The following is a 72,089-nucleotide window of genomic DNA, read 5'->3' as shown; positions in this document are numbered from 1 at the left end:
TGTCGCAATTGGCGCTCCCACTTGGACTTATCAAGACAATTTAATAGAGGACGTCGTGGCAGGAGTCTCGGTGGAAGGAGGCTCCATGGAGGGGATCTGGTCAGTGTCCACGAACGAGGTAAATTAGCGCGATAAGGCCGTAAACATAGAACGGCGAGTTCTTCACGTTCTGTGAAAGCAATTCAACGTTCCGTAAAGGCGCGTGCATGCTCAGATACTGTCTCGTATTTCGGTAACGTGGTAACGTGAAAAGTGTACGGATAAACTAAGGCCTTCTGCTGAGAGACCTCTATATGTGCTGTATTTACTTCGGACGAGAAACAGGAAGCCCAATGCCTACAACCTATAATGTGATGCTGCTTTCTTAGTGGCTGCGAGGGGACTACAGCCTTCGCAAACGTGTGGGCTAGTCGTTAAAGACATTCCTGCCTTCCGCGCACAAGCAGTACGCATATATTGCACCACAGCTACTTAGCTATCACCCGACCAGTGAGTGAGCGGTTAAGAACTGCAGCGTTCTCTGGTCGGTAGGTGGCAGGTTCGAATCGAGCTGAGGGATGCTCGACAGGGCTGGCGTTATAGTCATCCCCTGCACATACCAGCTGGTCGAAATACGCCTGTCGCTGGGTGGACTGCGACCATGTGGCCCTGGTTGGATCGACGCATCTTTGTCAATGACGGGATGATTATCGTTGCGATCGGGGTCGCGACTCGCCCGCGCTACCGGACCTTGCAGGCGAGGGGGAAAGGCAGCAGATGACGGTGGGGATGACCGTCTGAGGGTGAGTGGTGGCGGTCCACTTTGTTTAGCAATGTGGCTGTTTCACCAGAGTCTAAGATATGGCGAGTTGCTGCAAAATTGTGGCGCAACTGCCAACGACGAATAAAAACGACAGGAGTGCTGGTCTATCCTGTCTTCTCGCCTTTTCTTCCACGTTCTCAGTTGCACCACAAATATTTTGGCTGTTTCTATTCACTCATTCAGTGTTACAGCGAACCTGTCAAACTCACAGAAAACAGTATCTTCGTGAAAGACGGGACGAGAGACAACCCAGTTGGAGTCATGACTCGCCCGTGCTGCAGACCCTTGCAGGCCAGAATGAAAAGGCTACATTAGACGGGCAGATAACAATCTCAGGGCGGGATGGGCACAGCCCACATTCTCAATAATTTCACCATGAGTGGTAGTCAACATTCATTCATTCATTCATTCAATTTCATTTCTTTGAAAAACCTCCTGATACTACTGACGAATGCACACAAGAAAGAGGACACGAAACACTAGCGCCGACTCTCAACAAACTTTTAAAAACCTCCTGCGCGCATTACGTGCCTGGCATTCCATGCCTTCGGAACACCAGTAAAGGTTCTGCGGCGATGCCACATGAGGTACCATGGCTCGGCTTAAAAAGTCGGCTAATCGATGGTTTACGGTTCGCTTCTCCGCAAGCGAAGCTAAGGTTTCTGATGTGGCTTCTTTGCTCGACGTCTATATGGAGTGAAGTGATATAATTAGTTCACGTTTGCGTTCATTCACTTCCTTCCTTTACTAAGTGCATATTCTTCCCCGCTTAAGCACCGTCAACTTGAATCTGCCTTCCCGAACATACTGCCTAAAAAGTAAAAATAACCGAGCCGAAAAGATACGTGGCCCACGAAGACATTATTCATACATTTGCTCCCCTCCACGTTCTCTCTCTACGCTTGCTGCGCATCACGCGCAGGGCTGCCAGGTTTGGCTACTTTGCGCCATTTTGCCAACCTTTTGAGGCCGTCGGCGACAAAAAAACCGTCTTGGATACTTTCTGCCCGCTTTCTTCTTCCTTAGATTTTACCCAAGCTTTGAAGATCTTGGAACGTCTCAGCCGCTGGTGTTAGAGCGTGCGTTGTCAATTCTAGGCGATCAAGGTGTCGCCTAGAATTGACAACGCAACAAAAAAACTTTATGGATACGTGACTACGAGTTGCGGGAAAGCTGTTGCATAGGACCCCATTTTGCAGACCACCAATTTCACAACTTTAGATTGTACTGTAATTATAAGAGAACAGAACAATCGAAAGCGCTCCGCATCCATGAAGAGCTCTGCGCCCATATATATTACCAATCAGATATCTGAAGAATTGTTTGTGTCATTTCGTCGAAATAGGCAAGGTCTGCCAGTCAGCAATATTAACTGCTCGGACTTCGTAATAACGTGAGAAACCATTGCGAAAGTGACTAAATTTATGGTTAAGTCCCAGGAGCAGTGATTTTGAGCGCTCATGGAGTACTCACTTTTATTGTCGCCACAAAGCTAGTGCTTCTAGACCTTTTAAAAAAAGTCACGTGAGAAGCTTCGCGAGAATGTCATTCGTGCAGCAGCGCAACGCAAGAACCTTCGTTATCATGCACGAAATTCTTGCTAAAGTGAAGATTTTATGCTTTTATTTCAGCTATTATTATTTTGAAGTATGTTTACTGTACTGATTTACGTTTCCACCAAAATGTTTTTTCATTTAGTCATTTAAATAACAACGAATTTGTTGTTTTCACACGTGCGCCACTTCCTCTTGGCTACTTTTACAGCCCTTGGCTCATGTTGGCAACTTTTTGGCTTGTTTTTCCGATTTCTTGGCTGCTTTTTGTCCTTGCAATCTTGTAACCCTGGTCACGCGTATACGCGCATCGCCTTCTACAAAAAGCTAGATGTTTAGTCCAGGTTATACTGTGTGTTATAACCCGGGTCGCTGTTGTGTAGATTGTAAAAGGAACCAAACTTCAAGGTAAAAGTAGCCTAAGTAACCAAGACATCTAATTTTTGCGCCAGATTTACAGCGAAATTGAAAAAAAAATAACATATTATGAACAGAGTTATTAATATTCAACGACAAATGAAACGATTTCGAACAAGCGAAAACGGAGAATAACGAGCACAATATTGCCATGGTGTCGTGACTTCGACGAAGGCAGCAGTCGGCGTGTCCAATACGAAACTCGTTATGTGGCTGAACTTGTGGCCGGGAAACAAGGTCACACTGCAGCAATACACACTGTGCACTGATAGCTCCGAACAGAGCGTCGGCCGTCGAAAAAGTGATCATGGTCGGGACGCGCCGTCTTTTATAAATCGCGCATTGCACTTTTCAGTCTTATCACTGGTGGTCGCGCACCTCTAGAATAATTAAACTATTCGCGTCCTGCGCGCAATCTTAACAAAGTGACCTACTACGATCGCGAAGCTTCTTAAACGTTGCGGCGTGGTTAGCGTCGAGCGTTGCAACCGTTCGTAGGGGTAAGACCCTAATACATCAACATAAAACAAGGAGCGGGCGCGGCAATGCCCCCCTCTGAAAAACCATCGTCCCGATGCTCAAAACAGATTATGAAAGTAAAAACAAATGCAGGTAACTTGACAGAACAATAATGAAGGAAGCCAGATCAGAGTCCTCAGGTTCCTCGACGCGGATAAAACGGCTCGAGGCGCACCACGTGAACGACTTCAGGTCATGCGCTGCGCCGCTGATAGTTTATAATGCCGTCCCGAAGAACCTCGTAGTCGAGTGCACCGAGACGTCGCAGTACCTTGTATGGCCCGAAGTATCGGCGAAGAAGCGTTTCACTGAGTCCACGTCGGCGTACGGGTGTCGAGATCCACACACGGTCACCTGGCTGGTATTCCTTGTGGCGTCGTCGAAGGTTGTAGTGACGACTGCCAGTCGTCTGCTGGTTCTTGATCCGTAGGCGGGCGAGCTATCGAGCTTCTTCGGCGCGTTGCGAATAAGCAGCGACGTCGAGATTGTCATCGTCGGTGGCCGTTGGCAGCATTGCGTCGAGCGTCGTTGCCGAGCTCCTTCCGTATACGTATATATATTGCGCCATCTGTACGGCCGTGTACGGCCGTTTCTTGTAGGGCCGTGTTGTACGCGAAGGTCACATACCGAGGATGCAACCCTACGTCTTGTGCTCGACGTCGACGTACATGGCCATGATGTCGGCCATGGTGTTATTTAGACGCTCGGGGATGCCATTGGTCTGTGGGTGGCAAGCGGTGGTCTGGCGGTGACTTGTCTGGCAGTATCCAAAGATCGCCTGAGTTAGGTCCGCAGTAGAGGCCGTAATTCTGTCAGCCATGAGGACCTCCAGGGTGCCGTGACGCAGGACGATGTCCTCAACGAAAAACTTGGCTACCTCAGTAGCACTGCCTTTGGGAAGGGCGCTTGTCTCTGCGTAGTGGGTGAGGTAGTCGATAGCTACGACGATCCATTTGTTTCCGGAATTCTACATCGGCAACGACCCCAGTAAATCCGTCCCGATTCGCTGGAAAGGCCGTTGAGGTGGCTCGAATGGCAGCAAAATCTGGCCAGCCTAATTGGTGGTGTCTCGTGTCGCGGACAGTCTCCTTAGGTCTTTGCGTAGCGAGCGACGTCGGCAGCAAGGCGCAACCAGCAGTACTTTTCCTGTATTCTATCGAGCGTGCGGGAAATACCGAGGTGTGCAGCCGTGGGGTCGTCGTATAGAGCCTGGAGGACTTCTAGTCGCAATGCTGAGGGCACCGCAAAGAGGTAGTTGGCTCGAAGTGGCGATAAGTTCTTCTTTAGGAGAACGGCGTTTCGCAGGAAAAACGACGACTGTCCTCGCGTGAATACCTTCGGAACAACGGCAGTCCTACCCTCGAGGTATTCCACAAGGCCCCCGAGTGCCGCGTCGGCTCGCTCTCGTTTGGCGAAATCGTCGGCACTTATGGTTGCCAAGAAACAGTCATCCTCCTGGTCGTCCTGCGGCGGTCGGTCGACGGGAGCGTAAGACAGGCAGTCAGCGTCGGAGTGTTTGCTTCCGGACGTGTTAACGACGGTAATGTCGAATTCTTAAAGTCACAGGCTCTACCGTGCCAGGTAACCTGAAGGGTTCTTGAAGTTAGCTATCAAACACAAGGCGTGGTGGTCGCTCACAACTTTGAATGGTCCGCCGTAGAGGTAGGACCGAAATTTTGACGTAGCCCAGATGATGGCAAGGCGCTCCAATTCCGTTGTAGAACAGTTGACTTCTTCCTTACATACCGACCGGCTAGCATAACTCATAACCCTTTCCAGTCCACCAGTCTTCTGCACAAGGACGGAGCTGAGTCCTACGCTGCTTGCGTCGGTGTGGATTTCCGTATCGGCGAATTCGTCGAAATGCGCAAGTATCGGAGGCATCTGCAGGCGTCGTTTCAGTTCTTGAAATGCTTCAACTTGTGCCGTGTCCCACCTGTATTCGACGTCGGCCTTCGTGAGTTGCGTCAGTGGCTGGGCGATCCGTGAAAAGTCTTTGACGAAGTCTGTAATAGGCGCACAAGCCGAGAAATCGACGTACAGCTTTCTTGTCAAGGGGTGGTGGGAAGGCAGCGATGACAGCTGTTTTCCGCGGGTATGGGCGCGCTCCGGACTGGCTGATCACGTGGCCCAAACACAATAGCTCCTCGTATGCAAAACGGTACTTATCAGCCTTCAAGGTGAGGCCAGAGGTCTTGACTGCTGGAAGTGTCAATTCGCCGGAGGTGTTCGTCGAAGTTTGAGGCAAACAATCACTATATCCATAACGCATTGGAAGGTCGCAGATGCCGAGCAAAGGCCAGAGGGCATGATCTTGAACTCGAAGAGGCCGTCTGGTGTTATAAAGGCAGTTTGCTCTCTGTCTCTCTAGTCGACCTGGATTTGTCAATGGCCAGTCTTGAGGTCCATCGAAGAAAAGTACCGCTCATTGTCGAGTCGATCCAGTGTTTGAGAGGGTACACGTCCTCTTTCGTGAACTTCTTCAGGCGGCGATATTCGATTAACAAGCGTAGGGTTTCGTCCTTCTTCTTCACTAACACTACAGGTGACGCCCACGGACTCTTGGATGGCTGCATGATGTCGCCGCGTAGCATTTCGTCGACTCGTTTCTTTACAACATTGCGTTTGGCGTCGAAACACTGTACGGGTTGTGACATAGTGGTCTAGCACTTTCCTCTGTGATGATGCGACGTTTTGCGACAGGGGTCTGCCGAATTCTTGACGAGGACGAAAAGCAGTCCTTGTATTGCAAGAGCAGGGTTCATGCTTATGCTTAGCAAGGCTGGGATTGACGTCAAAAGTTGGAGGAGCTTGCTGGGTCGGAGTAGACTGGGAAGAATCGGTGAGGGCGAAAGCAGCGGTGGCTTCCACGATTTCTTCGATGTAGGCGACGCTTGTGCCTTTGTTCACGTGCTTGTACTCATTGCTGAAATTTGTGAGCATAACTGCTGCTTTCCCTCTCCGCAGCTAGGCTATTCCTTAATAAAATGCTCTGTTGGGCGTGTTGGTTCATTCTGTAATAGATTGAGCGCAAATTGAACGCAGATTGAACGTCGGTATGCTTGCGGGGGAGTGAGTTTCGATTGATTCAGTGGAACTTAAGATAACCTTTTTTTTAATAAATTTTTTCTTCTCACTTGATGTGTGCGCAGGCGCGCTTGTGGTGTACTATGCTTTATATACTCATGTTGTTTTCTGAATAAAACCAGTTGGTAGTGAGCGCTCGTGTAGTCGTCTTGTCTTCTTGTGTCCCGTCCGTTTGCGCTCAGTCTATTATAGGCTATTCCTCTTAAGACGCAAATCTCGCGGTTATTCAACTGGTGCTGGTCGCCTTCAACGACGCCTTCTAGGTCTGCTGATTTCTGTGTGCCCACGGAAATGATGACACAGGAGCGAGGGGGAATGATGACCTGGTCTTCCAGCACAATGAAGGCATGCTTTCCTGCCGACGTGTGCAGCGGTAGTGCCTTGTCTGTGGATAGTGTTATCGACTCGGATCTCAGGTCGATGATTGCACTGTGTAGTCTTAAGAAGTTCATACCAAGGATGACATCTCTTGAGCAACGCTGCAGGAGTACGAAGCTTGCTGGATAACTCTGGCCGTCAGTCGTGATCCTTGACGTGCAGATGAGTTGGTGTTATTAGGTGGTCTCCAGCTGTCCGAATTTCGGGTCCTGCCCAAGCGGTCTTTAGTTTTCTCAGCATGGTGGCGAACGGGCCACTGACGACGGAGGAGTCGGCTCCGGTGTTGACCAATGCGATGACGTTGTGGCATGGCGTTACGGTTAAGTGGCGGCGTCAGGTCACGGCTAGGTCGGCTTATCCCGCTGCTTCTACGTCGCGTGGACAGTGGTTCAGGCCGCTAGGTGTCGTCGTGAGGGCTCCGTCTGGTTTGCGTCGTATGCTTAGGGCGCCGTCTCGGTGTTGTCATCGGCGGCGGAGGATCTTCGGTAGTTCGTCGTACAGCAACCACATCTACATCGGTTGCTGTCCTTAGTTTCCCGGATACGGGCTATGTGACCGGCCCCTCGTTGGGGCAGAGTATGGTCGGTGTTGGGGAGAGATGTAGCGGCTTGGCAACAGCAATCGGGAAGGTCATCGGGGGTCCCTCGCGCTCGGCGAGGTAGTCGGCGATGGCACGTGACCGTTCACCTCGTACTGAACGTGGCGCGTTCACGGCAAATCCACGCAGGTCTGTCTCACGGTATCGGCAGCGGCGGTAGGTGTGTCCTGCTTTTGCGCAGTGGTAGCAGAGTGGACGGTGCACATAGGCACGCCACACGTCTGTCTTCCACGGAGCGTTGCGCTGGCCAACAGTTGAGCAGAATGGCTTCGGTGGCGGTTTCTGGCGGCGCAACTGTGGTGGTGCGGCGTCTTCCTGTTTGCGCCGAGGGGTAGTGCTACGACGCGCTGTAGTTGCGTACCTCATAGTCTCCGGATGAGGCTGCCGTGGTTCGGGAATGCCCAACGCTTGCTGGACTTCTTCACAGACAATGTTGGTGATCGAGTCCACTCGAGGCTGCGATTCCGGAATAATCTTACGCAGCTCTTCACGCACGACCGCTCAGATGGTCTCGCGCAGGTCGTCGGTGCTGAGGGCTTGAACTTTGGCGTAGTCAGTTGTTGGTGAGCGGCGCTTGTACTGCCTTGTCCGCATCTCAAGGGACTTTATCTATTTCTGTGGCGTCTCTAACGAATCCGTTGACACTTTGGGCGGATTCCGAACAAGTCCCGCAAGCAGCTCTTGCTTGACTTCTCGCATTCGGTACCGGAGCTTCTTCTCCTCAGACATAGCAGGCTCGGCGTGACGGAAGAGACGGTTCCTTTCTTCTGTGAACATCCCGACGTTCTCATTTGGGAGCTCTACACGGCTTTCCAACAGGGTTTTCTGTTTCAGCAGTCTAAAATAGGGCGAGTTATTGCATATCTTAAGATAATTGTGGCCCAACTGCGAAAGAGGAATAAAAACGACAGGAGTGGTGCTCTATCCTGTCTTCTCTCCTTTTCTTCCGCGTTCTCAGTTGCACCACAAATATTTTGGCTGTTTCCATTCATTCATTCAGTTTTACAGCGAAACTGTCAAACTCATAGAAAATAGTATCTTCGTGAAAGACGGGACGAGAGACAACCCACTTGGAGTCATGACTCGCCCGTGCTACAGACCCTTGCTGGCGAGAATGGAAAAGCTACATTAGACGGGCAGATAACCATCTCAGGGCGGGATGGCGACAGCGCACACTCTCAATAATTTTACCATGAGTGGTTATGAGCATTCATTAATTAATTAATTCATTCATTCATTCATTCATTCATTCATTCATTCATTCAATTTCAATTCTTTAAAAAAACTCCTGATAATACTGACGAATGCACACAAGAAGGAGCACACGAAACACTAGCGCCGACTCTCAACGAAACCTCTAAAAACCGTCTTGGATACTTTCTAGCTGCTTTCTTCTTCCTTTGATATTACCCAAGCTTTGAAGATCTTGGGACGCCTCAGCCGCTGCTGTTCGGGCGTCCTTTGTCAAAACTAGGCAATCAAGGTGTGTTTCCGACACCCAAAATTGATTTTGGCGCTTGCATTACTCAAAACAAAAAAACTTTATGGTTACGTGACTACGACTCGGGAGAAAGCTGTTGCATAGGGCCTCACTTTGCAGATCACTAATTTCTCAACCTTACTTTATACTGTAATTATAAGAGAACAGAACAATCGAAAACGCTCCGCATCCATGTAGACCTCTGCACCCATCGACATTACCAATCAGATATCCGAAGAGTTGTTTTTCTTATTTCTTATAAATAGGCAAGGTCTGCCAGTCAGCAATATTAACTGGTCGGACTTCGCAATCACGTGGGAAACGATTTCGAAAGTGACTAAATTTATGGTTAAGTCCCAGGAGCTGTGATTTTGAGCGCTCCTGCACTATTTACTTTTATTGCCGCCACAAAGCTAGTGCTTCTAGACCTTTTAAGAAAAGTCACGTGAGAAGCTTCGCGAGAGTGTCATTCCTGCAGCAGCGCAAGAAACTTCGTTATCATGCACGAAATTCTTGCTAAAGTGAAGATTTTATGCTTTTATTTCAGCTATTATTAGTTTGAAGTATAATTACTGTACTGATTTACGTTTCCACCAAAAGGGTTTTTCATTTAGTCATTTAAATAACAACGGATTTGTTGTTTTCACACGTGCGTCACTTCCTCTTGGCTACTTTTAGAGCCCTTGGATCATGTTCGCAACTTTTTGGCTTGTTTTTCCGATTTCTTGTCTGCTTTTTTTTCTTTCCAATCTTGTAACCCTGGTCACGCGTATACGCACATAGCCTTGCACGAAAAGCTAGATATTTAGTCCAGCTTATACTGTGTGTCATAACCGGGGTCGCTGTTGTGTAGATTGTAAAAGGAACCAAAATGCAAGGTAAAACTAGCCTAAGTAACCAAGAATTTTTGCGCGAGATTTACAGCGAAATTGAAAAAAATAACATATTATGAATAGAGTTATTAATATCCAAGCACAAATGAAACGATTTCGAATAAGCGAAAACTGAGAACAACGAGCACAATATTGTCACAGTGTCGTGACTTCGACGAACGCAGCAGTCGGCGTGTCCACTATGAAACTCTTTAGTTGGCTGAGCTTGTGGCCGGAAACAAAGTCAAACTACAGCAATACACACTGTGCACTTATAGCTGCGAACAGAGCGTCGGCCGTCGAAAAAGCGATCTTGGCTGGGACGCGCCGTCTTTTGTAAATCACGCATCGAACTTTCGAGTCTTATCACTGGTGGTCGCGCAAGCTCTGGAATAATCTAGACTATTCGCTTCCTGCGCGCAATCTTAACAAATTGATCTACTACAATCGCGAAGCTTCTTAAACGTTGCGGCGTGGTCAGCGTCGAGCGTTGCAACCGTCCGTGCGGGTAAAACAGGCCCTGGAAACTGAGCGCCAGTTTCGATTTCAAGGAACATGCGCGCTCGTAGTGGTTGCCGGGGATCCTAAGTTCTATCTGGTCGAACGAAGCGAGGTTAATGCGTATTATCGCATTTATTGTCTTTCACGAGTTTTTACAAATAAAGAAATCTGATTGAACTGTTCAAACTGTTATTTTCTTTATTTGTCTTTTTATTTCTTAGTTTGTGAATTTTAAATCAGGCGAAGTGCGGGAACTGGTTGACGTCACCCTTGGCACTCGCTCAGGGACATGACCAGTTGGATCGCGCTCGGTTGTCTCACTCGGTTGGGGTGTCTACTATGAATACGGGAAAGATAAGACATTCGATGTGGCGCGCAGCGAACGTAAACCGCAGTGAGCCACGTCGAGTAAGTCAACCATGCATCAGACGAAGATAGCTCAATCGGGGGCATCCCATGTTTTGCGCGGATCTGTGGCATGTTAACCCACAAGTTTCCAGTTCCGTGAAGGTTTTCCTGGTTTCTTAGTGTCAGCGAGTGAGCACAAGTGTTTGAGTTCATTATTGGAGCATGCACTCATTTTGCAGGTGTACATCAGTCAACCCTCTTCTCTGACATAAGCGCAGTGTCGTTAGAATAATTCGCCATGACAACACCCCACCTGTTGCCGGCAAAATACGTTTAATAAAAGGCTTGAATGCGTGTTGTTTCGGCGACACAATTTGTTCATCTTTTACTTTCGCCATGTAGTTCAAACGATGTCAGGCAATTATAGGCTATTTCCTACTCATAGAAACTGTCACCTATATACTTCTGATACTCTCACTGAAACTTCTAATACTGTCTAATACTGTCACTGCTATGCATGTAATGGGCTCAGTGATGCTTTGAAAAATCGTTTAACAGGGAGTGCTGCTGGAGCCAACGTTTTTACACGTGGTCTTTTCTTCGTCAATGCAATGCTAGCTGCTGCCCTGACGGAGACAAGTCAACTTGTCGAAACGTTGTCTGCAGCGCCATTCCCTTTTTTATCGTTTCAAGCCTCCCTCTTACCCTGAGCTTTTGTCTTGTTTGGTACTCAGGTTCTCGAAGAAAAATATGTGCGCCGTCATAAGAGATGTAAATGAGTCAAGTACGACGGGGCCTACTCGTCATGTTCAATAATTTTCGCATTGGTTCTGATATTATGGGTTCAGTGTTTGCTCCTGATGAATATATTTCAGTTGTGAATGAAAGCTGGTTTTGCAGATTTACACTTTTACACTACTTGTATGTCTCTGTTATTTATTACTACAGGTAAAATTAACACAAAAAGAATTAGTTTTACTAGGGTTGATTGGGTTTTGTCTTATTGAGAAATCGGTCGGCTTTGGTTTGTCCACTTCACAACACACAGACAAAATTTAACGAATGGCCCAAGCGGTCAGCGGACCTGCAAGAGAGCAGGAACACGTTAACCTTTCATGCGAAGAGGGAAAGGAGAGCTTCCGCCGGCAGCCCTCATCCTCTTGGTTTCGCGTCCTTTGCCTCTATTTTCTGACGTCACCAGTGAGGTCATGAAAGAAATGTTGAGCACTGTCGAAATTTGGGCTTCTTGGTCCATTGTGACGACTGAAAATAGCGCTAAGAAACGGGGACACAAGAAGAGGACACACGACACAGGCACTGTGTCGTGTGTCCTCTTCTTGTGTCCCCGTTTCTTAGCGCTATTTTCAGTCGTCACGAAAGAAATGTTTTGTTTGTGAATTATTTCTAGTTGGGATAACCGGCAGCCGCCAGTGGTGGAGGCGGCGCTGCCGCAGCGTATCAGTATGCGAGAGCGCGTCCAGTGGGAGGCATAGGAAAATGTCCGCCCCCTGGGTGAAACCCTAATACTCAAAATAAAACGAGAAGAGGGCGTGGCATTATTTTCCTCTCTTTGTTGGTTTCCAAGCCGCAGGTAACTCGCAAATAAATTAATAAATTATTCAAATCTCAGTGCTCCTCTACACAGTGCGTCTTCAATAGATATGGTTTGTCCGCCGCGGGCGCGTAGCGGTGACTGTGCTCGGCTGCTGAAACGAAGGTCGTGGATTCGATCCCGGACGTCGCGGTCGCCTTTCGATGGAGTCGAAATACTAGAGGCCCGTCACTCTGCGATGTCAGTGCTCGTTAAAGGACACCAGATGGTCCAAATTTCAGGAGCTCTCCCCTACTGCATTCCTCATAATCATAACGTGGTTTTGGAGCGTAAAACCCTTATAATATTGCAATATTGTAGTGGATGAGGTTGTGCGCATGGAACCGAGCGACGAAGTGACTAGCGCGTGAAGGAGAGGCTAGAGAACGAGAACGAAGAGGATGGTCCTGTGTTAGATTGTTTCAGCCTGAGTTCTTCAGGGGATACGCGGTTGTACGTTACATTTGGTGCCAGCGGTGACAACGGTAACCCATGTTTACACGGAGCAAGGCCGCCGCGACAACAGCAACAGTCGGTGGCTCGTTGTGTAACTCCGTGACGGCGCGGCTGAATTCCTCGAATATATCCCACAAGTCATCCGCTCAAACTTTGGAGCTCTAGCGTCAGCGCTCGAAGCCCAATTTGGTGACCGTCATCTTCTTAACTTATATCTCACACAGGTCAAAGACGTCCGCCAAGTTCAGCGCGACGTTCAAAAACTCGCTGCTCACGTCGACAGCCTGCCCCGAAAGGCCTTGTCGGGTTGCCCTACTACAACCATTGACCTCTTGCTGCTGACGCCTTCGCTGACGCCATTGAGAAGAAAAAAATTAACACCATCTTCCCAAAGGGAACCCTGATGGGATGCGAAGCAGCAGCGTTGCGCACGGGTGGCGTCACGGTTTGAACGGCGCTAACGCGGGTGCTGCGGTGAGCGCTGGAAGATTCGTTTGAAGCGACGGCTGGCGTAGGTCTTGTCGCTTCTTCAGAGTGTACACGGGCGCTGGACCGGAACTGGCGCGCGTTTCGCCTTGACTACCACGGCCTTGTGATCGGTGAAGTGCACGCTAAGAAGTTCCTGCAGACATTCGACGTCGAACTTGGCAAAGACCAGATCGATGCACGTTCCCCTTATCATGGTGGGTAGTTTCTGTTCCGCCGACACGCACTACAGCGAGTGCACGTCACGCATATAATCGACGAGCCATTCTCCTCCTCCTCCGCTGACGTCAACGTTGAAGTCTCGCGCGACTATAAGAGGTGCGCGTCGACACGCCTCGCTGCAATCAGTCAGCGTCTCCTCCGGACAGCGCTGAACCTGTTCCTTCTGCAGGTGCGGAGCGAGGTACAGCGCGAGGATGGCGACGCCGCCGACGCGCACGGCAGCGCACTCGGAGCAAGAGCGTCTTCGAGAGGTTCCGGATGGTTCTTCCAGGTCGACGATAAACGCGCGTAGCGCACGCCGACTCCGAGCGTAAACGGCGACTCCTATAAACGAGCCGAAAGAGTGTTACCACTCGATGTGGGCTCGAGCGTTGCGAGCGGTGGAGAGGGTGAAGCGACAGAGAGGTGACACTTACAACCTTTTTCAACGCGTACGTTAGGCGCGCGTCAGGTTTATTGCGCGTGAACCGACGAGTCGGCGGTGTAGCGAGCGACGGTCGCGGCAGGTGTTGCGGGCGAACGGACGAGGCGGCAGCTGCCGGCGCTGCGGCGAGCGCGCGGCGGGCGACGGAGAGAGTGACGTCAGCGCGCACCGCGAGGGGAGCGTGACGTCAACGCGCAGCTGCGGCGTGACCTACTTCGCACCGCTCCAACACCTGCGGCGAGGGGAGCGCGTTGCGGCGCGTTCGTATGGACGCACGCAGCACGCCAACCTTGCCGCGCCCGCGCCTGCTGCGCTTTGACCCCTTTCCTCTTTTTCTCTTTCTTCTCTCCTTTTTCTCCCACTTCCCCCTACCCCTACAAGGCGCTTAGCCGTGCTCCCTCAAGGGTTGCAGAAATTAGCGTCTTTTTCCTTTTCCCCTAGAACCACTACAACAACAACAACAGCGTTACACAGGCTAGTCAAAGAGCTGTTTCGGATCTAAAAAATGTCCATCCTCGCTCGTCCGAAAGACTTGCCATCAGCTATTGCCGTTGGTCTTGAAGCGGAGATAGAAGAACGCTCGCAAGCATCTCATCATCAGTACCGGAGGCCAGTCTTCACGGACGCGCCGTACATGGTCCGAAATCCTGTTCCTTCACGGCACTACTACCCTTCACCGATGCTCCGGTGTTACCACAGCAACGACGTTGGACATTTTGCTCGGAACTGCCCTCGAATGTCCGAGTCACTGGTAGACTCGGCTACACGTGTGAAGTTTCCCTCGGGAAACTACAATGAGGGCCGCCGAGGGCAGGACCCCGCATGATGGCTGAAGCCCCTTTTCTCTTACTTCCCCTTTCCCGAGATACCAACTCTGTCGGTAAATCTTGGAGATCCGCTGCAGCTCGTTGAAGCGGTTGTTGACACAGGGGCTGCATTAAGTTTCCTCACATTGAGTTTTTTGTAGGGGAGGTTTTCTATGAATCCTGTGCAAGCAGATCGACCTCACCTCATTTTGGCTGATGGAGTCGCTCCCGCTAGCCTCGGCGAATATGGCTGAATGTGTGTGCCCTTTGGAAGACAGCCAGACCGCGGTTCCTTGTTGTCCGTGACATGTGCGTGCCAGTGATAATGTCACGTGGTCGTGACGTCGACGAAGGCAGCAGTCAGCCCGTCAGAGATGAAACTCTTTATTTGGCCGAACTTGTGGCCGGGAAAGTGGAAGTCAAACTACAGCAATACACTGATAGCGGCGAAGAGAGCGTCGACCGTCGATCATCTCACAAGCGGTGAAGCGCGTTCGGCAATTATACATGACCTCGAATATTCCATCATTATAGCTGGTTGTCGCGCAAGTTCTAGAATAAGCTCGAGTGTTCGCGTCTTGCGCGCAATCTTAACGAAACGATCTACAATAATCCTGAAGCATCTTGAACAACGAGGCGCCATTTGCGCCAAGTGTTGCTGACAGTCTTTGTGGGCGAAGACCGAATACAACTTCAAAAAAGCATCACGCGCGTCATTGCAGCTGCTTTAAAGGATGCCAAATATTGCAAAGGGCCCACACATTAGTGCTCGCATTCTCTTACACACACGTAGTGGGTATACACTGTCACCACACAAGTGCTGTTGAAGCGGGTGGAAACCAGGTACCTTTACTGTTTTATCACGGGGTCGTGACGTCGACGAAGGCAGCAGTCGGTGTATCCAAGATGAAACTCTTTATTTGGCCGAACTTGAGGACGGGAAGGGAAAGTCAAACTACAGCAATACACACTGCACACTTATAGCGGCGAACCGAGCTTTGGCCGTCGATAATCTGATGATCGCTGGGACGCGCCGTCTTTTATATATCATGCATCGAGCTTTGCAGCCTTATCACTGGTGGTCGCGTAAGCTCTGGAGTAATCTTGACTATTCTCGTCATGTGCGCAATCTGAACAAAATGTCATGTTCTCAGACATTCTGGTGCGGTTTAAGGCAGTAGTAACACGTTTAAGGTAGCTTTAACAAAAAACATACAAAGAAGGTAGCGCGTGTGGCATTGCCCCCCTACGAAAAGGCATCGTCCCGATGCTTCAACAAAACATGGAAGGGGATAGAGAAATAAAGTGCAATAATACAGCAAAAAAGTAGTCCCCAGATTCGCTAACGCGCAACAAAATGGCTCAAGGCGCACGACATGGACGGCTTCAGGTCGTGCACGACGCCGTCCAGAGTTCTTATTGCCGTGCTGGATAGCGTCGTAGTCTAGGGTGCTGAGACGTCGGAGCGCTTTCTGTGGCCGGAAGTATCGTCGAAGAAGCTCCTCGCTAAGTCCTCATCGGCGTATGGGCGTGCAGGCCCACACACGTTCACCGGGTTGATATTCCATATGGCGTCGTCGAAGCTTATAGTGACGGCTGTCGACCCTCTGCTGGTTCTTGATGGGCAGGCGGGCGAGCTGTGGAGCTTGTTCGGAGCTTTGCAAATAAGCGGCTACGTCGAGATGGTCTTCGTCAGTGGCAGTTGGCAGCATTGCGTCCCGCGTAGTCGCTGGGTTCCTTCCGTATACGTATATGTATGGCGTCATCTGCGTCGTTTCTTGTACGGCCGCGTTGTGCGCGAAGGACACATACAAAGGATGCAATCTTACGTCTTGTGCTCGACGTCGACGTACATGGCCAGCATCAGGGGCGTAGCCAGGGGGGGGGGGGGGGTCGGGGGGTTCAAATCCCCCCCCCCCGAAATTTTTCAGTTTTGCTTGCGTATATATACACGCGCACATACAAACGCACGCACGAACATACATAAAGTGTGGTTGAACCCCCCCGCCCCCGAAAAAAATTTCTGGCTACGCCTCTGGCCAGCATGTCAGCCATGGTGTTATTTAGACGTTCGGTTATGCCATTGGTCTGTGGGTGGCAGGCGGTGGTTTGGCGGCGACTTGTCTGGCAGTATCCAAAGATCGCCTCAGTTAGGTCAGCAGTAGAGGCCGTATTTCTGCCAGCAATGAGGACCTCTGGGGCGCCGTGACGCAGGACGATGTTCTCAACGAAAAACTTGGCTGCCTCAGCAGCACTGCGTTTGAGAAGAGCCCTTGTCTCTGCGTAGCAGGTGAGGTAGTCGGTAGCTACGACGACCCATTTGTTTCCGGAATTCGACATCGGGAACGGCCCCAATCTCGAGTTGCTGGAAAGGCCGTCGAGGTGGCGCACTAGGCAGCAAAAGTGCGGCCAGCCTAATTGGCGGTGTCTCGCGTCGCTGACAGTCTCCGCAGGTCTTTACGTAGCGAGTGACGTCGGCTGCAAGGCGCGACCAGCAGTACGTTTCCTGTATCTGTTCTAGCGAGCGTGTTCTCCTGTTTTCATGAGCGTGTTCTCCTTTTCCTGTTCTAGCGAGCGTGCGGGAAACACCGAGGTGTCCAGCCGTGGGGTCGTCGTGTAGAGCCTGGAGGACTTCTGGTCGCAATGCTGAGGGCACCGCAAAAAAGGCAGTTTGCTGGAAGTGGCGAGCAGTTCTTCTTTAGGAGAACGACGTTTCGCAGGAAAACCGACGACTGTCCTCGCGTGAATACCTTAGGAAGAAAGGCAATCGTGCCCTCGAGGTATTCCACAAGGCCCCTGAGTGCTAGGTCCGCTCGCTGTCGTTTGGCGAAGTCATCGGAACCTATTTTTCCCAAGGAACAGTCATCCTCGTGGTCGTCCTGCGGCGGTCGGTTGACGGGGGCGCGAGACAGACAGTCAGCGTCGGAGTGTTTTCTTCCGGACTTGTAAACGACGGTAATGTCGAATTCTTAAATTCGTAGGCTCCACCGTGCCAGGCGACCTGAAGGGTCCTTCAAGTTAGCTAGCCAACACAAGGCGTGGTGGTCGCTCACAACATTGAAGGGCCGGGCGTAGAGGTAGGACCGAAACTTTGACGTAGCCCAGATGATGGCAAGGCGCTCCATTTCCGTTGTAGATTAGTTGACTTCTTCCTTACATACCGACCGGCTAGCATAACTCATAACCCTTTCCAGTCCATCAGTCTTCTGCACAAGGACGGAGCTGAGTCCTACGCTGCTTGCGTCGGTGTGAATTTCCGTATCAGCGAATTCGTCGAAATGCGCAAGTATCGGAGGCATCTGCAGGCGTCGTTTCAGTTCTTGAAATGCTTCAACTTGTGCCGTGTCCCACCTGTATTCGACGTCGGCCTTCGTGAGTTGCGTCAGTGGCTGGGCGATCCGTGAAAAGTCTTTGGCGAAGTCTGTAATAGGCGCACAAGCCGAGAAATCGACGTACAGCTTTCTTGACAGTGGGTGGTGGGAAGGCAGCGATGACAGCTGTTTTGCGCGGGTTTACGCGCACTCCGGACTTGCTGATCACGTGGCCCAATAAGAACAGCTCCTCGTATGCCAAACGGTACTTATCAGGCTTCAAGGTGAGGTCAGAGGTCTTGGTTGCTGGAAGTGTGAAGTCGCCGGAGGTGTTCGTCGTAGTTTGAGGCAAACAACGACGTCGTCCAAGTACACGAGGCAAGTCTGCCACTTCATTCCTGCCAGTACTGTATCTATAACGCATTGGAAAGTCGCAGGTGCCGAGCAAAGGCCACAGGGCATGATCTTGAACTCGAAGACGCCGTTTGGTGTTATAAAGGCAGTCTGCTCTCGGTCTCTCTCGTCGACCTTGATTTGTCTTGAGGTCCATCGAAGAAAAGTACCGCTCGTTGTCGAGTCGATCCCGGGTGTCCTCTATTCGTGGGAAAGGGTACACGGCCTCTTTCGTGAACTTCTTCAAGCGGCGATAATCGATTAAGAAGCGTAGGGTTGCGTAGGGTTGCGACGCGGTGAAGAAGAACGCAACCCTACGCCCTTCTTCACCATGTCGCCGCGTAGCGTTTCGTCGACTCGTTGCTTTACGGCATCGCGTTCTTGCGTCGAAACTCTGTACGCGCTGTGACATAGCGGTCTGGCACTTTCCCCTGTGATGATGCGACGTTTTGCGACAGGGGTCTGCCGAAGTCTTGACGAGGACGAAAGGCAGTCCTTGTATTGAAAGAGCAGGGTTTTTAGCTGTTCATGCTTATGCTTAGGAAGGCTGGCATTGACGTCAAAAGCTAGAGGAGCTTGCTTCGTCGGAGTAGGCTCGGAAGAATTGGTGAGGCCAAAAGCAGTGGTGGCTTCCACGATTTCTTCGATGTAGGCGGCGGTCGTGCCTTTGTTCACGTGCTTGTATTCGTTGCTGAAATTTGTGAGCATAACTGTTGCTTTCCCTCTCCGCAGCTAGGCTATTCCCCTTGCGACGCCAATCTCGCGGTTATATAACTGGGGCTTGTCGCCTTCAACGACGCCTTCTAGGTCTGCTGATTCCTGAGTGCCGACGGAAATGATGACACTGGAGGGAGGGGCAATGGTGACCTGGTCTTCCAGCACAATGAAGGCGTGCTTTCCTGGCGACGTGTGCGGCGGTAGTGCTTTGTCTGTAGATAGTGTTATCGACTCGGATCATCAGGTCGATGATTGCACCGTGTGGGCTTAAGAAGTACATACCAAGGATGACATCTCTCGAGCAACGCTGCAGGAGTACGAAGCTCGCCGGATAAGTCTGGCCGTAAGTCGTGATTCTTGCCGTGGAGATGAGTTGGTGTTATTAGGTGGTCTCCAGCTGTCCGAATTTCGGGTCCTGCCCAAGCGGCCTTTAGATTTTTCAGCGTGGCGGCGAACGGGCCACTGACGACAGAGGAGCTGGCTCCGGTGTTGACCAATGCGATGACGTTGTGGCATGGCGTTACGTTTAAGTCGCGGCATCAGGTCACGGCTAGGTCGGCTTATCCCGCTGCTTCTACGTCGCGTGGACAGTGGTTCAGGCCGCTAGGCGTCGTCGTGAGGGCTCCGTCTGGTTTGCGTCGTATGCTTAGGGCGGCGTCTCGGTGTTGTCGTCGGCGGCGGAGGATCTTCGGTAGTTCGTCGTACAGCAACCACATCTCCATCGCGGTTGCTGTCCTTAGTTTCCCGGATACGGGATATGTGACCGGCCCCTCGTTGGGGCAGAGTATGGTCGGTGTTGGGGAGAGATGTGGCGGCTTGGCAACAGCAATCGGGAAGGTCCTCAGGGGTCCCTCGCGCTCGGCGAGGTAGTCGGCGGTGTCACCTGACCGTTCACCTCGTACTGAACGTGGCGCGTTGACGGCAAATCTACGCAGGTCTGTCTCACGGTATCGGCAGCGGCGGTAGGTGTGTCCTGCTTTTGCGCAGTGGTAGCAGAGTGCACGGTGCTCATAGGCACGCCACACGTCGGTCTTCCACGGAGCGTTGCGCTGGCCAACAGTTGAGCGGAATGGCGTCGGTGGCGGTGTCTGGCGGCGCAACTGCGGTGGTGCGGCGTCTTCCCGTGGGCGCCGAGGGGTAGCGCTACGACGCGCTGTAGTAGCGTAGCTCACAGTCTCCGGATGAGGCTGCCGTGGTTCGGGAATTTCCAATGCTTGCTTGACTTCTTCACGGACAATGTTGGTGATCGAGTCCACTCGAGGCTGCGATTCCGGAATAATCTTACGCAGCTCTTCACGCACGACCGCTCAGATGGTCGCGCGCAGGTCGTCGGTGCTGAGGGCTTGAACTTTGGCGTAGTCAGTTGTTGGTGAGTGGCGCTTGTACTGCCTTGTCCGCATCTCAAGCGCCTTTTCTATTGCTGTGGCCTCTGTAAGGAATCCGTTGACACGCTTGGGCGGGTTGCGAACAAGTCCCGCAAACAGCTCTTGCTTGACTCCTCGCATTCGGTACCAGAGCTTCTTCTGCTCAGACATAGCGGGCTCGGCGTGATGGAAGAGGCGGTTCCTTTCTTCTGTGTACATCCCGACGTTCTCATTTGGGAGCTCTACACGGCTTTCCAACAGGGTTTCTGTCCTTTCCTTGCGCACGATACTTCTGAAAGTTCTGAGGAATACAGGGCGAAATAGATTCCAGGTCGTCAGGGCGGCCTCTCTGTTCTCGAACTAGGTACCGGCTCCATCTTCAAGGGCGAGTCATACGTGACGAAGTTTATGATCACATTCCCAGTTGCTGAATTGGGCTACTCGGTCGTTCATGTTTACGTGGGAAGCAGCGCAGTTAGACAAGGCACGACAAGAAGCGAAGAAACACAGGACGACCGCTGCACACGCAACTTGTGTTGTCTAAGTGCGCTGCTTCCCACGTAAACATGAACTATCACCAACTCGCCCAACTTTCAACTTTATTGAACTCGAACGTATTTTTCCAACCAGCTTTGCGTGTCTTCACATAGTGATCCAAGGAAAGTCGGCAGCTCCCTCGGCTGATTCATGATGACTCGTTAAGGTGAGACAGCAGCGGCCATGGTGCCTGTTGTCTTCATCGTCGCGGTCTTGGTCTTTTCGGGAAGAAGTCCGTATTCTGGTGGGAGATCTTGCTGCCTGCGGCTGGCTAGCTGGTTGGTGTCGATGTCGCCTTCACGGTGTGGGCATGGCTCACGGCCGGAGGGGGGGGGGGGGAGGGGGCGTTCGGTACATGGATCGGGAGGCACCTCCACCAGATTTTACGGGGTCGTGACGTCGACGAAGGCAGCAGTCGGCGTGTCCAAGATGAAACTCTTTATGTGGCTGAACTTGCGGAGGGGAAACGGAAAGTCAAGCTACAGCAATACACACTGCACAATTATAGCAAACGAACAGAGCGTCGGCCGTCGATAATCTGATGATTGTTTGGACGCGCCGTCTTTTATACGTCATGCATAGGCCTAAAAACCGAGCTTTAGGACTGTTTTCAATAACGTTAATCAATCAATCGAACTTTCCAGCCTCATCACTGGTGGTCGTGCACTCACTGGAATAATCTTGACTATTCGCGTCATGTACGCAATCTGAACAAAATGATCTACTACACTCTTAAAAAAATGTAGTGACCCTCTCTCCTTTAAGGGAGAAACGGCGATGTCCCCAATGTTCGTCTTCAAATGGAGAACCGTTCCTCCCTTTTCAATGAAGAAACCGTCAACATCAAGATGGCTGATGCCAAGCCAGTGAAGCGAGCAAGAGATTTAGGCCTAGCGAGTGCATCGATTCTCGCCTGATAAGGAGTATGCGGCACTGGCAATCACAAAAAACGGTCCCGCTGAGCTTAATATCGAACGATATGACAATAAAATCAAGGAGACAAACCTGTAGTGATGAAAACCTCGTGAAACGGAACGACGGAACTCGTACGTTTCGCTCGGCCAGCGAGACGGCGTTCACTTTAAAAGAGACGGATACTGCAAAGGGGCTCTCACCCGGAGACTGTACGTTAGGCTTGCTGTCTTTATTTCTCGAAGCGTCACACGGTGTAGCGACGTTATCCACGCGTTTGTGCCTCCAAAATGTACACTCTGTAGCATCAAAACAATCCCCGCGCAGCAGAGCATAGTTTCGATAGATAGATGTTCAACTTCATATAAGTAGGCCTGTGGAGCTGTGAGAGCGCCGCGGCCGTGAAGTAGGTGGTAGCTGGCGCCATCTAGAGGGATTAAACAATACTAAAAAAAAGTTGTTTCTGACTGAGGTTGACACTGCACACGGCATTTCGGGGAGGTAGGCTCATTCATGGATTACTCAAGGACACCGGAAAGTTGATACAGCTTTTAATAATACGCACACGTTTACTAGGCAGACACATAGTACGCACATTGAATTCAATACATACACAACTCATTCGCATGTATAAAACCTATAACATGAACAATTCACTACACACGCATACGCACACACGTTTACACATACCCCTCTCTGAAGCGCTGGCCCTTATATAGTGACTGAATTACAGTGGACCATGGTGGCACAAAGATGCGTCATTTTTCTTCAACTCTTTGCGATTTCATGGCTGCGTCACAATATACGCCGAAATTATTAAATAGTAGCTATGGCTTAGCCAAGCGCACCAGTTGATCCAAAGCCGCATAATAATGAAGAGTATAATTACAGAGTTAATTAAGTTAGTGCGAAAACGACCATATTGAGAAGCGTTCATACCATTCCGACGACATTTTGAAGTAGCGCCATCTTCCGACAGCGGCCACAGATGAAATTTCTCTCTCTGATTTCTTTATTTTCAATAGTTACTGTCGGAGGGCGCAATATCGGCAACATGTTGAGATTCTGTCGCCTTCGTCGCGTCGACTTCGTTGAGTGGTTTGGCGTTGACATCTGTTCACATTCTATATATGCGTTGACCACAAGTATGACGATGGGCCATGGATTCGTTCAACTGCTAGCCCTTCAATGACAATGCTTCTGATGCGGGACGGCCGTCTCATTTGTGTATACGTACGTTACAACGCGGGTCGTGCGAAGAAACAAGACAAGATGCCTCGCACCGGACGGTGGTCTTTCGAGAGCGATGTCAGTGGCTCTTGGCGTCGCGGCAGCTTGATTACTTGAGTAGAGAAACTGGCGCTACACCGCGCGAATTATGGAAAAGAACGCTACTCACACTACGTGGTCTGTAATATTTCAGTACGCTGCACCTACATGCTGCTCTGCTACTGTTACGTCACGGTATTCGCCTGGCGTGTGAAATTGCGGTCATTGTGCGACAGCTGTGTAGTTGTCGTTGTGGCGGTGGTTAATCTTGCGTTGTATTTGGAATACCCCAAGCAACCACAGATATCCCTCAGGAATCCAGATATATATCCGTTTCGAATGTAATGGATATCCAATGGAGATCCGTAAATCTCCGCTGGAGCTCAATCGGAAGTCCGACAGATGTTGAAAAAAACATTTTTGCAGATTCACAGGATATCCAGAATGGGATCCTGTCGTGGACATATTATGGACCTTATACGTGTGTTGTGCCTGAACGTACAGTGCTCACAGATTGAAACAACAAGCACAAAACAACACTCAAATAAGGAAGAGACACGTACACAGGAAGGGCGTCTACGTGTCTGTTCCTTTCTCGAGCATTCATTTACATTTGTTCAGATGCCCAAGTTAAGTTATCACCAACTAGCCCAAGTGTCTGCGTCAGAATAACGACTGGTGTGCTCAATTGCTCGAGTTAGGTGCGTTATGTTGCTACAAATGCAGCTGCCAAAAGTAATATTGCCTCTGATATGAGGGTTAAAGTTGAATTTACACCAATATGACACGAACTGAACATGCTAGAAATGAAATTGCATTCATAACTTAGCTTTAAATTGCACAGTTTCAACCTGTGAGCGCTGGACAATGCCCAAGTGTGATGGAAACTAAGGGAAACATAAGGGTTCGGGCCCAGCGCGACTCACCAAGGAATGCAATTGATACCCAAGTGCAATCAGGCAAGTAAATTATATATATATATTGCCCAAGTATGATGTATATATTGCCCAAGTGTTAAATATATATATATATATATATATATATATATATATATATATATATATATAAAGATAAATAAAATACAAAGAAAACAATGCAAATACAATACAAAACAATGCACAGGCATTGCGCGTAAACGCAAGGCAGTGACATTTTCATAAGTCTTCAGTAATGTTGTGCACGGTTTTTAAATGAAGTAGAAGGCCAGCAGAAGATGCATATACTAGTTCTTATTTCAGTTATTTGGGCTGCCATATGTGCAGTTACACAACTAAACTGTTTACTGGCAATTAGGTCATATTGCTACATGCATATTGCCAGCCCCTCGAACCATGCGCGTATGAGCCGGACGAAGAGAAGGAAGATCTCTCCGCTCGGGCTCTGAGCTGAACCGGTCAGCGCTGCAACCGCTACTGTAAATATATCGTGTGAATAGTCTACGGACTACAGTCTACCGAGTCGTCATTCGTGTAACAGTATAATAGAAAATCAAGCGAACAAGTCAATAATATATTTCGATTAGTAAGGGGTATACATGAAAATATTTTATTGTACGTGGTACCACAATGATATTTCTGGGTTCTAAACCTAGTAGTGGATTCTCGATTATGCGTCCCCCGGATTTGCGACGACCCGAATTTCACGACGAATCGGTTTGGTCCCGGCAAAATCCCCATAGAAATAACGTAATAAAAAACCTTCGTTATACAACGCAATTTTACACCGACCCCGCATCTTACGACGACTTTGATTCCGTCCGAGAAAAAAAATCACCTTCTTTACTCGTATCTGAACGCTGACTAAGTATTTGCGAGTGCACAATAAGAACCCTACGTTGACAATTACAAAAGTAGAGAGTGAGACAGTAAATTTATTCGCCTGGCATTTCATGCGCTTCTGCAATCCAGTTTTCCTGGCTTTTAAGATAGCTTCTGGATACGCCTCGGGTGCGTGCGTATCCAGGGTCGTTACCTAGACAAGCTCTCTCCACGCTGAGTAGCTTTAGCTGACCGGTCATTGAGATCCAGATATTTTCACGTTTTCGGTCCGTGGAAGCTTTTCCTGGTCGACATACAGCTGGCGTCCTGCCCTTGTTTGCGGCACTGGCAGTCACAGGTCTTTAGCACGCAAAAGGACGCGACGCAGCTATTTTCACCGTGCAAAATAACTTTCGCTTGACATGAACGTTCATAATAACAGCGGGACATCACTAGTTGCACTTCACAGGGGCACAAATACGATGCACACAGCTCAGTCTAGCACGAAAGAATTCTACTATACTAGCCACCATAATTCTACGCAAACTCGTGCTTTGTCGCCATTATGTGATGGCGATGACACTGTGTCGGACTCCCCTGACGGGAGGCTGTTGCCAACGCGGTTTCGGTTTCGTTTTCACACACATGCAACTTTTTGAACTATATTTAGAGGGAGAAAGAGGCGCACTGGATTCAATTTTTTGAAGTTGAGGATGATGATTCGCTCATACCTCTTTCAACTAAGTAATGCTGCCGGTCTCTGCCATTTTCAAAAATAATTTAATCTACCTTCCTTGGAAAAGCACAGGGTCGTGTCGTGGGCTTATTCAGGTTGTCTGTTCCCCTTTTCTGGCCAAGGCTGATTGTGACTGCCTATATTCTTAGCTTTTCGATTATACGACGCCCGGATTATACGACGGTTTTGCGTGGACCCTTCAAAGTCGTATAATCGGGGTTCCACTGTAAATAATTTTCTGGTTATGACCTGTGACGATGCGCATTGCCATGTGTAAGAAAGCTGCCGTTTCAGCTTATGTAGTGAATACACGTTCATTTGTGGACTCCTTCACAAAGTCATACATGAATATCCTTTGAAGATCCATAATCGATTATAACTTGTCTGTATGTCACAACTCCAAAAATGGATATCCACTATGGTATCTCTAATGTTCATCCAATGATTGTCCCACACTGGCACTGGACGTTGGGCTCTTTCATGGATACTGAGCGGATATCCGTGGTTGCCTGGGACTCTTTTCACAAGGGTGAGTGAGAGTGTTAGTGATTACCTACTGTGCACAGCTGTCATTAGAAGCGCATATTGTGTTGAGTTTCGCACGCCAAAGCAAAATCCTGAGAACGAGAGATACATACTGCACGCGTGCATAAGTCCGTCCTAATCCTCAGTGATGGCACGCGTATTCCAAAACCCATGTGATTGAGAATTTTGGCTTAATTGACAGAAGTCATTGACTTATTTTTCAGATATGTGCAATTATGATGCAGGTTAACGTTATGCGGCCACGGCGGCCACATTTCAATCGGGGCGAAAGGCAAAGAACACCCATGTGCTTATGTTCGGGTGCACGTTAAAGAACCCCAGTTGATCGAAATTGATCCGTAGTCCCACACTACGGCGTGCCTCATATTCATACGGTGGTTTCGACACGTCAAACCCCAGCAATTATAAGTTATCGTACTTTCATGCATGCAATGTCCAGTGGTATCACGTTTGCTAAAATGTTGTAAAAATTAACTTTCATGCTTCTTTATATTGCTTGTTGTATTGATTGAAAAGTGCTGTATAAAACTAAAAACGCGTGCTCTTGCCAAGTATGTTAACGCCGAAAAGAATTGAATTATTGGTGTTGTTACGAACGGCGTCGTTGACCGACGCGGACCCAGGGGGTAGCGTGGAGCTGAGCGGCGGGAGTCGTACCGCAGCCCCAGGGACGTCCAGAACAGCAGGAAGCCGAGGCAGAGAGACCGGCGCTGAGGAAAACTAACAGACGTTTATTTACACCATAGAGGACAGGATCGTCAGAACGACATCTAGTCCGATCGATCCGTGCCGAGCAGACGCTCTGCTGCCCATTTTAGTGAAACTCCTTAATTGGAAATGTCCAATCACAAACGTGCATGCCTTTGAAGCTGCATAACTAGCAAACGTCCAATCACAAACATGCATGCCTTTGGAGTGTCCGTCTCTTCGACACATAGGTCACCGCCCCCAGGATAGCAATACCAGAGACCACTGCACTCTCACTCTCCACGTCCGACCAGTTCGGAAGAAAGGGGGGGGGGGCAATGCCACTTCGGGGAACTGAAAATCCCTGTACGAACAAAGGCACCAGCTTTCACCAAAACAAGCTCGTTGCAAACACGCGTTCCACGGAGGAGACCCGCGCGTAGCTGCCAGCTTCCAGCCGAAGCGCCCAGTTCAGGGAAAAGACGACAGGTGTAGTGTCAAATCCGTTCTCCGAAATAAGGGGGGGGGGGGCCAAGAAGCGGGAAGACTCGCTCGGGGACAGCTGGCCCAGGACCCGCGCACCTGCTTTGTAACAGTGTACAGTCTAAGGTGTTCATTAAAACAAGACTGTTCTGTGAAGCAGGACTTACTGTATTTATGACAAGCAGATCGTGCTAAACGTATACAAAAAACACGAGACACACGGAAGTATGCGGCGCAACGCGCACACGCCCAGCCTATAAAAAAAAGAAAAAAAAAAGCCACACACGTCACTCAACACATATAACAAAAACAATGAACGTCACTCGTGTGTTGCTCGCATCAATCCTAGCTACAAGTAATTGCACGCGACTGACCGAGATCGGTAGCACTGGATAGTCTGGTCTGAGGCTACCGAGTGAGCGCGAAAGGGCGGCCGCTCTCCGCAGCACGGAATCACGATGTAACTCGGCGTGCGCATGCGCGCGCGCAAGTCACGTGGTTGAGGAGAAAAGTTTCTCCCTTGGCGCTTGCCGCAAGAGGGCGCGACGAGTAAATCGTCCGCAAAGGAGAAAGTCGCTGCTCCGAAGGAGGAACGGAGCCCGTTGCTCCATTCTCGCTCCCTTTTTTGTTAGAGTGTACAATCTGAAATGATCCCAGCCATTCTGGCGCGGCTTGCGTAAGCCAGTAGTAACACGTGTAAAGGGGCGTTAACACAAAAGATAGAACGAAAGGAGCGCGTGTGGCAATATGTATGTTGAGTGTGTGTGTGTGTGTGTGTGTGTGTGTGTGTGTGTGTGTGTGTGTGTGTGTGTGTGTGTGTGTGTGTGTGTGTGTGTGTGTGTGTGTGTGTGTGTGTTTATGCTTGTGGCTGACTGGCTGGGCGACTGAACATAATGACAAGCGAAACGGAGCACGACGAGGATCGAGCCGGATATCGCTATCACTTTCAACTCTAAAAGGCGAAGCCCAAGCGCCCCCCCAATTTTTCATCCACGCACGTAGGAATAACAAAGCACTGTAAGCTTTTTAAGGCGAAAGCACCAGACGCCTCATCAATGGCGAAAACTGACCGTCGGCTTCGACCATGGTGCCGCGGCGTCAGCGTCAACACGACGGGTACAAAAACTCATCGACACGTGGTGACGTCATCATGACGTCCCTTATCCCCCGAATTTGCCCGTCACGAAGATGTAATCATGTCGTCACTATGACGTCACATAACGTGACATCGCAGGACGATGTCATCACATGACATCACCGGTTGATCAAAAGTGGGCCGATCACTGAGGCAGTGCAAAACCACGCTAGGTGCAGAAAGCTTTCGGAGGGGGGCAGAGGAGAAAACGAAAAAGATGGCTTTCGCCTTCGAGTCGCTTGATAGCAGTTACGGAGGCTGTGGCGGCGGACAAATACGGGACCGTTGTTGTGATATCATGACAGCTTTAGTTGTAAAAGAAGAACATGGCTTTCGCCTTCGACTCGCTTTAGGCGAATGCATAAGGGACACTGAGTTGTTTCGGTTCATGAACGGGAAAGGACAAAAACGGCTTTTCCCACATATCGACACAATCACCTGCCGGTCAAGATCCCATCGCATTCAGCACTTAATGTAGAAATATTGTGAAAATGATACGATATTCCGTAATATCGTATCTGTATTTCGCTTCCATATTTTTCTATGCAAAACGCTCGTAAAAGTTCTCGCTTTATACATGTAAGTGTGACTTTTTTTATTACCAGAACTCCTGCTTGTATCTTTCTGGCTCATGTACTGTTGGGCTGTACTGTGTTTCAAACGAGTGGACTGTTGGCGAGTTGGTGTTTGGACATAAAAACCATCGCGAGTAACGCAAAGAAAGAGGACAACAGGAAGGAACAGACGAGCACAGGCGCAAACTGACAACTCGTATTACTGAAGGCAGATCAACCGCTTTATATATCAACAAGCTGCGTAGGTGCACCGTCACAACAACCAATGGAGATATAAAAAAAATCTAAAGAGGTGCGAAACAAATTGAATTTCTGCATTGTACAACGCAATAGATGTGTCGCTTATGCACTCCTCACCTGCTTTTCTTATTAAAAAATGCTTCGAATGTTTCCGGAGCTGTTTTTTGCCTACTTCTGCCTAGAATGTTTGCGAGGTGATGTGGAGAAGGGAGGGAAGAAGAGAGGAGAGGAGAGTGGATAGGGGCAAGTGGAGAGGGGAAATGAGAGGGTCTAGGGAGAGGGGAGGTGGAAAGGGCAGGGGAAAGGGAAGGGGAGAGGTGATGTGGAGAGGGGGAGTGGAGAGAAAAAAGTCACAGTTTCGCCGCAAGGGCGAAGCAATAAATGCGATAGCAAGAAAAGCAGCCCGTGATGGACGCGCTGCGACTACCGTGCGTCCGTCACTACCCGGCAGCTACTAGACAGTTTTAATTTCACGTACGTAGGGACTTCTCATACGCAAACGTGAAAAGTACACGTACGTTACGTGCACGACATCTGAAACGCTTTTAGCTACACGTACGCGACGCGCGGTGAGAGCTACCACGTAGCTCGATCTGCTGAGAATCATGAACACTGCGGTAGCTTGTTCGAGCGCCCGCGCGAGCAGACAGCGGAAGGGCAAGGTTCTAGCTGCGCAAATGTAAGAAGAAGCGAGAGAGCTGGCCGACACCTTTAAGTGCGCCCGCGCGCTCCTAGCGCCATCTCGCTGGTAATGAAGAAACGCTTACAAGCGCCTCCGTCTCGCAGGACTGCAAATGGTAAAGGGTGTGTATATAACGCTCGCCGTTAGCTGCCAGAGAGATGTGCGCTTTATGGAGTAGTGCTTAGCGCACCGCGCTGCGAATTCAGAGGTCGCTCGTTCGATTCCGCGCTTCGGAAGCATTTTTCTGATTTATTTTTCTTTGGAATATTGATGTATATATACATACTTATACATATACGCAGCATGACGGCGGCGACGGCGACGGCAAAAATCAGCCGAGATTGTCCATATAATTGCTATCGCAATAAAAGTGGAGAAGGTTTGCGCATGCGCAGTTAGGGTGGTCACGCCGCACACCACCACCACCGTATTGAACTCCACTATAAGATGCTTCACATCTAAAAATGACCCTTCACTGGCGGTGGCCGTTTCCTCGCTGGTAAACCATTCAGAGGTCCTGAGTCCTGAACCATCATAGAGACGCCGGCTTCTGAGATACCGATGCTTCTGGCGGGCGGCATTGGCTGCCTCGCAGAGGCCGCTGACGGCCACGCTGCGACACTGCATGGTGAGCTGCCGAAATTGTCTCTGGCGGGCGGCATTGACTGTGCCTAGACGGTCGGTCTTGTGTACGTGGTGACTTGTCTTGGCTAGCTGCTGAACATTCTGGAGGGCGGCATTGGCTGTGTCGCGGCGGTCGACCTCGGCCGGTGGCGTATTGGACACGTTGTATTTCATTTTTTCCATCCCTTGTAGGTCTCCGGTCATGTGCTGTGGGCCCTTCCCTTTCAGGACGTCTGCTGTGAGCATGTGAGGGTGCTTCTTGTTGTTTTTGAGCTCACCTTTTCTGGTTTCATTTGCCTCCACACCAAGAAAACATGGACGTGTCCTGGGAGCTTCCCGATTTTCAGTCTCCCGAACAACAAGGCGATCGAGTGTGCCTTGGGTAGGTGACTGCTCTAGAAGCTGAGGAAGCGGCTCCAGTGAGTAGTCAAGCACGGCAATGGAAGCGATGGGTTCTTCCGGTGCCTTCACTGCAGGCGTGCCAGGAACGGCAGGAGCCGACATCTCCGCGTGTCCGAGCAACGTCGAATCTGAGGCCCGCTCCTCCAACCGCTCTGAATGAGGAGTGCTCTCGGCCTCCCTCAGTGATGTTATGGCGTCGGATACAGGCGCAGAGACTGAGACAAGCAGCGGTGTTCAGCACCTGGTTCCGACGTCTTTTGTAGAGCAGCCAGAGAAGCTCTCTGTCGTGGGTCTCGAGGGCACCGATGGGTCATCAAGGCGGTGTCCCACGTGAGCTCGATCACCGGCGGAAGGAAGATTCGTGGACACGCGAGCTGCATCATTGAGGTGGCGTGCCTCGCAACTCCCGTGTGTGGCATTGGCTTGGTCGGCAGGGAGGGAGTCGCACGCATGAAAAAGTAGTCGAAAAACAGTAGTAACTCTTGCACACCACTGATGCCAGGATTGTTGTTTCACGCCTCTGTAGTTGTGCCATGCTTTGGCAGCATCACGAAGGCGGTCAATGGCCACGCACCATTTCTGTTGGTCCGTGCACTCCTCACCTGCTTTTCTTGTTAAAAAATACTTGCAATGTTGCACGAGCTGTTTTTTGCCTACGTCTGCCTAGAATGTTTGCGCTTCGGAAACACGGTTCACAACTGAAGCTTCACAGGCTCGCTGGACCACGAGGAGTTGTTGTACCAGGTCTGGACCTGCGATGCGATTTAGGAAGTCCGTCTCGTTGACGTGATGCTTCCTTGTGAAAATGCGCAAGCGGGGGAGTTACCAAATCAAATGAGGAAAGGTTGCGAGCTGATCGCATGGCGAGCAGTTACGCTAAATGCCCATATACATTGCCGTAGTGGCCGGCGACGGGAAGGGTCGAGTCTGGAGAAGTCGAAGGGCTACCGCCTCTCTCCTAGTTAATTCTCTGTGCTCATCCGGGAAGGACCCCCTGCCTAGTCTGTACTGCGAAGTTATCTCGCGAAAGGTGAACAGCGATTCCCATCGGCGCCACCGCCACTTCCCTCCGGCATCTTTGGAGGCTTTTTTGCAAGCACACCGATACTAATAATATTAATTCTTGGGGTTTAGCATCCCAAAATCACAATATGATTACGAAAGACGCCGTAATCGAGTATTCCGGAAATTTCGACCACTTCGGGGTCTTTAACGAGCACCTTAATCTGCGTGCACGGACCTCAAGCATTTGGCCTCATCGAACATGCAGCTACCGCGGCCGGATTCGACCCCGCCACCTGCAGGTCGGGAGCAGAGCACCATAACCACTATACCACTGTGGCGGGTCCCAACACACGTTTGCTTTCGCCTAGTGTTATGGAGAAAAAAAATATCTATATATATATATATATATATATATATATATATATATATATATATATATATGTATATATATATATATGTAACTCGTTCAGAATTATACCGCTGTCGCGAATTTGCACCAGCACAGAAGCATAATGCACTAGGATACTGCAATAAGAAGTTCTTACTTGCATGGTTCATCTCGCAGCCGCCATATGCCACCACCTATCCGGCGTCTCACGATTACGTCGACGGTGACCCGGCTCAAATGACGTAGTCGCAATTGGCCTTCCCACTTGGACTTGTCAAGACAATTTAATAGAGGACGCCGTGGCAGGAGTCTCGGTGGAAGGGGGCTCCATGGAGGGGATCTGGTGAGTGTCCAGGAACGAGGTAAATTAGCGCTATAAGGCCGTAAACATAGAACGGCGAGTTGTTCACGTTCTGTGAAAGCAAGTCAACGATCCGTAAAGGCGCGTGCATGCGCAGATTCTGTCTCGTATTCCGGTAACCTGGTAACGGGAAAGCTGTACGGATAAACTACGGCCTTGTGCTGAGAGACCTCTATCTGTGCTGTATTTACTTTGGACGAGACACAGGAAGCCCAATACCCAGAACCTGTAATGCGATGCTGCTTTATTACTGGCTGCAAGGAGACTACACCCTTCGCAAACGTGTGGGCTAGTCGTTAAAGACATTCCTGCCTTCCGCGCACAAGCAGTACGCATATATTGCAGCAAAGCTCCTAAGCTATCACCCGACCAGTGAGTGAGCGGTGAAGAACTGCAGCGTTCTCTGGTCGGTAGGTGGCAGGTTCGAATCGAGCTGAGGGATGTTCGACAGGGCTGGCGTCATAGTCATCCCCTGCACATACCAGCTGGTCGAAATACGCCTGTCGCTGGGTGGACTGCGACCATGTGGCCCTGGTTGGATATAGATCGACGCATCTTTGTCAATGACGGGATGATTATCGTTGCGATCGGGGTCGCGACTTGCCCGCGCTGCCGGACCTTGCAGGCGAGGGGGAAAGGCAGCAGATGACGGTGGGGATGACTGTCTGAGGGTGAGTGGTGGCGGTCCACTTTGTTTAGCAATGTGGCTGTTTCAGCAGAGTCTAAGATATGGCGAGTTGCTGCATATCTTAAGATAATTGTGGTGCAACTGCGAACGACTAATAAAAACGACAGGAGTGGTGCTCTATCCTGTCTTCTCCCCTTTTCTTCCGCGTTCTCAGATGCACCACAAATATTTTGGTTGTTTCCATTCATTCATTCATTCATTCAGTGTTACAGCGAAACTGCGAAACTCATAGAAGGTAGTATCTTCGTGAAAGACGGGACGAGAGACAACCCAGTTGGGGTCATGACTCGCACGTGCTGCAGACCCTTGCAGACCAGAATGAAAAGGCTACATTAGACGGGCAGATAACCTTCTCAGGGCGGGATGGCCCTAGCCCACATTCTCAATAATTTTACCATGAGTGGTTGTCAACATTCATTCATTCATTCAATTCCATTTCTCTGAAAAACCTGATACTACTGACGAATGCACACAAGAAAGATGACACGAAACACTAGCACGGACTCTCAACTAAACTTTTAAAAACCTCCTCCGCGCGATACAGGCCTGGCATTCCATGCCTTCTGAACATCAGGAAAGGTTCTGTGGGGATACCACATCAGGTGCTATGGCTCGGCTTAAAAAGTCGGCTAATCGACGGTTTTCGGTTCGCTTCTCCACAAGCGAAGCTAAGGTTTCTGATGTGGCTTCCTTGCTCGACATGCCTACGGAGTGAAGTGATATAATGAGTTCAGGTTTGCATTCATTCTAGTGATGCAGAACTATCGATGGTACTATCGATACTATTGATAGCTGAGTCACTATCGAGCTATCTATGGTTAAATATACTATGGATAGCGCTATCGATAGTAAAAAATTCGATGGTACTATCGATAGCATAAAATCAACAGCGCCGACTCATTGAAGTACGTACGTACATAGTGGAGCCGGAGGAGCAGGCTGAAGGGCAAGAAAGTTGACATTATTGTGTTCTTCACCAGAGTGCTTTGCTGTCACATGATCGTAAAGTCAAACTCTTCAGCTGTATCGGAAAGGAAGCCCTTACATGTGGTGGGACTGAGCGGCTTCAAAGTGATATTGCATCTTATATTATGAAAATAAAAAAAATATCATGAAGTGAATTGTAAGGTGTAAATGGTTGCTTCTGGATACGATTTTATTGATAGATATATTCGGCCATTTTCACTACGGAAATAATCAATTTTTGTGCCGGGAGAGCTAATGTCGCTGCCGCCGCTCACTTCGCGATGCAAGTTAGGCAGGGACGAATTGCTACCACCGCGCGAGGGCAGGGGCCGACCGCCGCCGCGGCTGTGGTCACTGCTGCGGATCGGCTGCGTCGGCGTCGCAGCCGCTGGTTGGCGGCACTCACCAGTGACAAGCTGGATCAACTTTGGGCCATCCGGCAAGCCGAGGATGTCGCCCGGGTCCAAGGACTTCAAGCCGTCACCTGACGCCATCGTCATCGACGGAGAGTGGGACGGGACAGTGGTTAATCCCCTCTTCCCCCCGCCTTGCCCGGACTTTTAATCAAGTTTATTCACTCACTCACTCTGCCGAAAATCGCTCATAAATTAAGCGAAGCTGATAGTAGGCTATCGCAAATATTTTGACAACATGGCCGGCCAGCGACCGCATCATTCTTCACACCACTATCGATAGTATTGTCACGTGGTTGTGATGGTGAAGTATGCTGCAGCAAAACTGGGAAATACGGAGCTCTTTATGGGCGAACTTGTGCCCAAAAATCAACTCAAAATATACGCGATGCATGCGGCGCACTGATAGAGGCGGGAGCAGTCGTCAGCAGTTGAGCAATCTGATCATCGGTGGAACGCGTCGTCCTTTATACATCACTCATCAAACCTTCGAGCGTTATCTTTGGTGCTCGCGTAAGCTCTCGAATAAACTTGGCTATTCGCGTCCGGCGCGTAATCTTGACATAATGATCTCACAATTGCGAAGTTTCTCAAACATTACTGCGCGGTCTGCGTGAAACGTTGCTAACAGTCTTTGTGGGTGAAACGCAAATGCGTCAAAACAAAACAATAAACACGCGTGGCAGTAATATCGCTATAGTAATATTAACGATGGTACTACCGATTGCAATATCGATAGTCCGTCGATAGTAGCAGTATCAGTAGTTTGTTTACACTATCGATAGTTTCAAAAAGACTATCGATATTATCGATAGTCAGTTTGCCGATAGTTCTGCATCACTAATTCATTCACTTCCTTCCTTTACTAAGTGAATATTCTTCCCCGCTTAAGCACCGTGCACTTGAATCTGCCTTCCCGAACAGCCTGCCTAAAAAGTAAAAATAACCCAGCCGAAAAGTTACGTGGACCACGAAGACCTTAGCCATACATTTGCTCCCCTGGGGATTCTGCACGTTCTCTCTCTACGCTTGCTGCGTATCATGGCAGGGCTGCAAGCCTTGGCTACTTTGCGCCAGTTTGCCTACATTTTTAAGCCATCGGTGACAGAAAAACCGTCTTAGATACTTTCATGCCGCTTTCTTCTTCCTCAGATTTTACCCAAGCTTTGAAGATCTTGGGGCGTCTCAGCCGCTGGTGTTCGAGCGTGCGTTGTCAAAACTCGGCGATCAACGTGTGTTTCCAACACCCAAAATTGATTTTGGCGCTTGCATTACTCAAAAGACAAAACTTTCTGGATACGTGACTACGGCTTCGGGGAAAGCTGTTGCATAGGGCACCATTTTGCGGACCAGCAATTTCTTAAATTTATTTTATACTGTAATTAGAAGAGAACAGAAGAATCGAAAGTGCTCCGCATCCATGAAGACCTCTGCACCCATCGACATTTCCAATAAGATATCTGAAGAAATGTTTTCGTTATTTCTTAGAAATAGGCAAGGTCTGCGAGTCAGCAATATTAACTGCTCGGACTTCGTAATCACGTGAGAAACGATTTCGAAAGTGACTAAATTCATGGTTAAGTCCCAGGAGCTGTGATTTTGAGCACTCATGCAGTACCCACATTTATTGTCTCCACAAAGCTAGTGCTTATAGACCTTTTAAAAAAAAGTCACGTGAGAAGCTTCGCGAGAATGTCATTCCTGTAGCAGCGCAAGGAAATTCGTTATCATGCACGAAATTCTTGCTAAAGTGAAGATTTTATGCTTTCATTTCAGCTATTAATATTTTGAAGTATGTTTACTGTACTTATTTACGTTTCCACCAAAAGGGTTTTTCATTTAGTCATTTAAATAACAACGGTGTTGTTCTTTTCACACGCACGTGACTCATTCTTGGCTACTTCTACAGCCCTTGGCTCGTATTGGCTACTTTTTGGCTAATTTTTGCGATTTCTTGGCTTCTCTTTGTCTTTCCAGTCCTGTAACCCTGGTCACGCGTATACGCACATCGCCTTGTACGAAAAGCTAGATATTTATTCCAGGCTATACTGTGTGTTATAACCGGGGTCGCTGTTGTGTAGATTGAAAAAGAAACCAAACTTCAAGGTAAAAATAGCTGAAGTAACCAAAACATCTCACTTTTGCGTCAGATTTACAGCGAAATTGAAAAGAAATGTCATATTATGAATAGAGTTATTAATATTCAACCACAAATGAAAAGATTTCGAATAAGCGAAAACAGAGAACAACGAGCACAATATTGTCACGGTGTCGTGACTTCGACGAAGGCAGCAGTCGGCGTGTCCAATATGAAAATCGTTATTTGGCTGAACTTGTGGCCGGGAAACAAAGTGAAACTACAGCAATACACACTGTGCACTGATAGCTGCGAACAGAGCGTTGGCCGTCGAAAAAGCGATCATGGCTGGGACGCGCCGTCTTTTATAAATCACGCATCGAACTTTCCAGTCTTATCACTGGTGGTCGCACAAGCTCTGGAATAATCTAGACTATTCGCGTCCTGCGCGTATTCTTAGCAAAGTGGTGATCTATCTACTACAATCGAAAAGCTTCTTAAACGTTGCGGCGTGGTCAGCGTCGAGCGTTGCAACCGTCCATGAGGGTAAAACCCTAACACATCAAAATAAAAGAAGGAGCGGGCGTGGGAATGCCCCGCTCTGAAAAAGCATCGTCCCGGTGCCAAAAACAGAACATGAAAGTAAAAAAAACATGGCTGATCCCCCTGTCATAAGAATCGGTATAACACGAAAGTGAAACGTGCCTTCCCTGATGTAGTTGAGCGTTTGTTGTGCATTCTTTCGCCCCACGGGCGAAGGAATGAATGCTACAGCAACAAATTGTAATGTCACGCGAAGAACGGCAAGCAGCTCGGAACTTGCAACGCGCTGCTCAAGTAGAAAGGACGCACGGAACAAACATACACAGGATGAGAGCGAACTGTCACATTTGTAACTTATTTCTGCGTGAGCACCGCACTCCTATCGCAAAAGCGGCCGCTGCAGTGGGCCAAGTGACCTTCATGCTCTCAACGCAAGACCTACGAACCACCGCGCTCAAGAGATAAGCGCACGCACGAGCGACCACGCCCTGTAGAGCCGGCCGCTCGTCGCAACGGCGGCGAGTTTTTAAGCGCGCTCTTCGAGCCCTTCGCGCAATCTCGCTAGTGACAACTAAAACACGCTTTAACACGGATCTCTGAGTATTGCCACCGGCAGATGGTGTATATAAATAGCTCGCCGTTAGCATTACGAAGAGCGTGCCGTTTGTGGCCGAATCGTTTCGCGCTGCGCGCTGCGGAGCGAGGGGTTGTAAGTTCGATTCCCGGTGACGGAACGTTTTCTTCTGGTTTTCTTTTCGCCCAGTCTTAGTCTTTATATTTTACAACGTCATATCCGTGATGGAAATACGTCAGTGGAGCCGTGGTAGATTCCGGCGTAATACACTTTCGTGTTAAAAGAAATGCATGTAACTTGAAAGAACAATAATGAAGGAAGCCGAATGAGAGTCCTCAGGTCCCTCAACATGCATAAAACGCATTGAGGCGCAAGACGTGAACGACTTCAGGTCGTGCGCTGCGCCGCTGAGAGTTTATGATGCCGTCCCGAACAACCTCGTAGTCCAGTGCACCGAGACGTCGCAGCACGTTGTATGGCCAGAAGTATTGCCGAAAAAAATCACAGCATATCCACGGAGTGAATGATGATGAGTGGGCTAAGCTGCGGAGGTTCATTGGTAAACCGTGAATCTTCCGTGAATTCTGCCCAGTACATCATCACCGACGTGAGATTGGGCGCGTTTATACTAAAGGTTCGATGAGAGTTATGACGACTTGCAGCTCACTTTAATTTTACATGTACGCTGTGAATTTTCATTGTTTAGAAAACCATTGTTTTAGAAAACATCTGGCGTCTTTCGTTAAGGAGCTGGCGTCTTTTCGTTTTGCTTTAGAAACATCTGACGTCTTTTCGTATTGCTTTTAGAAAACATCTGGCGTCTTTCGTTGGTTTATTTCATCAATCAACGGCGTTTTGAACAAAATTTTATTGTTTAATCACGCACAGGAGAAATCTCACCAGGCAGTACCTTGGAGGTAAACAATGGCTGCTAATGGGAATGACAGACAGAAGAAGTCGGCTTTTAGCTAACACTTACACTTCTACTTCTACTAACGTTTCCTACTGGAACATGCCAATGGCTGCTAATGGGGAATGAGAGACAGAAGAATTCGGCTTTTAGTTAACGCGCACGCTGCGAATTTTTTATTGTTCAACAACGCACAGGAGAAATCTCCCACCGGCACCACCTTGGAGGTCAAGATCTGGTACTAGCGTTACGACTGGTTACGCACTACGAGGGACGAACGGGTGCCGCTTTGAGGAGCTTCGCCCCTAAAAGCGTTTCACTGAATCCACGTCGGCGTATCGCTGTCGAGATCCACAGGCGGTCACCGGGCTTGTATTCCAGGTGGCGTCGCCGAAGACTATAGTTACGGCTGTCGATCCTCCGCTGGTTCTGGATATGCAGGCGGGCGAACTGTAGAGCTTCTTCGGCACGTTGCAAATAAGTGGCGACGTCGACATTGTCTTCGTCGGTGGTAGCTGGTAGCATTGCGTCGACCGTCGTTTCCTTCCGTAGACCATCTTCAACGGCGGCCACTGCGTCGTTTCTTCTACTGCCGTGTTGTATGCGAAGGTCAAGTACGGAAGGATGGCATCCACGTCTGGTGCTCGACGTCGACGTATATTGCCAGCATGTCGGCGCTGGTCTTGTTCAGACCCTCGGTGAGGCCATTGGTCTCAGGGTGGTAGGCAGCGGTCTGGCTGTGGCTTGTCTAGCTGTATCTCGACATCGCCGTAGTGAAGGCCGTACCTCTGTCGGTGATAAGAACCTCTGGGGCGCCATGACGCAGGATGATGTCTTCGATGAAGAAATTAGCTACCTCGGCGGCGCTGCCTTTAGGTAAGGCCCTTGTGTCGGCGTAGCGGGTGAGGTAGTCGGTAGCGACGACGATCAATTTATTTCCGCATGACGACGTAGCGAACGGCCCCAGTATGTCCATACCAATTTGCTGGAATGGTCGGCGAGGTGGCTCGATCGGCTGAAGAAAGCTTGCTGGTCTTGTCGGCCGGTGTCTTGCGTCGCTGGCAGTCTGGGCATGTCCTTCCGCAGCGAGAGACGTCAGCGACAAGGCGCGGCCAGTAGTACTTTTCCTGTATTCTTGCGAGCGTGCGGGAAACACCGAGGTCTCCAGCCGTCGGGTCATCGTGTAGGGCCTGGAACAGTTCTAGTCTCAATGCTGAAGGCACCAGGAGAAGGTAGTTGGTTCGGAGGGGCGATAAGTTCTTCTTCAGGAGAACGCCGTTTCGCAAGAAAAACGACGGCAGACATCTGAAGACGTGATTTTAGTTCTTGAAATGCTTTGATTTGCGCCGTTTCCAACTTGTACAGCACGTCGGTCTTGCTGAGGTGCGTTAGCGGCTCGGCTATCCGCGAAAATTCCATGAGGAAGCGTCTTTAGTAGGCGCACAAGCCGAGAACTTGGCGTAAGGCCTTCTTGTCCGTAGGTGGCGGGAAGGCAGTGATGGCAGCTGTTTTCCGTGGGTCTGGGCGAGCACCATCCCTGCTGATCACATGTCCCAAAAACAAGACCTCTTCGTGCAAGAAGAGGCACATTTCAGGCTTCAAGGTGAATCCGGCGGTCTTGATTGCTCGAAGTACAGCTTCAAGGCGCTGGAGGCGTTTGTCGAAGCTTGAGGTAAACGCAACGACGTCGTCCATGTATACGAGGCATGTCTGCGACCTAAAGCCGGCCAGTACTGTATCCATAACGCGTTGAAAAGCCGCAGGTTCCGTCAAAGACCAACGGGCATCACCTTGAACTCTCTCGTCGACTTCTGTTTGCCAGTAGCCGGTCTTGAGGTCCATCGACGAAAAGTGCTTCGCGTTGTGGAGTCGATCTAGGTTGTCGTCTATTCGTGGGAGAGGGTACACGTCCTTCTTCGTAACCTTGTGCAGGTAACGATAGTCAACGTAGAACCGTAGGGTTCCATCCTTCTTGCTCACTAACACCACAGATGACGCCCACGGACTCCTGGATGGCTTGATATCATCGCGTAGCATTTCGTCGACCTGTTTTTAACGGCCTCGCTTTCTCGCGTCACAACTCGGTACGGGCTCGGACGGATTGGTCGGACACTTTCTTCTGTTATGATGCGCTGTTTCGCGACAGGGTTCTCAGAATTCTTGACGACGACGAGAAGCAGACTTTATATTTGCAGGAGCAGGGCTTAAGCTGGTCGTGCTCTTGTTTCGGGAGCTTCGGGTTTACGTCGAAATCTGGCTGGGGACCTGGATCCGTCGAAGCGGGTTCGGTAGCATCGAAGATGGCGAAAGCATTGCTGGCGTCCACGAATTCGTCGATGCAGGCGACCGTTATACCAATGTTGAGGCGCCTATAATCGTGGCTGAAGTTTGTCAGCAATACCTTTGCTTTGCCATGACGCAGCTCGACTATGCCTCTTGCGACGCAATTCTGACGGTTCAGAAGCAAGTGCTGATCGCCCTAGGTTATGCCTTCAAGGTTTGCTGGTTCTTCGGTGCCAATGGTAATGATGACGCTGGAAAGAGGCGAACTGTTGACGTGCTCTTCTACCACATTTAATGCGGGATTCCCTGCTCTCCCGTGCGACGGCGGCGCTTTTTCTGAGGTTAGTGTTATTGACTCAGACCTCAGATCCAGGACGGCGCCGTGGTGACTTAGAAAGTCCATCCCAAGTATCACATCCCTGGAGCAATGTTGTAAGATTACAAAGCTCGCTGGATAAGTCCAGTTATTGACGGTAGCTTTCGTGGTGCTGACTCCAGCCATCGTTATTAAATGGCCTTGAGCTGTCCGAATTACGGGGCCTTGCCAAGCAGTCGTAACTTTCTTCAGTTTTGAGGCGAACGGTCTACTGACGACAGAATAGTCGGCTCTAGTGTCGACGAGAGCAGTGGCGTTGTGGCCGTCGAATAGCACGCCGAGGACGCTAGTCCGTCGCCTTGCGTTAAGGTTAGGTCGCGGCGTCGGATGACGTCTACGTCGGTTTGCTCCGCTGCTTCCACGTTGCGTCGTCAGGTCTTCTTCGGGGCGCGAAGTTTCGACATCAGGGCTCCATTCGGCTTGCGGCGTGTTCTTTAGGTTTCGTTGCGGCGTCGCGGTGTTTTCGTCGGCGGCGGAGCATCCTCGATGTTTCGTCGTGCAGCAACCGCACCTCTATGGGTTGCTGCCCTTAGTTTTGCGGATGTGGGCTAGGCTTCAGGCCCCGGGTTGAGCAAGTGTACTGGCATCGCTGCGGTGAGACATAGCGGCCTGGCCACGGCGAACGTGAAGGTGTTCGGGGTGTCCACTGCGCCCCTGCGACGTAATCGGCGATTTCGCGTGGCCGTTCACCCAGCTGTGGACGCGGCGCGTCAGTGGCGAACCCACGCAGCAGTCCCATATGTCGATACTGGATGCGGCGGTAGGTGCGGCCAGCTTCTCCGCAATGGTAGCAGAGTGGGCGGTGGATGGGGAGCGAGCCAAACGTTGGTCTTCCTCGGCGTGTATCGCTGGCCGGCGGGCGGGCGGTATGACGTCGGTGTTGGCCGTGGTGGTGCCTGGCGGCGGAACTGCTCGGGCTGCAGCAGCGGCTGCGCTGACTCGGGGATGGCCAGCGACTGCAGGACTTAATCTCGGATGTCTGTGATCGAGGCAACTTGAGGCTGGCACGACGGGAGCATTCGCCGAAGTTCTTCGCGCACTACGGCTCTTATAGTCTCGTGCAGATCGTCGGAGCCGACGGCTTGAAACACTGCGCTGTCTTGGATCAAGCGGCGCTTGTACTGGCGGGTTCGCATTTCCAGCGTATTCTGTATTGTTGTTGCCTACGAGAGAAATTCCTGCACGGATCCCTCATAAGCCCAATGAAGAGCTGTCACTTTACTCCACGAATGAGCAAACGATCCTTCCTCTCTTTAGGCATGTTGGGGTCGGCGTGCCGGAACAGCCGCGTCATTTCTTCCGCGAAGATGGCCACGCTTTCGTTCGGGACTTGCGCCCGTGACTCCAGCAAGGTTGAGGCCCTTTCCTTTCGGACGACGCTCGTGAACGTCTCCAAAACTTACACCATCTTGCGCTAAAGGGGACCATGAGGCGATGCGAAGCCGGAGCACTTGCACGATCGCGTTCTATTGGTGTTCGTTGGTCATGCTACCGACCTCGCGTCGTGGTACGCGAAGAGGAGGGCTACGCGTGTCGTATCATCCCTCTAGCCTGGGCTTTAATTCTCACAGGGCGAGTGGGGAACGCGGTCGACATGCGCGCGAGGGAGGGAGCGTAGGACACGAGAGAGAGGAGGAGGGGACGCACATGCGCTGGCGCACATCACGGCGTTCCGAAGGACAGGTGAAGGGGAGAGTGGAGAGAGAAGTGGAGGGTAGGTTTGTGGAGAGGGTTGCGCATTAAGTGTGGTCACGCCGCACACCACCACCGGATTGAACTACGCCATAAGATGCTTCGCATCTAAAGAGCACTGAGGTCCCAGTATCTAAAAAAAAAATGGTCCCAGTATCCAAGTGTGGACTCCCGGTTTTCGAGCCACACCCTTGCTGCTTCTTCCAAGTGAAACTACACGTGGCGCAACTCGACGTCAGCGTTTCAGTTGTTAAATGTTACGACACTTTCGAACGTCTCCAGCCAGGTTTCGGGGTCCACACATGGCGAACCACGGAATGTCGGCGGCTCCCGCGGCGGCTGCATCACTATCGCGGCAGGGGACGCTGCGGCCGTCGTCATGCCTGTTGTCATTGTCGCCGTGGTTTTTGTCTTGTCCGGGAGAGGTCCGTATTGGGGGTCATTCATTTCAGTCTGCGGCTGGCTCGACTGTCGCTGATGGTGTCGGTGTCTTCGTGACGTGGGCTTGGCTCACGGCTGGAGGGGGGGGGGGGGGGGGCGGGGTGTTCAATACATAGACGGAGGAGCGCCTCTACCAGATAGCACGGTGTCGTGACGTCGACGAAGGCAGCAGTCGGCGTGTCCAAGATGATACTATTTGGCCAAACTTGTGGCCGGGAAAATGAAATTCAAACTACAGCAATACACACTGTACACTGACAGCGGAGAACAGTGCGTCGGCCATCCAACAACTGATCATGGCTGGGACGCACCGTGTTTTATAAATCACGCCTCGAACTTTCCAGTCTTATCACTGGTGGTGGCGCAAGCACTGGAATAATCTAGACTATTCGCTTCCTGCGCGCAATCTTAACAAAGTAATCCACATCGATCGCGAAGGTTCTCAAACGCTGCAGTGCGGTCTGCGTCGAGCGTTGCTAACCGTCCTTGCGGGTAAAACAGGCCCTGGAAATTGAGCGCCAGTTTCGGTTTCAAGGAACATGCGCGCTCGTAGTGGTTTCCGGGCATCCTAAGTTCTATCTGGTCAAACGAAGGGAGGTTGATGCGGATTATCGCATATATTGTCTTTCGCGAGTTTTTACAAATAAAGAAATCTTATTGAACAGTGCAAACTCTTCTTTTCTTTATTTGTCTTTTTATTTCTTAGTTTGTGAATTTTAAATTAGGCGAATTGCGGGAACTGGTTGTCTTGTGTTCGTTGTGCTTGCGTCTGCTCACCCTTGGCACTCGCTCAGGGACATGACCAGTTGGATCGCGCTCGGTTGTCTCACTCGGTTGGGGTGTCAAGTATGAATACGGGAAAGATAAGACATTCGATCTGGCGCGCAGCGAACGTAAACCGCAGTGAGCCACGTCGAGTAGGTCAGCCATGCATTAGACGAAGATGGCTAAATCGGGGCATCCCATGTCTTGCGCGGATCTATCGCATGTTAACCCAGAAATTTCCAGTTCCGCGAAGGTTTTTCAGGTTTCCTAGTGTCAGCGGGTGAGCGCAAGTGTTTGAGTTCATTATTTGAGCATGTACTCATTTTGCATAAGTAGATGAGTCAACCCCGTTCTCTGCAAGCTGGGCTGGACGGACATAGGCGCAGTGTCGTTAGAATAATTCGGCATGACGACAGCCTACCTGTTGCCGGCAAAATACGTTTAATGAAAGGCTTGAATGCGTGTTCTTTCGGCGACACAGTTTGTTCAACTTTTACTTTCGCCATGTAGTTCAAACGATGTCAGGCAATTATAGGCTATTTTTTGTTCATAAAAACTGTCACCTGTATACTGACACTTATATACTTCTAATACTGTCACTTATATACTGTCACTTCTAATACTGTCACTGAAACTTCTAGTACTGTCTAATACTGTCACTGATATACATGTAATGGGCTCAGTGATGCATTGAGAAATCGTTTAACAGGGAATGCCGCTGGAGCCAACGTTTTGACACGTGGTCTTTTCTTCGTCAAAGCAATGCTAGCTGCTGCCCTGACGAAGACAAGTCAACTTGTCAAGTCAACGAAGACAAGTCAACTCCAGCGGCATTCCCTTTCAACCATCTCTCACACATCGTTTCAAGACTTCCTCTTCCCCTGAAGTTCTGTCTTGTTTGGTACTCAGGTTCTGTAAGAAAAATATGTGCGCCGTCATAACAGACGTGATTTAGTAGAGTACGATGGGGCCTGCTAGTGATTGATTTTCGCAATGGTTCTGTTATTATGGGTTCAATGTTTGCTCCTTTTGAATATATTTCAGTTGTGAATTAAGGCTGCTTTTGCAGATTGACACTTTTACACTACTTGTATGTCTCTGTTTTTTAGTACGACAGGTGAAATTAACAAAAAAAGAATTATTTTACTAGGGTTCTTTGAGTTTTCGCTTATTGAGAAATCGGTCAGCTTTGGTTTGTCCGCTTCACAACACACAAACAAAATTAAAAAAATGGTTAACTAAATTTAACGAATGGCCCAAGCGGTCAGCGGACCTGCAAGAGAGCAGGAACACATTCGGCTTGCATGCGAAGGGGGAGGAGCTTCCGCCGGCAGCCCTCATCCTCTTGCTTTCGCGCCCTTTGCCTCTATTTTCTGACGTCACCAATGACGTCACGAAAGAAATGTTTTCTTTGTGAATTATTTCTAGTTGGGATACCCGGCAGTTGGGATACCCGGAAGCGGCGCTGGCGCAGCGTATCAGCACGCGAGAGCGCGTCCAGTGGGAGGTATAGGAAATTTCCGCCCCCTGGGTAAAACCCTATAAAACAAGAAGCGGGCGTCGCAATATTTTCCCCTCTTTCTTGATTTCCAAGCCTCGGGTAAGTCGCAAATAAATTAATAAATAATTAAAATCTCAGTGCTCCTCTATACAGTGTGTCTTCAATAGATATGGTTTGTCCGCCGCGGTGGTGTAGCGGTGACGGTGCTCGGCTGCTGAACCGAAGGTCGTGGGTTCGATCCCGGTCGTCGCGGTCGCCTTTCGATGGAGTCCAAATACTAGAGGCCCGTCACTGTGCGATGTCAGTGCTCGTTCAAGGACAACAGATGGTCCAAACTTCTGGAGCTCTCCCTTAGGGCATTCCTCATAATCATAACGTGGTTTTGGAACGTAAAACCCCTTATAATATTGCAATATTTAAGTGAATGAGGTTGTGCGCATCGAGCAGAGCGACGAAGTGACTAGCGCGTGAAGGAGAGGCTAAAGAACGAGAACGAAGAGGATGGTCCTGTGTGACATTGTTTCAGCCTGAGTTCTTCAGGGGATACGCTATTGTACGTTACATTTGGTGGCAGCGGTGACAATGGTAACCTATGTTTACACGGAGTAAGGCTGCCGCGACAACGGCAACAGTCGGTGGCCCACAAGATACACCCTATGGAGAGCGACACGCCGTAGATAGTACGGGATCCTGCTGTCCGGACTACGGAGGAAAGCTTGGCAGAGGCCGCGGAGGCCCCAGCCATGACAAATATCCCTACAGAAGCGCAAATCGGCTTCCTCCGCCGGAGCTCACTGTCCAGGACGCACCAAGTGAACCTCGACATTCGAGCATGCCTGCGAGTGTACCGATAACAGATTGCCTACGGGCCCTTGCTTGACAAGGTGAGGCCCGCAGAAGAGTCAAAATGTCCCAACCTTAGCTAACTGTCCGTTTTTGGGGCACAACTTCTACCACCTACCTATAATTGCACCACATTGTGGGCAGCATTTCTGAGGCAGTTCGTGTCCGTTGCTTCCCTAAGCGGTTGAACAGTTCAAGACAATGCTGAGGTGCTCGTTGTGTAACTCCGCGCCGGCGCGGCTGAGCCCCTCGAATACATCCCTCAAGTCTTCCGCTCAAACTATGGAGCTCTAGTGTAAGCGCTCGAAGCCCGATTTGGTCATCGTCATCTTCTTAAATTCTATGTCACACAACTCGAAATCGTCCGCCAAGGTCAGCGCGACGTTCAAAAACTCGCTGCTCACCTCGAAAGCCTGCCCCGAAAGGTCTTGTCGGGTTGCCCTACTGCAACCATTGACCTATTGCTGCTTACGCCTTCGCTGACGCCATTGAGAAGAAAAACGTCCAGCATCTCTCGTTCGAAAGACGTGCCATCAGCTCTTGCCGTTCCCCTTGAAGCGGAGATAAAAGAACGCTCGCAAGCATCTGATCATCAGTACCGGAGGCCAGTCTTCACGGACGCGCCGTACGTGGTCCGAAATCTTGATCCTTCACGGCACCACTACCCTTCACCGGTGCTCCGCTGCTACCACAGCTACGACGTTGGACATTTTGATCGGGACTGCCCTCGAATGTCCGAGTCGCTGGGAGACTCGGCTACTCGTGTAAAGTTTCCCTCAAGAAACTACAATGAGGGACGCCTAGGGCAGGACCCCGCTTGATGGCTGAAGTCCCTCTTCTTTTACTTCGCCCCTTCCCCGAGATGCCAGCTCTGTCGGTAAAGCTTGGAGATCCGCTGCAGCTCGTTGAAGCGCTTGTTGACACAGGGGCTGTATTAAGTTCCCTCTCATTGAGTTTTTGTAAGGCAGGTTTTCTATGAATCCTGTGCAAGCAGATCGACTTCACCTCATTTTTGCTGATGGAGCCGCTCTCGCTAGCCTCGGCGAAATATGGCTGCATGTGTGCGCCCTTGGGAAGACAGCCAGACCGCGGTTCTTGTTGTCCCTCACATGTGCGTGACAGTGATATTGTCACGTGGTCGTGAAGTAGACGAAGGCAGCAGTCAGCACGTGAGAGATGAAACACTTTATTTGGCCGAACTTGTGGCCGGGAAACTGAAAGTCAAACTGCAGCAATACACTGATAGCGTCGAAGAGAGCGTCGACCGTCGATCACCTCACAAGCGGTGAAGCGCGTCGGCATTTATACATGACCGCCGAATATTCCAGCATTATAGCTGGTTGTCGCGCAAGTTCTAGAATAAGCTCAAGTGTTCGCGTCTTGCGCGTAATCTTAACAGAACGACCTACAGTAATCGCGAAGCATTTTGAACAATGAGGCACCAGCAGAGAATTTGCACCACCAGAGAAGCATAATGCACCAGGTTACTGTAATAAGAAGTTTTTACTTGCATGGTTCATCTCGCAGCCGCCAGATGCCACCACCTATGCGGCGTCTCAAGATTACAGCGACGGTGACCTGGCTCAAACGACGCAGTCGCAATTGGCGCTGCCACTTGGACTTATCAAGACAATTTAATAGATGACGTCTTGGCAGGAGTCTCGCTGGAAAGAGGCTCCATGGAGGGGATCTGGTGAGTGTCCACGAAAGAGGTAAATCAGCGCGATAAGGCCGTAAACTTAGAGCGGGGAGTTGGTCATGTTCTATGAAAGCAAATCAACGTTCCGTGAAGGCGCGTGCATGCGCAGATCCTGTCTCGTATTTTGGTAACCTGGTAACGTGAAAGGTGTACGGATAAACTAAGGCCTTGTGCTGAGACACCTCTATATGTGCTGTTTACTTTGGATGAGACACAGGAAGCCCAATAGCCACAATTTGTAATGTGATGCTGCTTTCTTCCTGGCTGCAAGAAGACTGCACCCTTCGCAAACGTGTGGGCTAGTCGTTAAAGACATTCCTGCCGGCCGCGCACAAGCAGTACGCATATATTACACCAAAGCTACTAAGCTATCACCCGACCAGTGAGTGAGCGGTTAAGAACTGCAGCGTTCTCTGGTCGGTAGGTGGCAGGTTCGAATCAAGCTGAGGGATGCTCGACAGGGCTGGCGTCATAGTCATCCCCTGCACATACCAGCTGGTCGAAATACGCCTGTCGCTGGGTGGACTGCGACCATGTGGCCCTGGTTGGATGTAGATCGACGCATCTTTGTCAATGACGGGATGATTATCGCTGCGATCGGGGTCGCGACTCGCCCGCGCTGCCCGACCTTGCAGGCGAGGAGGAAAGGCAGCAGATTACGGTGGGGATGACCGTCTGAGGGTGACTGGTGGCGGTCCACTTTGTTTAGCAAAGTGGCTGTTTCAGCAGAGTCTAAGATAGGGCGAGTTGTTGCCTATCAAGAGATAATTGTGGTGCAACTGCGAACGGCAAATAAAAACGACAGGAATGGTGCTCTATCCTGTTCCCTTTTCTTCCACGTTCTCAGTGTCGCCACAAATATTTTGGCTGTTTCCACTCATTCATTCAGTGTTACAGCGAAACCATCAAACTCAAAGAAGGCAGTATCTTCATCAAAGACGGGACGAGAGACAACCCAGTTGGGGTCATGACTCGCCCGTGCTGCAGATCCTTGAATGCCAGAATGAAAACGCTACATTAGACGGCGAGATAACCACTTTTAAATTGTGACCACAGCGCAAAGTAATACACGAGACAGAGAGCAACAAAGGCCAGCGCTGGCTTCAAAAGTAAATTTTTTTTTGCGAACAAGCAATTTATGAAAAAACGACATGCGACAAAAACCGCATATGATAAATGACAACCTCCAAAACACGAAGTCATCATGACCAATCACTCTAAAACACCAAAACGGGAACAGCCTGTAAAAAAGAAACCTAGCGCATGTGTGGATGCAGGAAAGCAAGTTCTTTATCAGTCAAAGCTATCGAAGGCTTACTAACAGAGCCACCTTCAGCGATTGCTGCGGCCTCTATGATGCGCTGTGATTTCTTTGCGCTGTGATCAGAATTTAAAAATGCAGTACCAACTAGCCCGTACCCAGACCTTGCTTTGGAGATAACCACCTCAGGGTGGGATGGCCACAGCCCACATTCTCAATAATTTTACCATGAGTGGTTGTCAGCATTCATTCATTCATTCATTCATTCATTCATTCATTCATTCATTCATTCAAACAATCTCATTTCTTCGAAAAATCTCCTCATACTACTGACGAATGCACACAAGAAAGAGGACACGAAACACAAGCGCCGACTCTCAACGAAACATTTAAAAGCCTCCTCCGCGCATTATGTGCCTGGCATTCCATGCCTTCTGAACATCAGTAAAGGTTCTGTGGGGATGCCACCAGAGGTGCTATGGCTCGGCTTAAAAATTCGGCTAATCGGCGGTTTTCGGTTCGCATCTCCACATGCGAAGCTAAGGTTTGTGATGTGGCTTCCTTGCTCGACGTGTTTACGGAGTGAAGTGATATATTGAGATCAGGTTTGCACTCATTCACTTCCTTCCTTTACTAAGCGAATATACTTCCCCGCTTATGCACCGTGCACCCGAACCTGCCTTCCCGAACAGCCTGCCTAAAAAGTAAAAATTACCGAGCCGAAAAGATACGTGGCCCACGAGGACCTTAGTCATATATTTGCTCCCCTACGGATTCTGCACGTTCTCTCTCTACGCTTGCTGCGCGTCACGCGCAGGGCTGCCAGGTTTGGCGACTTTGCGCCAGTTTGCCTACATTTTTAGGCCATCGGCGACAGAAAAACCGTCTTGGATACTTTCTGGCCAGGGGCGTAGCCAGAAATGTTTTTCGGGGGGGGGGGGGGGGTTCAACCATACTTTATGTATGTTCGTGCGTGCGTTTGTATGTGTGCGTGCCTATATACGCAAGCAAAATTGAAAAATTTCGGGGGGGGTTTGAACCCCCCCAACCCCCCCCCCTTGGCTACGCCCCTGTTTCTGGCCGCTTTCTTCTTCCTTATATGTTACCCAAGCTTTGAAGATCTTGGGGCGCCTCAGCCGCTGGTGTTCTAGGGTTGTTGTCAAAACTAGGCGATCAAGGTGTGTTTCAAATACACAATATTGATTTTGCCGCTTGCAGGACTCAAAACAAAAAAAAGCAACTTTATGGATACGTGACTACGATTCGGGGGAAACCTGTTGCATAGGGCCCCATTTTGTAGACCACCAATTCCTGAACTTTATACTGTAATTAGAAGAGAACAGAACAATCGAAGGCGCTCCGCATCCATGAAGAGCTCTACACCCATAGACATTGCCAATCCAATATCTGAAGCATTGTTTGTGTTATTTCTTAAAAATAGGTAAGGACTGCGAGTCGGCAATATTAACTGTTCGGACTTTGTAATCACGCCAGAAACGAGTGCGAAAGTGGCTATAATTTATGGTTCAATCTCAGCAGCTGTGATTTTGAGCACTCATGCACTACTCAGTTTTATTGTCGCCACAAAGTTAGTACTTCTAGAACTTTTAAGAATAAAAGTCACGCGAGACGCTTCGGGAGAATCTGATTCCTGCAGCAGCGCAAGCAACTTCGTTATCATGCACGAAATTCTTGCTAATGTGAAGAATTTATGATTTTATGTCAGTTATTATTATTTTGAAGTGTGTTTACTGTACTGATTTATGTTTTCACCGAAAGGGATTTCCATTCAATTGTTTAAATAACAACGGTGTTGTTGTTTTCACACGCGCGTGACTTCTTTTGGCTACTCCTACAGCCCTTGGCTCAAGTTGGCTAATTTTTTTTATTTCTTGGCTCTTTTTTGTATTTCCAATCTGGTAACCCTGATCACGCGTATACGCACATCGCCTTGTAGGAAAACCTAGATATTTAGTCCAGGGTATACTTTTAAAAGTAGCCTAAGTAACAAAGACATCTAATTTTTGCTCCAGAATTACCGCGAAATTGAAAAAAAAAATGCGATATTATGAATACAGTTATTATCATTCAACTACAAATGAAACGATTTCGAATAAGCGAAAACAGAGAACAAAGAGCACAATATTGTCACGGTGTCGTGACGTCGACGTAGGCTGCAGTCGGCGCGTTTAAGATGAAACTCTTTAGTTGGGCGAAATTGGGCGAAGTGACAAGTTTAAGCCCGTATTTCGAAGGGGATCTTCTAGTAGTCTTTTCCTTTGTATTTTAAACCTGCGGCACGTCAAAAAGAAGTGATCCAGAGATTCACTCTCATGCAGTGAAGGCATAAAGGTGACTGAGCCAGACCAGACCTGTGAAGTTGAGTGGGGGGACTCTACATCGTAGCCTTGTAACTGAGATTTCTTCCTTTCTAGAGGAACACCATCTGCTCTTCCAAGGAAACTTCAGTTGTGGGAAGTCTGATGAAAATAAAGGAGATTTGCCGAAGTGATTGCACATTGTAAGCTTTTCAAATCTCGCTGCAGTGACATATGCCGACGTCGGCAATATAGATATAAAATGGCTATCGTGGGATGATACTGCAAGTGAATCCGCATATTCATTGAGTATCAAACCTTTGTGGCCAGGTACCCACACTAAATGAATAAGCCTTAAGTGTCTTGGAATGTGCGAATAGAATGTTTCTAATGTTCTTGATAAATTTGGTGCGCTTAAGGAAGAACAGACAGAGAGGCAGTCGGTTAAAATAACCACTTTCGACAGACAGTGAGGCAATATACGCAACGCTAGGATTATAGCCAGAAATTCAGCCTGGAAAATAGGCGTACAGTCAGGTAACCGAATTGAGAAAGTCCAATCTAGAAAGAATGATACGATTCCCCCACCTGCCTTTTCTTCGCAAACGGAAGTATTATACGCTATCGCAATGTTTCTTTCTAGATTGGCCAAATGATCTTCCAAAGTGCCATTTACATGTCGATATGGTAACTGTTTAGCATTCTCTGGAGATATGTCGTCAAATTCAATCCTAATTGTTTCTACTGTGCTGAGTATATGTACTTCATAGAGGTGAACGTTTAATGGGTCCAAAAGTCTTTATGTAAAAATGACTTGGGGGCAACGTAATCTGTACAATTGGTGGTTACAAAATGAGGCTGGCTGATTAATGAAAGCATACTGTGACCTCCTCTGTGGAGACGCATAAATTTTTTAGGAATGCTCGTACTGTTAGAATATGAAACGTTTTGATAAGAGAAGGCAGTCTTGATTCTCCGTAAAGAATATTGTTTGCGACAAACTGAGGAAGGCCAAGACGTAATCGTAATGACTCACGTTCTTAAAGAACCAGTGGTCGAACTTTGTAGGCTGGAGCGCCAGAAAACAAAACGCAACCGAATACTAATATCGGTCAAATGTGCATACAATAAATCATAACAGGCACGTCTCTGCGCAAACCTGCGCGCTTGTTGCTGAGCCTACGTAAAATACCTGCTGTGCGTGCTCCCTTAACAGCCATGTTTCCTACATGTGGACTCCAGTTAGGTTTTTCGGTGTAGGTTACCCCTAAATACCTAACTGCCTCTACCTGGGGTGTGATGTCTTGTTGGTAAAGTAAAGAAATATGCACTGGAACACTTTGTGTGAAAACCAAGATTGCGCTTTTATTGATATTGAGCGATAAGTTAATTGCCTCCAGCCACGTTTCCAGTATATTCATATATGTCTGCAGAATTTGGTATTGTGCGTGAATGTCTGCTGATGCAGCAATAAATGCGATGTCGTCGGCATACACGTACACCTGTACATCCTGCTGTACGGGAATAGTACATAGCAGAACGTAAACAATAGCGGTGATAATACAGACCTTGTGGGAAACTTCTCGTTTGTTTATATTTTGAAGAAGTCACACCGGATTACGAGCAATAAAATTTTCTATCACTTAGGAAAGCATAGATCCATGCAACCCCATAGATCCATGCCACCCCGAGTGGGGCGGTCTATGCGAAATGAGCGGTAATGTTTTATTTTAAAACACCATTCCTCTGTAAGCCGAGTTTCTTGTAAAACAATTACATCAGGGGAGTGATGCTCACAACGATAGAATAAATCGATAGCTGCTGAAAAAATATAACGGCGATTCCACTGTAATATTTTTAAACGACCTATTTTGTTGAGATACCAGCAGCACTCACTGCTTTCTCCAAGACGCTATCTTTTAAAAATCCTTTTTTGATGAGTTTCCTTTCTGGTACTTCTCAGGCTAAGACTTGGCATTCACTCAGCAACTTGTGCTTCAGAGGGTGCGCCTCTTTTCATTGTTCTCGCATCAAACTCCATTTGCTCCATCTGTGAGTCAGAGCTCCAATCTAACTCCTGCTCAATGGGAACAATTATCTTACGGCCTGTGTTTGACTTGCCTGGTTTTGCTTTTGAAGGCCGTGGTTCTGATTAAACCTCAGTAATCGCCTCAACTGGTGTAAATAGTGGAGGAGCCCTAGCCTGTCGTTTACCGCCCTGCAATATTTGTGTCATTTGTGTATTCACTACTTGCGCCAATGATTATGTTAGGCTCACAAACAGAGTTTCCATCGACTTCGTCATCGTCTTTTCCACCGTTGATGCTATTATATCTGTCAGCGGCGAATCTAACACTCGATTTGCCCGATTGGCAGCGGTGGCATACCCACGTGAGCGGTCTGAAAGTACAGTTAGGGCCTCACGCCGTGAACATCGTTTCTGTTCAATAATCTCCAGAAATTGTAACTCTTGCGTCCTCACCGGGCAACTATCGTCATCAGCTGGATGGGATCCACTACACAAGCAACAAATCACTTCTTGTGTTGAACATTCAGTAGTACTGTGTTGTCTGGCACATGTACGGCAGCTCATGTCTGATCTACATCCCTTTAAGGTGTCTCCGTACCTCCAGAATTTTGTACACAGAAGTGGGCGAGGAGATCAAAGGCCACGCCTTAATTTTTGTTGGTCGATTCGTAACGGCAAATTCACAATCACTGACTCCGCTGGGATCTTTTTGTTCTCAATGTTACGCGAGCAACGGAATACAGAGACTGCTCCTTCTACAGAGAACATTTCTAGAATCTAGAATCTCTAGCGGAGTAAGGTTCGAGTGCACCCCACGAGGTAATCCCTTCACATATGACAAATAAGCAGGTACAAAACAGCTCACCGGATGAGATACGAAGGTTGTGCAGTTCAGTAGATTTGTGACGCAGGCCTGGTCCGGCGAACAGCACAGAATGCCTCCACGTCCAAACCGACGCACCTCGGCAATCAATTGGAAATGATCGGTTATCTTGCGGAGCTCTTCCTGAATGCTTTTCGGGTTTTTCATGCGAATTGGTTCACCATTGGTAGGAACTATCAGAATCATTTTTATTTCAACATCAGATTTTGAAAAATACAGATGTTGAGGGCCGTGAGCTAAAAGCCACAAAACGGCTTGACAAGGCCCACAGTCCCTTGAACTTGGCACCAACGGAAAAGTTACATAAAAATAGGCCTGTTTTCACATAAAGTAATGCAATTGTACATGAGAAATGCATCTTAACATAAAATGTAACAATATTTTATTACATTGCAGCACGTAGAATGTGAACTTTCTATAGAACATATGTTGTCATAATACGCACAAGAATAGAAGTTTATAATGGATAAAAAAATGCAAACAATCAAAACAATCAGAACGGCAAAAGCGAAATGTTTGTAAAGGAAATGTTTGTAAGCTTATTTCTTGTGAGCAAGAAAAGAGAAACGCACACGCTAATGAGAATTGTTTAAATGGTATGGCAATAAGTAGCATAACATCTGCTTATCATAGTTAGTTCGTGTTCGCGGGAGTTCCCATTCTTCAGTAAGGCAAGTCATGCGTAGTTTTTTATTTTCTTTCAGACAAGAAAGGTTCCGTAAGAAATTGTTCTTCTTAGCGACACCAGCATGACAGCGTTTAGATAGCATCATTTCGTATAGTGATGGAAGCGGAACTAGGTTCAATTGAAGAAAGAGTGGTTCAGTGTGACTGTTATGTGGCGCGTTCATGATAGCACGGATCGCTTTTTTCTGGATTATGTGAAGATTTTTTACGTTCGCCAGTGTCGTCGTAGCCCACACAAAGTGACACACTGTTATTAAGCCCACACTGTTATGTGGCGCATTCATGATAGCACGGATCGCTTTTTTCTGGATTATGTGAAGATTTTTGATGTTCGCCAGCGTCGTCGTAGCCCACACAAAGTGGCACACTGTTATTAAGCCCACACTGTTATGTGGCGCGTGCATGATAGCACGGATCGCTTTCTTCTGGATTGTGAAGATTTTTGATGTTCGCCAGCGTCATCGTAGCCCACACAAAGTGGCACACTGTTATTAAGCCCACACTGTTATGTGGCGCGTTCATGATAGCACGGATCGCTTTTTTCTGGACTATGTGAAGATTTTTGATGTTCGCCAGCGTCGTCGTAGCCCACACAAAGTGGCACACTGTTATTAAGCCCACACTGTTATGTGGCGCATTCATGATAGCATGGATCGCTTTTTTCTGGATTATGTGAAGATTTTGATGTTCGCCAGCGTCGTCGTAGCCCACACAAAGTGGCACACTGTTATTAAGCCCACACTGTTATGTGGCGCGTTCATGATAGCACGGATCGCTTTTTTCTGGATTATGTGAAGATTTTTGATGTTCGCCAGCGTCGTCGTAGCCCACACAAAGTGGCACACTGTTATTAAGCCCACACTGTTATGTGGCGCGTTCATGATAGCACGGATCGTTTTTTTCTGGATTATGTGAACATTTTTGATGTTCGCCAGCGTCGTCGTAGCCCACACAAAGTGGCACACTGTTATTAAGCCCACACTGTTATGTGGCGCGTTCATGATAGCACGGATCGCTTTCTTCTGGATTATGTGAAGATTTTTCATGTTCGCCAGCGTCGTCGTAGCCCACACTAGGGCCACAGGAACGTTGTTCAGACCACTGCTCAAGTATAGTTCAATTGGAAGATCATTATTAGCAAGAGTAGCCGACCAGGCAGAATGTGCCTGGCCGGGAGACAAAAGACACATTAGTCTGATATGCCTAAGCAAGCACCACCCGATCCAGCCGCACCCCCACTGGAGGATACGCCAAGACGCCCATGAAGCAGCACAGGTTGACCACGACTTGAAACCACGACAACCAGGCCTGCGGCTGCTGGTCCCTGCGAAGAACCGATAGGAACAGCTCAAGCCAATCTATCTTGTTGTCACCACCAAAGATGTCGTTCAGCTGTTCTCCTCTTCTTCTTTTTCCCGAGAGGCACACGAGCGCGTGGCGCATGCGAGCTGGGTCCGGCCAGGTGCTCGTGCTACGATGCAACATTATACGGCGAGCGGTGTCCTGTATGGAGGGTGACGGCCGCGCTATTTGAATACGGCCGATATGTCGCGGCAATATTGTCTTCGTCGGTGGTAGCTGGCAGCCTGCATCGAGCGCCGTTGCCGCGCACTTCCGCAGACAAACTTGTACGGTGGCAGCTGCATCGTTTCTTGTACTGCCGTGTTGTACACGAAGACCACGTACGGAAGGAAGACATCCCACGTTTTGTGCTCGACGTCGACGTACATGGCCAGCATGTCGGCGATGGTCTTAGACACTCGGTGAGGCCATTGGTCTGAGGGTGTTAGGTTGTGGTCCGGCGGTGGCTTGTCTAGCTGTATCTCGAGATAGCCGTAGTTAGCTCCGCAGTGAAGGCCGTGCCTCTGTTGATGATGAGGACCTCTGGGGTGCCACGACGCAGGACGATGTCTTCGACGAAGAAATTCGCTCCCTCGGCGGCGCTGCCTCTAGGCAAGGCCCTTGTTTCGGCGTAGCGGCTGAGGCATTTGGTAGCGACGACGATCGATTCATTTCCACAACACGACGTAGCGAGCAGCCCTAGTAGGTCCATACCGCTTTGCTGGAATGATCGGCGAGGTGGCTCGATCGGCTGAGGAAAGCCTGCTGGTCTTGTCGGCCGGTGTCTTGCGTCGCTGGTAGTCTCTGCATGGCCTTACGTAGCGAGTGACGTCGGCGACAAGGCGCGGCCAGTAGCACATTTCCTGTATTCTTGCAAGCGTACGGGAAACAAAGAGGTGTCCAGCCGTCGGGTCATCGTGTGGGGCCCGAAGGACTCCAGGTCTCAATGCTGAAGGCACCAGGAGAAGGTGGATGGTTCGAAGGGGTGAGAAGTTCTTTAGGAGAACGCCGTTTCGCTAGAAAAACGACGCCAGTCCTCGCTTGAATACCTTAGGAACAAGGGCGGTCGTGCACTCGAGGTATTCCACAAGGCGCCTTCTTCACAAGGACGGCACCGAAACCTACGCTGCTTACGTCGGTGTGGATTTAAGTATAGGCGTATTCGTCAAAATGTGCTAGTATCGGAGGCATCTGAAGACGTGGTTTCAGTTCTTTAAATGCTTTGATTTGCGCCGTTTCCCACTTGAATAGGACGTTGGCCTTGGTTGGGTGCGTTAGCGGCTCGTGTTCTGAGGTACGTTAGCGTCTGTAGTAGGCGCACAAGCCGAGAAATCGGCGTACTGCCTTCTTGCCGGTGGGTGGCGGGAAGGCAGTGATGGCAGCCGTTTTCCGCGGGTCTATGCGAACACCATCCCTGCTGATCAAGAGTCCCAAAAACAACAGTTGTTCGTACATGAAGCGACACTTTTCAGGTTTCAATGTGAGTCCGGAGGTCTTGATTGCTTGAAGTACAGCTTCAAGGCGCGGAGATGTTCGTAAAAGCTTGAGGCAAACATAGCGACGTCGTCCAAGTATACGAGGCACGTCTGCCACTTCAAGCCGGCCAGTCCTGTATCCATAACGCGTTGAAAAGCCGCAGGTGCCGTCAAAGACCAAAGGGCAACACCTTGAACTTGAACAGGCCGTATGGTGTTATAAAGGCAGTCTTTTCTCGATCTCTCTCGTCGACTTGTATTTGTTAGTAGCCGGTCTTGATGTCTATCGGCGAAAAGTAATCCGCGTTGTGGAGTCGATTTTGGGTGTCGTCTATTCGTGGGAGAGGATAGACGTCCTTTTTTGTGACCTTGTTCAGGCGACGATAGTCGACGCAGAAACGTAGGGTTCCATCCCCCTTCCACACTAACACTACAGGTGATGCCCACGGACTCTTGGCCGGCTGGATGATGTCATCTCGTAACATTTCATCGACCTGTTTCTGAACGGCCTCGCGTTCTCGCGTCGAAACTCGGTCCGGGCTCTGACGGTTTGGTCGGACACTTTCTTCTGTTATGATGCGATGTTTCGCGACTTGGGTCTGTCGAATTCTTAACGACGACGAGAAGCAGTCCTTGTATTGCAGGAGGAGGGCTTTAAGCTGGTTCTGCTCATGTTTCGGGAGGCTCAGGTTGACATCGAAGTCGGGTAGGGGACCTGGATCCGTCGAAGCGCGTTCGGTAGCATCGAAGAGCGCGAAAGCATTGCTGGCGTCCACGATTTCATCGATGTAGGCGACCGTCGTACCAACGTTGAGGTGCCTATATTCGTGGCTGAAGTTTGTCAGCACTACCCTTGCTTTGCGATCACGCCGCTCGGCTATGCATTTTGCGGCGCAAGTCTGACGGTTCAGAAGCAGAATGATGACGCTGGAAAGAGGCGGAATGGTGACGTGCTCTTCTATCACATTTAATGCGGTGTTCCATGCCGTCGTGTGCAGCGGCGGCGGTTTTTCTGAGGTTAGTATTATTGACTCCGACCTCAGATCGATGACCGCGCCGTGGTGATTTAGGAAGCCCATCACAAGTATCACATCCCTGCAGCAACGTTGTAAGATTACACAGCTCGCTGGATAAGTCCGGTTATTGATGGTTACTCTTGCGGTGCTGACTCCAGCCGTCGTTATTAGATGGCCTCGAGCTGTCCGAATTTCGGGGCCTTGCGAAGCAGTCCTAACGTTCTTCAGGTTTGTGGCGAACGGTCCACTGACGACAGAATAGTCGGCTCCAGTGTCGACGAGAGCAGTGACCTTGTGGCCGTCGAATAGCACGTCGAGGTCGCTAGTCCGTCGCCTTGCGTTCCGGTTAGGTCGCGGCGTCGGATCACGGATACGTTGGTTTACTCCGCTGCTTCCACGTTGCGTCGTCAGGTCTTCTTCGAGGCGCGAAGTTTCGACATCAGGGCTCCGTTCGGCTTGCGGCGTGTTCACTAGGTTTCGTCGTGGCGTAGCGGTGTTCTCGTCGGCGGCGAGATGTTTCGTTGTACAGCAACCGCACCTCTATCGTTTGCTGCCCTTAGTTTTCCGGATGTGGGCTAGGCTTGCGCCCCCGGGTTGAGCCATTGTACTAGAGGCGCTGCGGTGAGACATAGCGGTCTGGCCGTGGCGAACGGGAAGGTTGTCGGGGTGTCCACTGCGCCCCTGCGAGGTAGTCGGCGATGTCGCGTGGCCGTTCACTCAGCTGTAGACGCGGCGCGTCAGTGGCGAACCCACGCATTCAGTCCCATATGTCGATACTGGACGCGGCGGTAGCTGCGGCCAGCTTCTACGCAATGGTAGTAGAGTGGGCGGTCGATGGGGGGCGCACCAAACATCGGTCTTCCTCCGCGTGTGTCACTGGCCGGCTGGCGGGCGGTATGACGTCGATGTTGGCCGTGGTAGTGCCTGGTGGCGGAACTGCTGCGGCGGCGCAGCGTCTTGACGTGGATCAGGAGCGGGGGCGTTACGTCGGGCTGCAGCAGCGTAGCTCACAGCTTGCACCTGCGGCGGCGCTGACCCGGGGATGCCCACCGACTGCTGGATTTCCACCCGGATGATGTCTGTGATCGAGGCAACTTGAAGCTGGTACGACGGGAATTGTCACAAATTAGCGGGTTATAAAGCGCGCGCGAGGCCGCTTTCAAACTGCTACGAGACAGAACGGCGCGAACCGCTCGCCAAGAAGCGCAAAAGACGAAAAAACAAGCATCAAAAGACGCCGGCGCGCCGCATTCTCCTCACCCACTCGAGCCAGACGCAGTCAACACGATCGAACGCCCGGCAAAGCCTAGATCTTTCTAGAAGGAGGGGGGGACGCATCCGCGAGCGATGCCGCCGCGATTCGAACCTACGAGAAAGCTCTCGCCCTTTCCCCAGGCTTAGCTGTACTGCACGCAGAAGAAACATCCCGACGCTTCTAGAACCCGGGGGAGAAGGGATAAAAGCGTGCAATCGACGGTAGAGTAGTCAGTGAGTGCAGTCGAGACAGGAGTGAGTCAGTCGGCCCGGTGATGGTGAAGTTACGCTAAGTGTGGCTCCGTTAGCCAAAGAAGACGTGTTTATGATGGTGTGTGGTCAGTCGCTCCTCGATCTGGAAGAATCCGATGACGACAACGTGTGAGCCGTGACAAGTCACGACGACGGTTGAGCTACGACGATCAACGCTGGAGCTGGCGTGAGTGTTTCCTTGAAGAGAAGCATTCAATTACCGTCCAAGTATTGAGGACTGGATACGCCATTGTACATTCAGGACTTTAACGGTCATTGAATAGTTGTAATGCATGCGATTGCATTTGTAGCGTGTGATCTGTTTGTTTAGCTCCCGTTGTGTAAACACCATCTGAATTATATTGTGAAGTTGTAACTGGTACCAGCCGAGTGTGCATGTGTTTGTATTATTTGCATTGCCTAAACTGAGAATATATTTCGTTTTCGTTTGTGTCATCGACTCTCGGCTCTGACTCGGTCTTTGGACCACAACCGGCGTTCGCTGGCGCACCAAAGGACCAACTCTAAATTGTCCGCGCTTTCGTGGTGCGTTTTCGGAGGGCCGTGACGCCAGCCCTTAGAATCCGCCCGGCGATTGCCGTCCCCATTAACGGGACAAGTGACAATTATTCTGGCGTCCGCGACACAGGACCTTTTTGGTGCACAGTGTGTCCAAAGTAGGGAGAAAGAGCCTTGAGACGTTGATAGTGCTTGCGAACGATTTTTGAGTGCTGCACCGCGTTCTCGCTAACCTGTGTGCAGAGAGTGGTTTGTAATTCGAAGTTAGGCAGAGATTTTGTGCACGCGGCTAGGTTTTGTTGACGGGCATGATGGATCTTGAGAAGTTAGTTGCCCTTGGTGAGAAGATGGGTTTGTCTGGGGCCGAACTACGAAAGTGGGTGAGCCAAAAGGAAAAGGAGGCGGTTGAAAGAGAGAGGTTGGCAGTTGAGAGGGCGAAAGAAGAAAGAGAGCAACAATTGAAACTAGAGCTTGAAAAAGAGAGGCTAGCAGCTGAGAGGGAGAAAGAAAAGCGAGAGGCGAAGGAGCGACAGCTGAAGGAAGAAAGAGAGGCGCAAGAGAGACAGATGCAAGCTGAGATGGCTGAGAGAGAAAGGCAACGGCAGCACGAATTGGAAATCGAACGGCTCCGTTTGCAGCAGCGCACAGAGACTCCCGTGCAAGCTAGAGTGGAGAGCAGCGAAAGGGAACATCATAGCTTCCGATTGAACCCAAGCAAACTGCTTGTGGCGTTTGATGAGAAAAAAGATGACCTTGATGCATACCTGGACAGGTTTGAGACGATAGCTAGAAGCCAAAATTGGCCGGAGCAGCAATGGGCCACAGCTTTGAGCACCTGCTTGAGTGGCGAAGCGCTCAGTGTGTACGGTAGGCTGACACCTACCGATGCAGCTAATTATATGAAAGTGAAAGCTGCCTTACTAAAGCGATTTAGATTCACCGTGGAGGGCTTCCGAGATCGGTTTCGTACGGGAAAGCCAGCTGAGGGCGAGACGGCAACGCAGTATGCTGCGCGGCTCAGTCATTATTTTGACAGGTGGATCGAACTTTCATCAGAGACGGCACAGGAGTACGGTGAGCTTAGAGAGCTTCTAATCAGAGAGCAATTTCTCACCAGTTGCCACCCGAGCCTGTCGCTGTATCTGAAAGAGAGGAAAGCTAAATCGCTTGACGACATGCTTGAGTTGGCCGACCAATTCTTGGAAGCGCAAGGTGGCACGAATCTGGCCAAAGTAAAAAAGGAGGTTCACGAGGAGTCGAAGAAATCGGCACCTGACGAAAAGAAGCGTGCACCGGAGAGTGTTCCGCGATGCTTTCTGTGTAACCGGGTGGGCCATCGCGCTAACAGTTGTCGGACTAACTTCTCACGCCCCAGTGTGATGAAGTGTTTTAAATGTGGTCAGACTGGGCACAAAGCAGACGCATGTCGAAACGATGCTAGCAAAGCCCACCAAGCAGCTTGTGCGTATGCCCCGCCAAACGAGGAAACAGAAGCGATCAAAGATGAATTGGCCGATGTGAAAAGCGGGAAGAAGATAGATTTTATTGGTGCTGCGGTGACAACAGACTCAACTAAAGGAATGCCGACACTTAAGAGGAAAGTTGGTGGAAAGGAAGTCGCAGTAATAAGAGATAGTGGATGCACCACGGTTATCGTACGAAAGAAATTGGTCCGAGAGAGGGATTTCACAGGCAATACCCAACCGGTTTGCCTGCTTGATAGTTCCATTCGAATGCTTCCCGAAGCCAAGATTGAAGTTGAGACCCCTTACTTCAGCGGGAGAGTTACTGCCCTGTGCATGAATAACCCCCTCTTCGACCTAATCGTGGGAAACATCGACGGAGCTCGAGGGCCATACGATCCTGAACGTTTGGGAGAAGCCCCGAAGATGGAGCCCTCGTCAGTTCGGGAACCGCGACAAAAAGGAAGCGCGGAAGGGAATCCCATGAAGGATGCCGCCCGGGCTCAAATTGAGGCCGAGGTATCACGGAATATCAGTGATGAGGCACCTACGGTCGCTGTACCGCCCGTGAAGACGCGCCAAGCAGGTGATGTTGCCACCCAGCGGCCACCACCACCCGTGAGTGCAAATGACGAAGGTGGTCGTCCAGGCAAAACACCACGACGCGCAGAAGTTGGCGATGCACCGCGAACGTTCTAACGAACGCGAACACGCCTTGCCGGTGTCGAATGTGTCGACGGCAGCAGAGACGCCCCCTTCGGCGCCGTCAAATGGAACGGCTCGCAAGAAAAAGAAGAGAAACAAAAAGAGAGCGAGCGAGCACCGAAAGTAGGGACGCAAGCGCGACACGATGATGGCAGGACAGGGTGTTGGAATTGAATTTGTTTGAAGTGTTTTGAGTTATAAAGTGTTTGAAGTGTTATTATTCCCTGTGTCGAGTGTGTATAGCTAGTGAGCCGAAGAGCTACTTGCGTTATTTTATGTGTACAATGCTACTGATATAACATTGTGTAAGCGTTGTAAATGAAGAGCTTTGTTTTGTGCGTTCGCATTGTTTATATGAAAAGTATGTTGGTGTGTTGTACTTATGCACTATGTTTACCTTTCATATGTAGTGACATTGAAATGCCCTGTGAATTGTATTGATATTTCTATTGTGAGTGTGACGCGCATTTTGTGTGGACTGAGTTATGGACTCTGTATGTGGGACATTTTTGGTTATGTGTATGTGCGCGCTAATTTGTGTTGTTTGAATATTATGTGATAATATTCTTGAAGTGGGGGGCAGTGTCACAAATTAGCGGGTTAAAAGCGCGCGCGAGGCCGCTTTCAAACTGCTACGACAATAACGGCGCGAACCGCTCGCCAAGAAGCGCAAAAGACGAAACAACAAGCATCAAAAGACGCCGGCGCGCCGCATTCTCCTCACCCACTCGAGTCAGACGCAGTCAACACGATCGAACGCCCGGCAAAGCCTGGATCTTTCTAGAAGGAGGGGGGGACGCATCCGCGAGCGATGCCGCCGCGATTCGAACCTACGAGAAAGCTCTCGCCCTTTCCCCAGGCTCAGCTGTACTGCACGCAGAAGAAACATCCCGACGCTTCTATAACCCGGGGGAGAAGGGATAAAAGCGTGCAATCGACGGTAGAGTAGTCAGTGAGTGCAGTCGAGACAGGAGTGAGTCAATCGGCCCGGTGATGGTGAAGTTACGCTAAGTGTGGCTCCGTTAGCCAAAGAAGACGTGTTTATGATGATGTGTGGTCAGTCGCTCGTCGATCTGGAAGAATCCGATGACGACACCGTGTGAGCCGTGACAAGTCACGACGACGGTTGAGCTACGACGATCAACGCTGGAGCTGGCGTGAGTGTTTCCTTGAAGAGAAGCATTCAATTACCGTCCAAGTATTGAGGACTGGATACGTCATTGTACATTCAGGACTTTAACGGTCATTGAATAGTTGTAATGCATGCGATTGCATTTGTAGCGTGTGATCTGTTTGTTTAGCTCCCGTTGTGTAAACACCATCTGAATTATATTGTGAAGTTGTAACTGGTACCAGCCGAGTGTGCATGTGTTTGTATTATTTGTATTGCCTTAACTGAGAATATATTTTGTTTTCCTTTGTGTTATCGACTCTCGGCTCTGACTCGGTCTTTGGACCACAACCGGCGTTCGCTGGCGCACCAAAGGACCAACTCTAAATTGTCCGCGCTTTCGTGGTGCGTTTTCGGAGGGCCGTGGCGCCAGCCCTTAGAATCCGCCCGGCGATTGCCGTCCCCAATAACGGGATTAGTGACAGGAATATTCGAGGACATTCTTCGCGCACTACGACCCTTATGGTCTCGCGCAGATCGTCGTAGCCCACGGATTCAACCACTGCTCTGTCTTGAATCAAGGGGCGGTTGTACTGGCGGGTTCACAATTCCAGCGTCGTCTCTGTTGTTGTTGTCTCCGAGAGAACTTCTTTGACGGTATTCGGTGGATTCCTCATAAGTCCAAGGAAGAGCTGTTACTTTACTCCTCGCATGAGGAAACGAGCCGCCTTCTCTTAAGGCATGTTGTGGTCAGCGTGGCGGAATACCCGCATCATTTCTTCCGCGATGATTGTCACGTTTTAGATGCGAAGCATCTTATGGCGGAGTTCAATCCGGTGGTGGTGTGCGGCGTGACCACCCCTACTGCGCATGCGCGAACCTTCTCCACAGACCTCCTCTCCCACTTCCCCTCCCCTCTCCCCCTCCCCTCTCCCACTTCCTCCCTCTCCTCTTCCCTCTCTCCTCCCTCTCTCCACTTCCCCTCTGAAACGCGGGCCGACATGCCGAAACGCTGTTTCGCAGCGCCTCATGGTCCCCTTTAGAGTATATGGTGTGATTTTTAGGTGCGAAGCATCTTATGGCGGAGTTCAATCTGGTGCTGGTGTGCGGCGTAACCACCACTACCGCGCATGCGCGAGCCCTCTCCACACACATCCTCTCCCACTTTCCCTTTCTCCCCTATCCCCTTCTCTTTCTCCTCCCCCTCTCCACTTCCCCTCTGAAACGCGGGCTCGACATGCCGAAACGCTGCTTCGCATCGCCTCATGGTCCCCTTTAGCGGAGATGGTGATTTTTCGTTCAGGAGTTGCACCCGTGAATCCAGCAAGGTTGAGGCCCTTCCTTTCGGACGACGCTGATGAACGTCTCGAAAAAAAACGCTGCGGAGGGAGGTCCTAGTTTCGAATTGTGGACGCCGGGTTCTGGAACCATATCCTTGCTGCTTCTTTCAGGTAAAAGTACACGTGGCACAGCATGTCGTCGGCGTTCCAGTTGTTAAATGTTGCGACCCTTTCGAACGTCTCCAGCCAGGTTTCGGGGTCTACACATCGCGAACCGCGGAATGTCGGCGGCTCCCTGGACGGCTGCATCACTATCGCGGGAGGGGACGCTGTCGTCGTCATCATGCCTGTTGTCATTGTCACCGTGGATTTTGTCGTGTCCAGTAGAGGTGGCAGCAGTCGGCGTGTCCAAGATGAAACTCTTTATTTGCCCGAACTTGTGGCCGGGAAACTGAAAGTGTAACTACAGCAATATGCACTGTGCACTGACAGGGGCGAACAGTGCATCGGCCGTCGATAAACTGGTCATGGCTGGGACGCGCCGTCTTTTATAAATCACGCACCGAAATTTTCAGTCTAATCACTGGTGGTCGCGCAAGATCTGGAATAATCTAGACTATTCGTGTCCTGCGCGCAATCTTAACAAAGTGATCTACTACAATCGCGAAGTTCTCAACGCTGCGGTGCGGTCTGCGTCGAGCGTTGCTAACCGTCCTTGCGGGTAAAACAGGCCCTGGAATCTGAGCGCCAGTTTCGGTTTCAAGCAACATGCGCGCTCGTAGCGGTTGCCGGTCATCCTAAGATCTATCTGGTCGAACGAAGCGAGGTTGATTCAGATTATCTCATTTATTGTCACTCACGAGCTTTTACAAATAAAGAAATCTGATTTAACTGTGCAAACCCTTCTTTTGTTTATTTGTCTTTTTTATTTATTTTGTGAATTTTAAATCAGGCGAAGTACGGGAACTGGTTGACATGTGTTTGTTGCGCTTGCCTCTGCTCACCCTTCCCACTCACTCAGCGATATGACAAGTTGGATCGCGCTCGGTTATCTCACTCGGTTTGCGTGTCAAGTATGAACACGCGAAAGATAAAACATTTGATGTGGTGTGTAGCAAACGGAAACTGCAGTGTAAGATGGCTCAATCGGGGCCCCATGTTTTGCGCGGGTCTGTCGTATGTTAACCCGGAAATTTCCAGCTCCGCGAAGGTTTTTCAGGTTTCCTAGTGACAACGGGTGAGCCCAAGTATTTGATTTGATGAACACATTGTAACTGGCGCGAAGCTAGAACTCATGAAATAAGGCTGGAGGAAAGAGGCAGAATGTTTTGTTTCTGTCTCTTCTTCTGTCTCTTTCCTTCGGCTCTTTTTCATGTTTCTAGCTACGCGTCAGTTAAAATATGTTCAGCAAACTGAGGCACCAACTCGCCCCAAAACAAGTTCTTCTCAAGTATTTGAGTTCATTATTTGAGCAGGTACTCATTTTGCATGAGTACATGAGACTAATTCGTGATGACGACAGCCTACCTGTTGCCGGTAAAACACGTTTAATGAAAGGCTTGAAAGCGTGTTGTTTCGGTGACACAGTTTGTTCATCTTTTATTTTCGCATTCAGTTCTATCGAAGCGAGGCAATTATAGGCTCCTTCCTGTTCATAGAAATGCATGTACCCAGTTTGAAACTTTGTGGCCCTTTACTCCTTATACTGTCACTGATATGCATGTGACGCTCAGTGACGCTTTGAGAATTCCTTTAACAGGGAATGTCGCTGGAGCCGACGTTTTGACACGTGGTCTTTTCTTCGTCAAGGCAATGCTAGCTGCTGCCCTAACGACGACAAGTCATATTGTGGAAACATGGTCTCCAGCGGCATTCCCTTTTCAACGATCTCTCACTCATCGTTTCAATCCTCCCTCTTACCCTGAACTTCTGTCTTGTTTGGTACTCAGGTTCTGTAAGAAAAATATGTGGGCCGTCATTACAGACGTGATTGAGTAGAGCACGATGGGGCCTGCTCGTGATTGTGAATACTTTTCGCAATGGTTCTGATATTATGGGTTCAGTGTTTGCTCCTTATGAATATATTTCAGTTGTGAATTAAAGCTGCTTTTGCAGATTGACACTTTTACACTACTTGTATGTCTCTGTTTTCTAGTAGGAAAGGTGCGATTAACAAAAAAGAATGAACTTTTACTTGAGTTGATCGAGTTCTGTCTTATCGAGAAGTCGGTCAGCTTTGGTTTGTCCACTTCACAACACACAGACAAAATTAAAAAAAAGGTTAACTAAACTTAACGAATGGTCCAAGCGGTCAGAGGACTTGCAAGAGAGCAGGAACGCATTCGGCTTGCATGCGAAGGGGGAAAGGAGAGCTTCCGCTGCAACCCTGATCCTCTTGGTTTCGCGCCCTTTCCCTCTATTTTCTGATGTCACCAGTGACGTCGCATGAGAAATGTTTTGTTTGGGAAATATTTCTAGTTGGGATACCCGGCAGCCGCCAGTGGTGGAAGCGGTTCTGCCGCAGTGTATCAGTATACCATAGCGCGTCCAATGGGAGGTATAGGGAGTTTCCGCCCCCTGGGTAAAACCCTAATACATAAAAATAAAACAAGAAGCGGGCGTGGCAATATTTTCCCCTCTTTCTTGGTTTCCAAGCCGCAGTTAAGTCGCAGATAAATTAATAAAATCTCAGTGCTCCTCTATTGATGGCTTGCACTGAGTCATTTAAAGCGCCGGGTTGGAGCACTAGCATGTGGGGACCCGACGTTTCCGTTCTCATATCCAGGTTATCGAAAGATCACACGGAGGGTATTTCATTATTACCACACAGCGACGTTCCTGCCGCGTTGTTTTCACGTAGACGCACAATGCTTGTCATCAAAGCCGCCGTCGTGGAGTCCCAGTTGCCTTCAGAAGCTGCCTTCATGACGTCATGTGCAAGCCATCTATACAGTTTGTCTTCAGTAGATGTGGTTTGTCCGCCGCGGTGGTGTAGCGGTGACGGCGCGCGTCCGCTGACCCGAAGGTCATGGGTTCGATCCGGGACGTCGCGCTCGCCTTTTGATGGTGTCGATGGAGGCCCGTCACTGTGCGATGTCTGTGCTCGGTGAAGGACACCAGATGGTCCAAATTTCCGGAGCTCTCCCCTACGGCGTTCCCCATAATCATATCGTGGTTTTGGAACGTAAAACCCCTCATATTATTAGAATGTTGTAGTGGATGCAGTTGCGCGCATGGAACAGAACGACGAAGTGACTAGCGCGTGAAGGAGAGGCTACAGAACCAGAACGAAGAGGATGGTCCTGTGTTAGATTGTTTCAGCGTGATTTCTTCAGGAGATACGCTAATGCACGTTACATTGGCTGGCAGCGGTGACAACGGTAGCCCTTGTTTACACGGAGCAAGGTTGCCGCGACAAGGGCAACAGTCTGCGGCCCTCAGAGTACGGTATCCTACTGTGCGGACTACGGAGGAAAGCTTGGCAGAGGCCGCGAAGGCCCCAGCCTCGACAAATATCCCTTAAGAATCCCCGCATCAGCTTCTTCCGTCGGCAGTCGCTGTCCAGGACGCGCGAAGTGAACATCGACAGTCGAGCACCGGTGCGAGTCTACTGATAACCAAATCCCTACGGTCCCTTGCTTCACAAGGTGCAGCCGACAGAAGAGCCCTCATGCAAGATATCGAGAATCGCTTTGCTTCTCGCCTGCTATCTCTCCAGACCACGCTTGCACAACCTACCTCCACTACAGATGACGTCGTCGCAGGCTCACTGTCATCGAGACGCAGTCTGGTCGTCAGCACCGCCTGTCTACCTCGGTCGACGAAAACGTCCCAACCTTAGCTCACTCTCGGTTTTTTGGGGCACAACTTTTACCACCTACCTTTGATGGCACCACATTGTGGGCAGCATTTCTGGCGCAGTTGGAGTTCGTTGCTTCCCTAAGCGGATGAACTGTTCAAGACAAAGCTCCATGGCGCCGCGGCTGAATTCCTCGAATATATCCCATAAGTCATCCGCTCAAACTATGGAGCTCTAGCGTCAGCGCTCGAAACCCGATTTGGTCACCGCCATCTTCTTAAACTCGATCTCACACAACTAAAAAAGCTTCGGGAAGGTCAGCGCGACTTTCAAAAACTCGCTGCTCACGTCGACAGCCTCTCCCGAAAGCCCTTGTCGGATTGCCCTACCGCAACCATGGACCTTTTGCTATTGACACCTTCGCTGACGCCATTGATAACAAAAACGTCCAGCCTCGCTCGTCTGAAAGATGTGCCATCAGCTATCGCCGTTGCTCTTGAAGCTGAGATAGAAGAACGCTCGCAAGCATCTCATCATCAGTACCGGGGGCCAGTCTTCACGGACGCACCGAACGTGGCCCGACATTCTGCTCCTTCACGGCATCACGACCCTTCACCGATGTCCCGGTGCTACCACAGCAACGACGTTGGACATTTTGCTCGGAACTGCCCTCGAATGTCCGAGTCGATGAGAGACTCGGCTGCTCGTGTGAAGTTTCCCTCGGGAAACTTCAATACAGGCCGCCGAGGGCAGGACCCCACATCATGTTTGAAGCCCCTGTTCATTCACTTGGCCCCTTCCCTTAAATGCCAACTCTGTCGGTAATGCTTGGAGATCCGCTGCAGCTCGTTGAAGCACTTGTTGACACAGGGGCTGCATTCAGTTTCCTCACATTGAGATTTTTGTAGGGGGGAGGGGTTTTTATGAATCCTGCGCAAGTCGATCGGTCTCACCTCATTTGGGCTGATGGAGCCGTTCTCGTTAGCCTCGGCGAAGTATGGCTGAATGTGTGTGCGCTTGGGAAGACAGCCAGAGCGCGGTTCCTTGTTGTCCCTGACATGTACGTGCCAGTGATTATAAGGCTGTGATTGGTGTGTAGCTTCCTTGCTTAGTCTGCAGTTTAGCGGAACTGATTGCTCCATTCAACTGACTTCTGCCGCTTCGATACCGTCTCCAGTAATTCCTGAAGCCTCCAATAACGGTTGCCTTTGGCTGTTGTGCACCCTGTTGCACCAGGTAATTTACAAAACTGTTGCCAAAGTGCGTTCCGTGCTCGCTCACAACTACCGCACGTCTTTCGTTGGTCGTCCCTCGTAGTCTTCGTCAGAAGAATAGACGACACGGTCCGTTTCGGTCTTGACTATGGATGCCTAAACAGTGTCAGCAAACCTGACGTATACCCACTGCCTCGGCTTTATGGTGCCCTTGACCGCGTGCACGGTGCACGCTTTTTTACTATGCTGGATAATTGTTTAACCTCCTTGTGCTGGATCTTTCTGGCTTTTGGAACAAGACCCAGATGACGTTGAGAAGACCGCCTTTATAACTTCGGGCGGTCTATACCAGTTTAGCCGCCATCCATTTGGCGTCTCCAACACTCCTGCAACATTTCAGCGATTAATTGACCGGGTTCTTGAACATCTGAAGTGATCAATGGCATTGGGTTATTTAGACGACAATATTGTTTATGCTCCTACGTTTGCTGAAGAGCTCAGGCCTTTTGAAATTGTCCTACGTGCTCTCCGAGACGCTCACCTTTGCGTTAAGCCTTCCTAGTGCTTCTTCGGTTTCTTGGAAGTGTCTTACTTGGGACACGTAGCCAGTGCTCAAGAAATGAACCCAGAGCCAGTGAAGCTCCAAGCCATTCCGCCTCCCACCACGGTTAAGCAGCCAAACGTTTTTTTTTTTGGGGTTTGCTTCATATTTCCGATGCTTTGTCCCTGATCTCGCTTCTCGCGCGGTACGTCTCAATGAGGTGCTAATGAAAGACATTTGCTGGAAATGGCGTCCTGGCCAAGAAGCTGCCTTCTGCGACATAAAAACTGCCCTTCAAACACCACCGACAGTCGCGCACTGTGAGCAGAACGCACCAACTATTCTTCACACAAACGCCAGCGGCCTTGGCCTTGGAGCTGTTATCTTGCAACTCAACGACGACGGGCACGAGAGGCCGTTCGCTTATGCTAGCCACCGGCTCAGTGAAACGGAGAACCGATACCACTGTACACAGAAAACGATAGTGTTCTATGTGCAGTTCAGAA

Source organism: Rhipicephalus sanguineus, chromosome 6 (genome assembly GCF_013339695.2).
Source record: "Rhipicephalus sanguineus isolate Rsan-2018 chromosome 6, BIME_Rsan_1.4, whole genome shotgun sequence".
Lineage (NCBI taxonomy): Eukaryota > Metazoa > Arthropoda > Arachnida > Ixodida > Ixodidae > Rhipicephalus > Rhipicephalus sanguineus.
The sequence above is the reverse complement of the archived record's forward strand: the minus strand, read 5'-3'. Positions refer to the sequence as shown.